Source organism: Marmota flaviventris, chromosome 6 (genome assembly GCF_047511675.1).
Source record: "Marmota flaviventris isolate mMarFla1 chromosome 6, mMarFla1.hap1, whole genome shotgun sequence".
Taxonomy (NCBI): domain Eukaryota; kingdom Metazoa; phylum Chordata; class Mammalia; order Rodentia; family Sciuridae; genus Marmota; species Marmota flaviventris.
In genome coordinates, this window is record NC_092503.1 from 60278914 (window position 1) to 60351002 (window position 72089).

Genomic DNA, 72089 nt, shown 5'->3' on the forward strand with positions numbered 1-72089 from the left:
AATACCCTGATCATACATGGCAGGCAATGTGGCTGGTGACCAGAGCACCAAAACATTGTCTCTTATCAAGTATCTTACCTGGCAGGTCTGGTGTCAAACAGGCAAACAGGTGGAAGCTGTACTGTCTTTCATGGCTTAGGCTCATAAGTGACACAGCAACTGTCACATATTAGAGGTTACAAGTATGTCCAAACCGATTCAGATTCAAAGGAAAAGAATATAAGTCCAGCTTCTTTTTTTTTTTTTTTTTTCCTTTTGGTATCAGGGATTGAACCCAGGGGTGCTTAAACACTGAGCCACATCCCCAATCCTTTTATTTATTTATTTTTAGATGGGGTCTCACTAAGTTGCTTAGGGCTCACAAAATTGTTGAAAGCTAGCTTTGAACTTGTGATCCTCATGCCTCAGCCTTCATAAACTCTGGGATTACAGGCATATGCCCTCTCATAAGTCCTATCTCTTGATGGGAAAGTGGCATGGTCAAATTGTAAAAGAATATTTGGGATTATCATGACCATTTTTTGAAAAACATAGAGATGTAGAATAATATTTTAATCTTCAAAAAGTTTAGTGTGCTTAAATTTTATTATTTTTCAAAAAACAAGACATTTTTAATTTTCCCTAGTCACTAAAGTGTTTCTATGAGCAAGACATGGGGAATTCTTAATGGCTATGTAAATATTATAATTTTAATTATTATTCTTTAATAATATTATTAGTTAATAAATTTAATTATTATTAAATTTAAACATTATAAATATTATAATTATAAAGAGCAATTGTGTATGGTAAGCAATTGATTTGAAGATGAAATAAGCTTATGAATAATGAGTGTCATTATTAATGTGTAAGATGACTCTTAAAAGTTTGATAATAAAATATAGAATCATTTTTGCATAACTTCCTTGGCAAACTTTGGTTTAAACTTTATGTTTTTTCTTAACTAAAGAGTGGGACAATAACAGACTGTTTCTCATTTTCACAATTCATGATGTTAATTACCTCAAACTCAAGATTATTCATGCATTAGATAAATGATATTATAATAATGATATTATAAAGCAACATAATCATAGCAAGAGATACTTAATCTATGAAAGAATTTTAAGTCAACTCTTCCCAATGAACTAATGGAGAGTTGACTGATTTGTTTGATAAACACATACATACTTAGGAACTTTACAAGAAAGTAAAGGAAGCTGTGGTGACCTATAAATCACATTTATAGGTCAAAATTTTACTATATCATATCTAACTTTTGAAATTAATAAACAAATGTTTATAGATGCCAAAGGCCATTGTTTTAACCTGATGAAAATGTATCTAGCTAGCAATGTACTCTAAATGGCACTCATGATACAGTAATATGCCATTTCTGTTTTAAACTATGTTTTAGTTCATTATCTAAGTAGTTTCACAATTTATAAAAACAACAGCTCCAGGTGATCTGATTGATGCTTTGTGAAAATTAGAATTTTATATACTATGGAAAACTGCAACAGCAGCAAAAAAAATTAAAAAAATAAAAGTATAGACTTGCCTTTTATGATGGCTGAAACCCACAAATGACAAGAAGTTAATAGACATCGAAACTTGGAGGTATGTAATACAAAGAACTGAAAGGTTTGAAAAAGGGATTAGGTGCTAGACATAGAATTTTTCTGAGAAAACTTAATATCTCTTTGAGACAACATAAATCTCAGAATCAGAAGCAGGTGTATACTAATAAGTTATTTAATGCCTTAATTCCAATTGCATGTAAGAACAACACACGGTCAGAAAATAAGAAGTGGACTGAGATAGTTGGTAAGAGTAAGGATAAACAGATATAAAAACGAGCCTTAAGAAAGTGGATAATGATATCTGTGGCTAATGATGCAGCCCTTTAAGTTCAAATTAGACTTGTATTGCTTTCAATACTTTAACATCATCCAACAATTGTTTTTTAAAAAAAGAGTTAAACTTGGGAGACATTATCTAAATGTCTAAGAGTGTTTTTTATATATTAAAAAGCACACACAAGCTGACAATTATTTAATTAGGTTAGATATTGCTGGTTTCCACTTCTACCCATGTTGGATGTTCCTATTCTACTCATGCCAATTAGTTTTTTGTGATATAAATGTCCAAAAGGTGGTAGCTGCCAAAACCAAAAAGAGAAGGGCAAAGAACCTATTTATAACTTCTGCCAAAATCATGTCAGGTATTTGGAATATCTTTTTACATGTGTGTCACTAGTTATGTTATTTATGTGGAATTTACAAAACACTTTCATATGACAGTTGGTTTATATATATATATTTCTTAGAGCCAGAAAAGAGAAAAGGATAAAACAATAGCTTCATGGAACAGTTTCAATAAATTTATATTTTTTTCAGTACCAAATATTGAATCCAGAGGCTCTCTACCATTGAGTTATATCCCTAGTCCTTTTTTATTTTTAATTTTTTTTTTTTATTTTGAGATGGTGTTTTGCTAAGTTGCGCTGGATTGCATTGAATTTACAGTTATCCTGACTCTTGAATTGCTGGGATTATGGCTGTGTGTCACCATGCCTTGCTCACATCTTCTTAGAATTATCATGTAAGAAATAATATACATAATTATGTGTTCAATAAATGCTGAATGCAATAGCAGGCTTTCTTGGTGTGTACAGAATATGTGCTGCATTATATCCCTTTTTGGTTACTTTAAGTATTGCTTTAATAATGTGTCCTTAAATCCAATGGACTTCCCAGCTATTAAAAGACTATTCCATTCCTTTCTTTCAAAGGAGGATCATTAGAAATGATGGTTAGGGAAAACAAAGAATGGAAGCAATTGCATTTGTCTCTAGCCTCTAGCTATAATTCCACTGTGTATCCTCTGGCCTGGTAAAGAAGTTGGCCCTCTCATGATCTTTCAGTTCTCTTAATTATGTTGTCAGAATCCAGTATCCCAGACGTTGTGGACAATTTAAAAAGCAAGAAATAAAAAAAGGAAAGAAAGAAAAGAAAATGAAAACAAACAAACAAACAAACAAAAGACAACAAGGCATCTCAACTTAACCTTTTAGTATCCAGGAATTTTAGATAGCTGAATATGCAAGGTAGCTTGAGAAATTATCAGTTCCATGTTCCCTTACTTTATGATGCCCTCTTCTCTTTCTTAGAACACATAAGGTAGCAGAGTTCAATCTTTCTACAACTTATTCTTTCATACTACAATATACAGAAAATATTGTGACTTATTTCTATTTTTATTATTGAATCACCAAGGAATGAATGGCAGAGGAGGATTTGAGTAGGAAAAGTAGTTGAATACAAGGAAAATAATTTTTAGTACATGGCAGACCTATTTCCAGGGGTATTATTAGTTTTTAGTTGTTTTTTTTTTTTTTTAAGAGAGAGATAAAAAAAAATTATATATATATATATATTTTCGATGGACACAACATCTTTGTTTGTATGTGGTGCTGAGGATGGAACCCGGGCTGCACGCATGCCAGGGGAGCACGCTACCGCTTGAGCCACATCCCCAGCCCATGTATTAGTTTAATTTCGCCCAGTTCCTTCCCCATCACTATGATTTTGATAAAGCTCCTTTGGTTTTGTCATTGATAACAAGCAATGGTAGAAGTATGAGGAATGAGTTTTGGATCTCAAGGATGGAGAGTTCATGCTCAACTTCATCATGTGTCCATGGCTGCCTTTCTCTCTTGTACTATCAGGAGTCCTAAGCCAGCTTGCAGAGTGACATACTGTCATCTTCTGCCATGCTTCCCATGGCCCATCACTGAATTTGCCTTCTATTGCCCTTCTCTTGTCTGTTTATATGTAAAGCCAACTGTCAAATGAGAGTATTTGACTAGATGCCCATTTTAGTGTTTCAAGTATACTGACAGTTAAGAAGGCTTTGTTGAGAACAGATGGAAGTTCTGGGCAGGGTGAGATGGGTGTTACCTGATCCACATTTGGCACATTGAAGAATAAACTTGAGCCAAGAAAGCTAAGAACATCATCACAGATATACCAGATTCTTTAAATCTCTTTTTTTCTCTCTCTCTTGAAAAAGAAAGCATTTGATTAGACCAGGGATTAAAATGTTTAAAACGTTATTTTGTGGATTAAATCTATTCATAATTGTTGTATTACTATTATAAACTAGTAAGTTGAGAAGCATCTGTTGTTCATAGAAAATGACCAGCTTCATAGGAACAAGGAACAATGTTCAATCCATTTTTATAAATTCAAATGCTATTTTTAACAATGTAGTTCACATATTTGAGGAGTGTCTATGGGGTACCCTGAAAGAAGCTGGATATTTCCATCTGGGTTTTAGACTCTATTTGTTTAGAGGAAGACAATTAAATAAATTTATATCTTTCCACATCTACCATGATGGAGGTATATATAGTGCTCTATAGACACAATGAGAGACAGCAAATCTATGCATATATAGAGAACTCAAGATTTTCTGCAAGAGGTGATGCTTGAAACAAGTTTCAAGAGATAATGATAGAAAAGTAAATAAAGTATGCAGAAGATGAAGGAAGAGAGGTGAGGTACAACTCAAGAAAATACAACCTTATTAGAAACTGGTATGTATAAGGAAGCAAAGGTGGAGATGCCAGGTTGAAGGAAGGGCTTTGTTCTTTGTCCTGATGCATAGGGGATCAAATAAAGATTTTTTTTCATAGAGAGTAGTATGACCACATTTGGATTTTATAAATTTCTCTTTTGAGGCAGTATGGAAATTCATAGGAGTAGAACAAGAGTGGAGGCATAGGAACAAATTATACTTTATTAAACATAGCATACTTATACAGTGAGGGCACTGTGTCCCACATAGTTGTGAATTGGTCTAGATTATTGATTTTATTCAGAGCATTATTATTAACACTTGTATTAAAATAAGCAAAGATGGGCTTAGTAGTTAGTATTCCCAATTATGATGTGTCTAATAATATATGAGAACCATGATGTAGTGAAAATTCCTCACATTTGTACATGGTAAAATCTGAAGGATAACAGTGCCACATGCCTGTAATCCCAGCAGAGGCAGGAGAATCATGAGTTTGAAGCAACTGAGCAAGACTCTAGGCAACTCAGCAAGATCCTTTCTCTAAATAAAATATTAAAAAAGGGCTAAGGATTTGGCTCATTGGTTAAGTGCCCCTGGTATCAATCCCTGGTTCCAAAGAAAAGGAAAAAGAAAGAAATCTGAAAGACAGCCAAACTATTTCCCATACAATTTCATGAGTCAATGTAGTAAGCATTTTTTGTTAAGCACAAAAAGAAGGTCATTCACTGACAAAAGAAAAGAAAAACTGACTAAGTATGAATAAGTAGGTAACGCCCATTCTCTTTGGAGAGGGCAAAGCATTAATTACCACCTGGTATGGAAACAAGTTGTACCAGAGTAACCAGTGACTTTACCTTCAGGAAACATGAGGGTGTCCCACAGCCCATCAGTTCTTTGATGGAATCACCTGGGAATGTGGAAAGGTATTTTAGTATTATATTAAATATATCTACAGATTGAAGTATCCAATTTGTACCACAGAATGTCTCCAGTCATAGGAGGAATATTTTTATGGAGGTTCTTTTTTTAATTCTGTATATGTAACATAGATCTAGGGTAACATAGATTTGGCAAGGCCAATAATTTTGCAACATATGAATTTTGAAGACTACAAAAAGAAGCATACTGGTAACTTATTTTAAAAAGGACTCTGCCAGGTGTGGTGGTGCATACCTATAATCACAACAACTCAGAAAGCTGAGGGAGGAGGATCTCAAGTTCAAAGTCAACCTCAACAACTTATAGAGGCCTTAAGCAACTTAATGAAACACACAAAATAAAAATAAAAGATCTGGGGATGTAGTTTAGTCATTAAATGACCCTGGGTTCAATCCCCAGTACAAAAAAATAATTAATTAATTAATTAAAAAAGAATTCTGGTTGTTGTCAAAAACACAGTACCTCTATAAATATTTATGTACTTTAATGGGGAAAAATCTTCAATTGAGACTGTCTTCCATTTTGGCAGCATTTGTTCTAGGTGACTTCTATTAAAACAACTTCCATTAAAAACAAAGAATTTGAGTTTACCAGGAGGAAACGGGTTCGTGTTTAGATCAGGTTCGTTGAAAATAGAAGTGGTCCTTGTGAAAGAGACTGATTGAGGGAGTGCTTTTAAAAGAGGATTGTAGTAAGCAGGGAAGGTCAAGGAAGAATTTTGACCTGGTAGGCTATCAACTTTAGCCTGATCCCCAGGGCAAGCTCTGGAGCACAAACCAAAGAGTTTGTTCAATCAAATGCAAGGAAGTCATATTTTTCACTACTTTGTTAGAGAGGGTAATGTTTTCTAGCAAAACAGGCAGCACTGTGAGAGCTATTTTCCAGGAAGATGGCAGAGCTACGAGTGTAAACAGCTCGCCTCAAGCCTGGGTGAGTGCATCACGCTGATGCAGAGAGGTAGGGTGAAGAAGCATCTACACTACAAGGGAAAGCTGAATTCAGGAATTCATACAATAATTATGTATTCACTATATATTAATCTTCCATAAGGTATCGGTTATTTATGGTTATTTATACATGTGTTGATGTGCTAAAAAGTTAATCAAATCTCCAAACATCATTTTAAAAGTCATGAAAATACCTTCTTCCACTTAAGTAATCCATGAGTCTATGAAATTATTTCTTAAATTTTAATTGGAAAAAATACAGTTATAATTTAAACAGTGAATGCCTGTTTCCAAATTTTAATACTGTAGTTTAAAATCCTTGAAAAATAGGGGTTACAGTAGAAGTGTTGAGACAACCTTAATTATACCACTGGGAATAGTAATGATCTAGTAGTTAAATACCAAGTTGTATTTCAAGTGAAGAAACAATAAAATTGCAAACCATGAAGTGCAAGTGGTGAGATGAGACATATGTCTCATGCATTCAGCCTTGACTGTAATGACAATTTTCAAACACAGTTGGCTTCTTAATCAAATAACTTTATCAGGTACAAGGAGCTATCATTCTCAGAGGCCATTAATAAACACGTTTTCAACGGTGTATGGGGGGCTCGGATTCTTCTTTTATTCCATTGGCACATTATCTGCAAGCAATATATCCATGCCCACTTCTAAGAGTACAATTCACTTTCATCTTAATTGACTTTTTTCAGAAGTGATAAAAATTAAAAACAGCAAAGAATTTAACCATACAGAATTCATAGCAAAATAAAGAACTAAAAAGGTTTTCATGTTTACAATTGTTTTTAGAACTAAATCAGAAGATTTTTTTTTCTTAAAGGGAAACATTAGTGATTCTAAAAAGTATTTCAAGGCTTTGGAAAACATGTGAGGAAAAATTCCAGTATAGGTCACTATGGGTACAAACAGTAAGAACCTAAAACAACTATATAAAACTAATGTCATCTATTTTATTCAGTGAAAAGTTTCCTCTTAAAAATAAAGCATAAATGCAAAGATAAGTGCAAGATATATTCCTTGGTCATAAAATTATTTATAATATCCTTTAAAATAATCACTTTTAAGATATATATCACATTTGGGATAGTGATCAGATTCCAACCACCTTTTGTTACATCCTACAATCTGGTGGAACAAATTTGAAAAGAAGTGATCATATTTAGATCAGAGACAAAAATGAGATTTTTGTTTCTTATTCTCCTGTCCTTGTTCAGTTTGAGATTTTTACTTCAAATCTCATAGCAGCCTATTTCCAACACATCAGAATGAAAATAAGAAGAATGTAAGAGAATAGCCTGTCTATGCATACATATGAATACTGAATGTATTATCTACACATTATGCAAGTATATATTTAGATAGACTACATATGCATTGCATATGCATATTTTATACATATATACATGTGGTATACACATAGAATTCACGAAATGCATGTGTACAAACAGACACATCTTAAGCGAATCTTATTTCCAACCATACCAATATAGACTAAATATATTTATGTATCACAATCAAGGAAATACAAATTCAAATTTATAATGTTTAATTTCTCCCAATATTTACTAATTTCTTTTCTTACTGGGGATTAAACTCAGGAGAGCTCTACCACTGAGTTACATTCCCAGACCAGTTTTTAATTTTTATTTTGAGACAGGGTCTCACTAAATTGGCAAAGTTAACCTTAAACTTGCTATCTTCTTGCCTCAGACTCCTGAGTAGCTTGAATACAGGAATTTAGTACCATAGCCTGTCACTAAATTTGTTTGAAAATAACAAAGGGAAATAGGCATTAGCCAAAGCCCTAATAAAAAGTTATTTAGTAAGTTTTACTTTTCTGAAATTTCTTTTAGTTTATGTCCATTATTTAATAATCCAGTTTCTCTTTTAGTGGATACAGTAGAGAGAGAATGGTATTTTTTCAGAAAGGCAGAATAGGATATAAATTAGTGTTGTCGTTAGAAAAAAGGACAAAAGAGAATGTCTCTTTTGCATCATGATGGAGAAAGCAGACTCTTGCCACCACATAACAGTGGAAAAAAAGGTGAGGATTTTTAAGAATGCAGAGAGAAGAGAGTCTATGACCTTTTCTCTTTTTTGGGGGGGTGGGGAGGCAACAATCCAAGGAGTCTCTGAGCCATGTTCAAGAGACTGAAGGCAAAGCTGAAGACAAATGAGTTGTTATTACATTTCTGTTGAGATGCTGTGGGATGATAGACATGCACAATTTCACTACCCATGAGAGGGAACTGAGTTTTGAGACATGGTGAGCCAGAAGAAAGGCCTAAGGATCTCTGTTTACCCCTATGTCACACAAATGATACATGGAATTTCTCATGTACTGTGCAAAGTGATGTGTGAGATCTGAGGGTGCTTTTAGGAAAGCTTCCCGGTGATTTCACTGAAGTAGGAGAGAAACTGAACTGTATCTATAGGGCAGATTACCTGGATCAGACTTCAGAATATACAATGCTGGCAAGTGCCAATGTAGAATAAAGTGACTTCTCTGATAAACCAGCACACTGATTATAGCAAACACTACTGCACCTACAGGATGCCTAAGAATAGGTACTGATTTCTTCTCTGAACATCAGTATACAAAACATGATTATGCATACTTTTGTGTACAAATACCATGTTGGAAACAGAATAGGGGTGGGATTGAGATCTGAAATACTGAAATATAATGAACAGTTTGCATTGCATAAACTGATAGCAAAAATTACTTGGAATTCTAAGTAGATCAAATTCAACTATAACTGTACTTGCAAAAGATGTGTTTGCCTCTGCGTGCCCATGTATATGTGGGTATAAGTGTTTGATACTATAATTCTCTATATTCTGAGGGAGGGGTTCAGTAAAAAATGAGATCAACTATACAAGGGTTAAGTTAGATTCTATTTACTCCTTTAAGTGTAATGTGGATAAGTTTGAAATTTCTTCAGTTGACATTCAAGACATTTCATTTGTAATGGCAAATTATTTATTAAAATTGATTCATAATATAATATCCATTAAAGTACTAATGTTGAAATTAAAGTATAAGGCCAATTGATCTCTCTTATGTTTTTTCCATTCACTACATTGTTATATACTACTGGTATTTGTGTCATTGGTCCCAGCCATTTCACATGAATCTTTTAACCATATTTCTAAAAGCATGTAAATCATAAATTGCTATTGTCATTTTATGAAATTTATACTTCCTTAAGAAGAAAAACACAAAAATATGAAACTATAAAAGTTGCTGGTAAAAGTAAATATATAGTCAAATGCAGATGATACATATGTATGGTGATATATAAGTCACTTTTGTTTTATTGCAAAGGTTAAAAGAAAAATTAAGAATAATGATAACTACAAAAATTTGTGTAAGAATATACAGTATCAAGATGTGTAAATTGTAACATTAATACATGAACTGTAGGTGGGCAGAAAAAGTATGGAGTTTTTGTATGTGATTGAATTTTTTATCAGCTTAAAATAAAGTGTTATAAATGTGTTTCATTTAAGCATCATGGTAACTGTAAAAAAAAAAAAATCCATAGAAGTGTTTTAGTCAGCCTTTTTGTTGCTGTGACTAAAAGACCCTGACCAGAACAATTGTAGGGGAGGAAAAGTTTATTTGGGGGCTCACAATTACAGAGGTCTCAGATCATAGACAGTTGGCTTCATTCCTCAGGGCTCAAGGTGAGGCTGAACATTATTGGAGAAGATTCTGGTGGATAAGAACAGCTCACATAATGATCTAAAAGCAGAGAGAAAGAGATACACACTATTAACCAAATACAAAATATATACCCCCAAGGCAAGCCCTCAATGACCCACCTATTCCAGCCACACCCTACCTGCTTTCAGTTACCATTCAGTTAATTCTGTCAGGGAATCAATTCACTGATTGGGTTAAGGCTCTCATAACCCAATCATTTCTCCTCTAAACCTTCTTGCATTATCTCATACATGAGCTTCTTGGGGACCCTTCCCATCTAAACCATAGCAAGAAGAAATACAAAAAAATAAATAAAGGAAATTAAAGCATAATACTACCAAAAAAAAATCTATAATACAAAGGAAGGCAGCAAGAGAAGAGGAACAAACTGCTATTAGGCAGAAATAAAATGATTTTTTAAATGGCAAAAGATGTTTCTCACTATGAGTAACTAATTGTAAATTGATTTATTTTCCAATCAGAAGACACAGAATATTTGAATGGATAGAAAAAGCAAGAATCACATATATGCTGTCTCTAAAACTTCAGATTTAAAGATACATTTAAAATAAAAGTGAAGGAATGAAAAAAAATGAAATGTTATATTAATGATAACCAAAGATAAGAAAGAGTGGCTTTCCTTGTATTATAAAAAGTTTTTAGTTAAAAAAAAGATACAAGAACAAAGAAGGACACTATATAATAATGAAAGAATCAAGAGCATATAACAATTATAATTATATGCATCAAACATCAAACACTTAAATATATAAAGTCAATATTGACAACTAGAACTAGAAATGACAGCGATACAGTGTTACTATTATAACATCTCAGTTTTAACAGTGGCTCAATTACCTACACCATAAATCCATAAGAAAACAGTGAACTAGAACAACATTGTAGATCAAACAAACCTAATAGATATAGAGAGCATCTACCCAACAGTACCAGAACTCTCTTTTTTCTCAAGTCAACACATGAAATGTAAGAAAATTGAAATCATACTGCATAGGTAGACACACATATACATACGTTGATACACATACGTGCACATGTGTATGCATGTGTGTCGTGTGTATATGTGTGTATGCATATACACATGTGTGTGTGGTGTGTATGTGCATGTGTGTGTGTGTGTGTGTGTGTGTGTGTGTGTTTTATACACTGCCAGAGGTTGAACCTAGGGGTAATTTACGACTGAGATATACCCTTAGCCCTTTATTATAATTTTTGATTTTGAGACAGGTTCTCACTAAGTCACCAAGCCTGGCTTTAAACTAGCAGTCCAAATATAATTTTAAGCAAAGGAATGAAATTAGAAATCAATCACAAAAGAAAAACTAGAAAATTTTAAACAAACATGGAAATTAAACAATGTATTTCTGAACATAGAATTAGTCAAAGAAGAAATCAAAGGGAAGAGGAAAGAAAACAAAGCCATTTTACCTAAGTAATCACACAGCAGGATCAAATGTGAATTCTTTTACACATATCTCTAGAAAAGCTTCATGAATTCTAAAACTTTCCCAATCTACAAAGCAGCCAACTTGGTATTTCTTAACATCAGTGTACATCTGATGTTGAATAACATCAAACTGTACTTCACAGGCTTGTTCCATCATTCCTCTTAGAAATATTTCTAATTAAATAGAAGTGATCCACTCCTTTCAAAGTACTTTCAGCCTGGTTATGTTAATTCCAGGTGAGTGCTTTTGAAATATTCTATTTGTGCTCAAATTTTCTAAAGATTTAAACATTTAAAGGGAGAAAGTATAATGTCAATTCTTAAAATAACTTTTTCAATTTATTTCAATTTATATAGTATAAACTAAGATTAAAACAACAATATCATCTTTTTTCCGTATTTTTTATTTTCTTTCCAGATAAAAAGCATTCTGTATCACATTTCTATCACAAAATAAATGGAGTAGATAGATAAAATAATATTCTCAAAATGACAGGAAAGTGTTAAAGTGAGACTTTAAACCTTTGCTGTAATAATCATCTAGTATTACTTAAAGATAACTGAAAATTTTAGAAGCCAAAGGTTTCAGAAATTAGGCAGAATACTCAAGCAAAGCTAAGAATAGATTTCATAAAGTCTCAGGGTTTGTAGGCTCTTTTATAGTCTTTTAGTAATGTGCCCTTATGATAATTGGATATCTTCTATTAGATCCCCACCAAGTGGTAATAGTCTATCTGAAATCTGACAGCGACAGTGAACTATCTCCTGAGGCAGCCTCTATCATCGGAACTATTACAATTTTCATCTGTATCAGTCAAAATTTGTCATCTTGTTATTTGAAGTAACTATGTCTAATTGGACCATATTAAACAACTTTTTCTTTATGATTGTACTATACAATTGAAAACAATATATTGGCACGTGTTTCATGACTTCTCCAAGTCTCCACTATTTTCTGAACAACTTGAAGGCCATGATCAACTTTCCCCACCCTTTCCTGACAGTTGAAGCAAAACAAGGTCTGGAACTCTGGATCTCTGTGGATTGTTTTACTTGGACATTAAAGCATTGATAAATTTTAAATAGGGAATAATGCTCTTAACTTTGCTATGTCTAAAAAAGAATTAGCAATCAGGAATAGATATCATTTTGATAATATTTGTTTTCCAAATTACTGGTAAATTAGGAGATTTTAAAACTTTATCAATATTTGATACATCTCTCATTGTGAATGCAAAGTTCAAAATGTAAAATTTTTAAAAATGTTCTGTACACTTAATTATATGAATGTTAATGCCTTATCTGATATTATATAGCAGTTTTTCAGTATAGCACTTTGGGGGAAACTTAGTGTCTCATGTATTATTCTTTACAAATGCTTGTGAATTTAAAGTTTAAAACAAAATGTTTAATAATAAATAAAAAAATTAAATAACTTAAATTGAAAATTTCTTTTGAATTATTTTTAAAAACACACTCAGAATGATTTTAAAAGAGCATAGAATAGAATCGCTGCATAAAATATGCCTCAATTTTTGCAATGCATCATCACTCAATTTCCTCCAGCTACTGCTACCATTTTTTATTACCTCTTGTTATTCTTTTTTTTAAAAAAAACTTTTTGTAGTTATAGATAGACAGCATGTCTTTATTTTGTTTATTTTTTATGTGGTGCTAAGGATCGAGCCCAGTGCCTCACAAATGCAAGACTAGTGCTCTGCCACTGAGCTACAGCCCCAGCCCAACCTTCTAATATTCTTATTGGCAGAAGTGAACATGCCTCTCTGGTACCTACTGCACTGAACCTATGGTTGTCAGCAGCTGACACACAGTGAAGGACTGAGAGCAGAGCTGAGTAAGAGTCCCATGCAGTCACCATTACCCAATGTGTTATTTCAGCAGTGCATATTATACCAATGAGACAGAGGTGCTTATTAAACCTTGTTGTTCTTGTACCAGCCTCAACCCTGTCATGACTGATTCAGACATTTCTTTCCTTCACTATCATTGAAAAGGGATGAAATTTAACAGTTTGAACAAAGGTGCTAATGACCTTATTACTTCCATTTACATGCTCTCAGTTACATCTATAATTAAGTAATAGTCTGTTATTATTTTAGACAGTATTTATTTCAAAAGGAATTGGAGGATTTTTAATAAAATAAACAGGGATCTTCTTCAAGACAGAGTGATTAAACTTGTTCATTTTTTTTCACTGAAATAAATTTAAAAATAATATCCTTTTGTAACACCAACAACAGCAATAGTATAAATGGTGGAAAAACCTACAACACAGCTACTTGCAAAAAGGTCCAATGAGTACATTTTTGGAGATATAGGACACTACAGCAGCATAATATATTAATATACTACAGAGGAGTTCTGAGAAAATGCTAAAAACTATGGTTCTAACATACACGTACTTATATAAACATACAGAATTACATATAAATTCATGTTTGTACATAATATTTAAAAAAATCTGTAGAGGCATATGCATGATAGAACCACAAAGCAATCATCTCAAATAACATTAGAAACTCAAAAAAGAGAAAAGAAGATGGTGAAGCAGATCTAGTCAGCAACCCTCAAGCCTTCTAGGGTCCAGGAAGGAAGAAGTAAAAAAACAGTGGCCCGGGGAGGGGGGATGGTGACAGACTAATACTCTATAACTAAATATTGGACAGTTTGAAGCTTGGAGGGATTTGGAGTTTGTGTATAGAATAGAAAATGAAGACAGAATTCCTTGATTCTGAACCTGACCAAGGTCGGGTTAGGCAGAGAGATAACAAAGAGAAAAAGAGAGAGGGGAGGAAAAATCCATGAACTTAATTCTCTAACACAGTTCAAAAGAAAAGCAGAGCAAGTTAAAATGGAGAGGAGCAGCAAAGACAGTGAAGGAGATCAAGCAGTTCAACTTACATTATGGACTGAAAACTATAGGACATGGCAGCAATTTTGTAGAGTTCAGAGCTAGCCAGCCTGCCTAGAAGAAATTAAATCAATATGGCTTCTCCCCACCTTCCAATAATAACAAATAAAACTAGAAGGAATGCCTCTGAAATTGGTTGTCCCAATAACACATCTAGAAATTGTACAGAGATCACTGCTGGCTGAAAATAGTTGAAACTCCTTTTTCCTCACAACAGACTAGGGGAGAGAGGAGGAGCTAACCCAAGAGCTAATCACTTCCAGGGACTGGTGGCCCCAACCCAATACTCTACATAGTATCCACAGGAGCTCAAGTAAAGGTGAGCCAACTGATATCCTATCCCCATCACAGTGATGAGTAAAACTATAGTGCAGCACCAGCTATAGTAGAGATTTTTGTGCCCTAGATGACTCACAAAGATCTGTTCCTATAGGCCCACAGTTGCAGACCACCACTAAGTACTTAGATAACAGTGCTCAATGGTCCCAGCAAAAATGGTTCCATGAGAAGTGGGTCCCTAAAATTTACACTTGTGGGCAGTTGGAGTTCATGTAGGTGGGCCAACTAACTCTCTATCTTGATCATGGGACAGTACCCCACTGATCTACAGCAGCCATGGTGGAGGCTTCTGCACCATAGATGACCCACAGATAGCCAAAATCACAGGCCCCACCCTTGTATACAACCACCAAGCCCTGTGGTACTTTTAAAAATTCCCTGTAGAAAGGAGCAGGCACACAGTGTCCTGCAACAGTCAGTGTAACAGCTCTGAGTACTGCGTCCTGTGCTCCGACACCCAACAGAAACAACCAGAAGATACAGCATAGCAACCTCCAAGCATGCGGGCTCAGTTTCCTAGGCTGATGAGCAAGAACCTATTGGCACTTCAGATCCATAGCAATCAGAGAATAGGTCCTGTGCCCAAGCTACTTCTAGGAGAAGTAACATGTGTGAGTTCCAGTCAAATTTGCATTCAGATGCATGAACCTACAGAAAGCAATTCCAGAGGATAATCCCCAGCAGCCAGTGGAGATCCTCATGCATACATAGCTACATAATTCCACAATGGGGCTTACAAAAGATCACCCCAAAGACAAAAGCCACCCTCCAGTTTGCTCAACAAGTCCACTGACTATGAACTGTGCACTCTAAAGAGGGTAGCAGCCCTGCCATGCCATCCCCAAGGGCTGCCTAGTGCCACATCAAAACAGACCACCATATCTCTTAAACCACTATATCATATACACAGGATAGCTCACACCGAGTTTAATAGTACTGGATACAGAGCTTTCCTTTAAAAGGCTACAGAAGACTACACACCCTCATATGAAATAACTGGGCTGCTCTGTCACAAAAAATTAGGGACCATCTCCTCTGACCCAACAGAAAGCTACATAATACACACCAAAGATTGGAGGAGGCCTCCTAGAATTATATTAGAGTTTAGCTTGTATATTCACTACTTCCATACCCAAAATAATAGGAGTAATGCTGAAGAGTGGTGAGCATCTTCTGAAAATCCTAAATCCTGATGAAATAACAACCAGGAAGACTTACTAAGAAATTTTTCCACCTTGGCATAAACCATTATCAGTAGCTCTAATATCAATTTTTATCTTACATATACTATTTTTTTTTTATTTTGAAACTATAGTTGTTCCTCTAGTATTCAATATTGTGCCCGCAACACTTTTGGTTGTATTTCTTTTTTTCCTCTTTTTATTTGTTTTAATTAGTTACACATGACAGTATAGAATCATTTCTTTATATTTTTTCTCTCCTTACCTTTTAGGCCTCTATACAATGTAATACTAATTTGAATACCTGTAATAATTAATTTCTCAACCTATTCCAGAACATTTCTACATTTTTTACCCAGATAAGAGGAACTGTGAAGAATATTTTCAACAAGTTTTATATTTTCTAAGGTTGATTATTACATGACCTTGTTCTTAAGTCAGTGTAGTTAATAGAGTTTAGTGTGTTCTCTGAAAGTGGTACTGATAATGCAAACAGTAGAAGACCTGTTGAGTAAGAATGTCAATAGCTGTATATTGGCCAGGTCAGGGAACTTAAGAGAAAAATCCTTACTACATAGTCCCTTCATAAATGTAGAAGTGATAATCATCCCAGAAGTGGTAAAGAAAAACAAGCAGAATGAAAATACTAGGAAACAACCACCTCAAACAGCAAACAGCACTTCAAAAATTGATCCCATTGACACCACAGTAGAAGAAATGTCAGAAAAAGAATTTAGAGCATCCACAATAAAAATTTTAAAGATTATGTAAGGAATAAACTTAGAAAATATAATAAGTGAAAAATCATTTCAATAAAAACGTGATGATTCTGAAAAAAAGCCAAACAGAATCTTAATAATTAAAGACAATAAGTGAAATTAAAAAATCAGATAATAGGACTGAAGTTGTAGCTCAATGGTAGAACTCTTGCCTAGCATATGTGAGGCACTGGGTTTGATTCTCAGCACCACATATAAATAAGGTCCATTGACAACTAAAAAATATATTGATAGCATTATCAATAGATTGGGCCAGTTTGAAGATGGATTCTCAGGCATTGAAGACAAAGTAGATAATTCTGAAAATAAAAGTGACTTTAAAGGTGTGAGACCATTATCAGAAAAATCAGTAAATCTGAAATAATTTTAAGAGACAACATTAAGAATCATTAGCATACATGAAGGCACAGCAATACAGACTAAAGGAATGCACAAACTTTTCAATAAAACAATATCAGAATTTTACAAATTTTAGGAATATGATGGAAATATAAATACAGGATGCATTTATAATGTCAAATAGGCAAGACTTTTAAAAAATCCTTTCCAAAACATATTATAATGAAAATATCTAATATGCAGAATAAGGATAGAAAATTATGAAGTGCAAGATAAAACTGACAAGTCCTATTTAGAGGTAAGCCAATTTTGGATTTCAACAGATTTCTCACCCTAGACTCTAAAAGCCAGGAAAGCTTTGAATAACATGTGATACACAATGAAATAAAATGGATGCCAACCAAGCTTATGATGTCCAGGAAAACAATCCTTCAGAATCCAGATGAAATAAAAATTCTTCCATGATAAGCAGAAACTAAGAGTTTATAATCACTAAGCCTGTTCTACAAAACATAGTCAGTTAAATATTTTATATAAATAAAGAAAGAATGAAAATGAAAACCAACAAAGAGATGAATGTCACTAGAAGAATAATCAAAGGAGAATCAAGTCTAAATTAAGTACTAGAAATAAATCAAAATGACAGGAAATAAACATCTCTCTCTCTATTAATAAACGCTTTACATTCAACGATCAGAAGATGTAATTTGTCAGAAAGAATTAAAAAACAAGACTTAGATTTATGTTTTTTTTTCTTTTTCTTTTTTTTTTTTTTTTTTACAAATGATGCATCTTACAGACAAAGACATCCACAGGTTACAGGTGACAAGATGGAAAAAGATGTACCATGCAAATAGAGATGAAAATCAAGCAGGGGTAGCCACTCTCATATCAGTCACAGTAGACTTCATGCCAAAGATAATCAGAAGAAACAAAGAAAGTCGCTTCATCATGAGTAAGAGAATCATCCAACAATAAGATACAATGATTGTAAATATTTATGCCTCAAACAATGGTCCATCTATGTACATAAACAACCACTTTTCAATAGAATCAAATATAGCACAATACAATAACAGTGAATCAATAGAATCAAATACAGTGAAATATAATAACAATACAACTCTCTCACCCTTAGGTAAGTCATACAGAAATAAACTAAATAAAGGCTCTTCAGACCGAAAAAAACACTATTAATCAAATCAACATGCAATGTTTTCTCTTATATGCAGAGGCTAGATCCAAATATGAAAATAATTAAAAGGTGAAGAAAGGACAAATCCCATGAAAATAGAAAGGAAATCAGTGGATCAGCAGTAGGGGATTCTGGGAGAATAAGGAAGGACAGGAAAGAAGAGGAACAATAGAATAAAATTGACCAAATTGTTCTATGTACACATATGATTATACCAGTGAATTTCATCTTCATGTGTATCTATAAAGCACTAATTTAAAAGAAAATATAGATAGAAGAAAGACCAGTGGAGTAGAGGGAAGGAAACAGATGGAGATAGATAAGAGGGGAGATAAATGGGAAGTACTGGGTAGTGAAGTGGAAAAAATGATGTTCCATGCTTGTATGATTATATCAAATGAACCTCAATATTACATATAACTATAATGCACTAATAAAAATCATTTTAAAAGAAACTTGGAAGACTACATAAAAAATAACTTCAGAAAGAAAATGGATTAATTATTTAACACAACATTTCTGATAAAATCAAGAAGCCATTTTAAAGTGTTTATGTGAGAAAATAAACAGAACTGGAAAAAAATAAAAGGCCATGATCAATATAAAAAAATAACTACAATATTCTATAATTTTTAAATAGTCATACCACTTAAGGAAATAGAATACATATTTGTGACCTTGGAATATTCTCCATGGTTTGATTCAAAATTGATGGCTTATAACATAGATGATATAATATACTCATATCACTTTTTAACATATTTTCCTGTGTATTTATTAGTTGGATTATCACAATAATACTTGTATAAAAATCAATGATTATAAAATATTTGATTATGTTATGATGACTATTCCACTTACTGTTGCTACAAAACTAATTAGTATATTAGGAGCATGAAGTAAGTATCTCATATGATATCAAGTATATTAATCATGATTTTTAAAGTTCCACAATTTTTAAGTTATTAGTTTTTAAATCTTTATTTTTCTTTGTCATACTAGAGATTTGACCACATATCAAATGATTCCCACTAAGCCACATTTCTTAAAAGTGCACCCTGGGGGCTATGCCTTTACATATGAACCTTTGAGGGGCACACAAATTATACCCAAACAATAGCAGCACACATTTTAAAAGATAAGCTCTTTTCATTTTAAAGTATCAAATTGTGCTCTTTAATTACTTGCAGATACTTAATTGCTAGAGTCCAATATATCCTTTGAGGAAAAAAATAATTTAAATTGAAATCTAAAATCTAAATCCATAGCAAGAAATCTAAAATCTCTGAGAGCTTTGCTGATGGAAGCTAGCATACCCAACAAACGTGGTGCAGGTTATTTATTTTTGTATGATGTTAGTTTGCAGCTACACATTCTGTCATGCATTTGGAAAATAATCAAAGGTTATATGTTTACCAGACTAACTACATACAACGAAAAAGTGTGAGAATGTATATAGAAAAAAAGTCATTGGATATAATTAGCAAGACTGTTAAACATAAAAATCATAATATTCTTTAATTTAACTGCATATTAAACAAAGCACCTTTTTTGTTTTACATTTTCATCACTTGAAAATACTATTTACTTTTTAGATTCTTAGTTATCTACAAATCAGTCAAAAAATTATGAAAAGTCATCAAAATACAAGAGATTCTCCTATAAATTTGATAATTAAATGATTCATTTTTTGCATGGAAAATACATTTAAAAGTAATGCAAGTAACTGTGCAAAATAAGAATTTTAAGGTTATATAGCAGAACTTTCATGTTCCAGATGATTAACCCGCCAATGATAAATGAAGCAAAGCATTTTGCATTGTTAATTTCATTCATATAGAGGAAAAAACAATTCAAAAATATAAATGGAAGCAGTAATTTGTAAGGAAAATATTAGTTTGTTTGGAAATTTTAAAACATACCCAATTTTTGTAATTCCAATAATCACAAATATGTATTCCTTTTCCTTAAGTGTTATAACTATTTAAAAATTACAGAATATTTTAGCTATTTTTGTATTGATCATGAGCTTTTATTTCTCTCCAATTCTGTTTATTTTCTTACATAAACACTTTAAAATGTCTTCATGTTTTTATCAGATATGTTGTGTTCGATACGTAATCCATTTTATTTCTGAAACTATTTTTTATGTAGCCTTCTAAGTTTCCTTTATTTTCAAGTGGAGTAGAAAGTATATATTAGAACCTTGATAAGAATACCCCTAGAAATCATCCTCAGATTACAAACCATTATTAGTTTTTTTTTCCTTTTTGCTCACTTTAAGTTAGGAACATTCGAGGGAATTTAGATATTATTTTTATATCTTAGTAGCCTTGTTAATAGAACTTTTTTTCCTTTCTGTCAGATCTTGAGAGTCAAATTTTTTAAATTGAAGAATTTTGTGAGTATATGGATGAACTGAAATCATCAATAATGTATTTGGACTATATATATAGGCAAATGTAATAATTCAATTTATTTTGTTTCTTTGTTTTTTTCTTTCATTTCTAAGGAAACAGCTATTAATGGCTTACTAATACAATACTGATTTATTATTCCCAGAGTGCACATGTGTGAAAAAATTTTGAGCTACCTCTGATTATATAAATGTTGACCTCATAGAAGTGGGAAGGAACTTAATAATTACTAGGAGCTAGGGGTAAAGTAGAGTAGCTTTTGGAGAGATGTTAATCCAAGGATATAAGCTTCAGTTGAGAGAAAGTAGTTAGAATAATCTGTTACGCAATATGGCAATTGAGTAAAAATGATACTGTATACTTGAAAAATGTGGAAGAAAAGATGTAAATTGTTATGAGCAAAAAAATTATTACCTACATGAGGTTAAAACTTTAGGTCATTATACCATATATAAATATATATACATAAAGATATATATTTGAAAACATTATATTGTACAGAATAAATATGAACAATTTTATCTGTTAAACTGACAAAACTATTAGTAAGAAGATCTGATATCTAAATGTGATATTATGCACTAGCTGGTATCCTAGAATAGAAAAAGGTCATTAGGTAAAAAAAAAAAAAATATATATATATATATATATATATATATATATATAAAATCTGAATAAAATATGGATTAAACTAAGTCAATAAAAATTTAATGATTAGTAAATTTCTTTGTGAATTAATCTGTTGATGTTTCTCAATTCTATCTTTTCTTCTTTAGCTCCCTTACCTTACAGAGGCAATCTACCACCTTGTAAAATATTATTCTTTGCAGAACCATCAGGCATGTTTCCCCAGAATGACACTTGCATTTTATCATCTTTTTTTATGTTATTTGTTACTTTGGCTCACATGAAATCTGGCTCTAAAACTCTCTTCACTTTTCTGGTTGTTGGCCTCTCACCCTCAGCATTAGCTCACAGGGTCAGCTTGCTAATACCATCATTTTTTCCCCTTTCTCCTTATGTGGAATGTTCTTTTTGTTCTCTGAATTTATTTAAAATCTCATTCATTTTCCAAAATCAAGTCTAGATTTTTCTATTTTCAGGAAATATTAATGGAATAAAGTGGATGTTCAAGACTGCAAGTCTACCTCCCTGATCAGGTATTGACAAAGATGTTATGGGATGAAGTCGGTATGGTTTGGGAAGCACTTGATAAGATAAAGAGCACAAAAATTTAACTTAAACATAAATTATTTTATTATGAACATGTGAATGCATTGCTTAGACATTCTGCTTCAGAAAATACAGAAGACCATATAGAGAAAGAGTCTACATTAAAAGAGCTATACAGAATTGACTGTATTTTGTGACAGATACCAGAAGAATATCTTGGGGTTAAATTTTTGTGGCTATTAGTTTGAGAGAAGATTGAGTTAGAATATAAGCGTGTATAGACAAAGACATCTATGTGGGGTACTTCTCATTACATGGAATTAAACATTCTGGCAAGAAGCCCTAGAAATGAGATGAACTCACTAGAATGGCTCTATCTTAGAAGCCCAGAGAAAGTGATGGTCAATGCTGAGCAAAATAGAAATGCCAGGGTTGCTCTGGCAGATGGCATAATATAAAGTAAAGCGAATTAAAAACACTAGACACTTTGCTTGATGCTAAAAGATGTAGCTGGGGATTATGTTACATAGGGAAATGGAGATGACCTGCTACTCGAAAAGGCCATTAGATATGTTCTGATAAAAAAATATAATCAAGACCTAAACACTAAAATGTTCAGTAGTATATTCTATAACTATGGAAGAGGTATTTTGCAATGAAGCAAAGGAATGATGGATATATTCTATATTTGGGGGGAATTGACAAAAATATTTTGTATGTTGATTGCATTTGTAGTTACCAAATAGTATTCATTTGTCAAAATGAATCAAAACATACATTTAAGTCAAAGTACATTTCACTGTAGGTATATTATAGTTAATAAGTGAAATGTATTTTAAATAGTAACAAAACATTAAATTATCTGTTACTTGTCACCATTAGGTATTATAAAATATTATTGTCTTAAGATACTTCAGCACTAGTTTTAATCATGCGCATTTGAATCCTTCTAGTTACACATATATGCATATATCTGTATATGATAGTGCCATGAAGTGTGTGTGTTGAGTTTTACTATTTCTACTATCAGAATATAGCCAAGGATTTTGAGGAGAAATAGAAATTAGTTTAACCATAGATTTCTCATATTTTAAATTATGCCAAATAAGACCATTAAAATCCAATATGAACTTCAAGGATTTTCATCCCTTCAGAAGCTTTTTAGTCTACTTGAGGAGGTGAATACAAATGCAGCAGTAATGTGATAATAATTGTGATAGAGGAAATACGCTCACTCCTACAGCTGGTGGGAGACTAAAATGCTTTACACGGATGCAGCTACAGTAATTGGTTTGTTCTGCTCTGAGTTCAATTTAAAATGGCAATTATTTTTTGAATGTGTGATTTAAATCTTTCAAGATATATTACAGTAGAAAGGAAAAGACTTTAGAATTGAAATGTAGACCCACACAACTAGTTATGGAGAAGGAAATTAGTGTCCATGAGATAACATTTAAACTTTATGTTGTGACTTCAATCAAGAATGAATTTGAATTTTTGGAATGTATTATAAGAGCATATGAATATATAACACTAACCATTTAAAAATGACTTTCAAGCTTACAGTTAAACTGTAATTAAAGGTATTAAATGAGGTCTCATTCAAAATGGCTGCTGTGTCACTCTCCGAATATGAAATTACTCACCTAAGTCTGTTTCATGTATTTGCACAATTATATAATATTACATTTCAGGTAAAACTAACTAGATTAAATGATTTCAACTTTATTCCTTTTAATCACAAACATTTATTTACAAATGAATGTGTAGAGATGAATCTTTAGTAATGCCACATATGTAATTTTACTAAATGATAGAATCTGCTAACATTAATTCACAGTGTAGTTTAAAGCAGTAACATTATTCTTGAGATTCAAAACTCAGTACGATAAATATCTTGGAAACTAATAAATATAGTGAGACTCTTGATAAAGAAGTTATACTAGAGATATAACATTTTCATGCAATGAAGGAAAATGTCATTTAATAATTCAAAATTTTACTGGAGAATATTAACTTTTATATATAAATGTAAAGAATTGGTACAATGAGATTCTTTAAATTTATTTTACCAGAGAGATATTTACATTATTATAATTTTCTTTCTCTTACAATACACTACAATTATTAATATTTCTTCTTTTATTTTACTTTCTCATATACTCATACAAATAGACTGGTTTATGACTATCTTATTTCTTTTTTAATATTTATTTTTTAGAAATAGTTGGACACAATACCTTTATTTTGTTTTATTTATTTTTATGTTGTGCTGAGGATCGAACCCAGGGCCTCGCACGTGCTAGATGAGTGCTCTACCACTGAGTCACAACTCCAGCCCCAATGACTATCTTATTTCTACCAATATTATTTACAAGTTGTTATATTGACAGGAACTGAAAAGAATGTACCTACTACTCTTTATATTTATTTTTAATTTTCATATCCAGTCTTCCCTATTCAAAATGATTTAAATTACCATAATGTATAATCCTGTTTGTAAAAATATGAAGAAATGGGAGGATAGAATATCTATAAAGGCAAATAAACCAACTTAGTGTGATAAAGAGTTCTTCTAGCAAGGAATATCCTAAAGACAAATAGGGCTTTTTAGCAGTTAACATTTAATTATGACCAAAAGCAGTACAGTTCAGGGGGAATAGTTGTTATAATAATAGATTCTATTTAATTACTTCATTATTTTAGGCACTGTGAAACATGTTTTATATTCATATAAAATTATATTTCTCTTGATCAAAAGAAAATATATATCTGGGTATTATTACCTTTAGGAAATAGATGATAACAGTGCAAACCTGAAGATAAAATTGTGAAGTGTGTTTTTATATACAAATACACACACCTACACATTAACTCCACCTTTCAAAAATTTTGATTTTTAATTTTATATGTAAGATTCAACTCTATATTATATTCAACATAACAAGAAACACACAATATCTATTTAGGTATAATCTCATGGATGCTTTGACACAATCAAATCTTGAAATATTTACATATAAATTTCAAAAGAAGCCTATCTGTTTTAGCTTTCTGTGGCTGCCATAACAGAATACCACAGACTTAAACATATTGACTGGCATGGTTTCTTCTGATTCTTTGGCTTGAGGATGGTCACCTCATTTGATCTTTCTTCCTTGTGTGTACCTTATCTGGGTCCAAATTTCCTCTTCTCATAAGAACATTAGTCATATTGGCTTAATGACCCCATTCTACCTTAAATTACTTTTTTAAAAAGACTATTTACAAATGTAGCTGTATTTTGAGATGCTGAAATTTAGGACTTTTACATATAAATTTAGGAGTGACACAGCATAATCTTATATAATTATCTCAAGTTATTCTCATATTATTAACCCTTTTTGTATATATCTAAATATTAATTAGAACATCACAAAAGTAATAAAATTAGTACTAAAGCAGAAAAATATTTTCATTTAGAATGTCTCCTTTTAAAGTATATTTATAGCTTATTAAAAATATAAGAATATATCTTGAATAAGATTTAGAAGGAAAAACTACTAGTACTAATACATATTCATATTTTTTATTTGGATTATTTTAGCTTATGTTTTTTCAATAGTGTAGTTATGTACAATTAGAGTTTAGTTGGAAGAGATTTCAATTTCTCTGAAAATATTTTCAGATTACAGTTCAGCATTTGTGTCTGCAGATTTAATGGACTACTGGTCTAAAATCTTTTAGAGCAAACTGTATTTGTGCCAAATAGCCTTTTGTTGTTGTTGTTACTATCCCCTAAAGAATGTACTGTAAATACTGCTTATGTAGTACTTTCATTTTATTAGGTATTATATAAAATCTAGAGATGATTTAAAATACATGAGGGCATGTGCATAAGTTACCTGAAAATATTATTACATTTTATATAAGGGACTTGAGTATCTGAGGACTCTGACATCCATAGGGATTCTGGAACCAAAGTGTGCCAAGACAGGATGATGCCTTAGACTTTAACTACTAAGCATAGTTCAAACACCAACAGAATCATCAGCACCTACAAAGTTTTAGAAATGCAAAATCTAATGCTGTACCCCAGTGTTACAAAATTGTAATATGTATTTTAACAATTTCTTGAGGTGATTCTTATGCAAAGTTTTTTTTAAAAAAACTGTATAGCAGCACAATTCACAGTAGCTAAATTGTGGAACCAACCTAAATGTCCTTCAGTAGATGGATGGATTAAAAAATGTGGCATATATACACAATGGAATATTACTCAGCAATAAAAGAGAATAAAATCCTGGCATTTGCAAGTAATGGATGCAGTTGGAGAAGATAATGTTAAGTGAAGTTAGCCAATCCCCCCCCCAAAAAAAAAACTAAATGGCAAATGTTTTCTCTTATATAAGGTGGCTGACTCATAGTTGGGTAGGGAGAGGGAGCATGGGAGGAATTGACGAACTCTAGATAGGGCAGAGGGGTGGGAGGAGAAGTTAGCAGGGGGTTAGCAATGATGGAGGAATGTGATGGACATCATTATCCAAAGTACATGTATGAAGACATGAATTGGTGTCAACAAACTTTATATACAAACAGAGATATGAAAACTTGTTCTATAAGTGTAATAAGAATTGTGATGCATTCTGCTGTTGTGTATTTTAAAAACAAATAAAACCAATGAAACACACACACACACACACACAAAGGATGTATAAAGCCAGGCATGGTAGTGCGCACCTGTTATCCCAGCAACTCAGCAGGCTGAAGCAGTAGGACATTATGTTCAAAGCCAGCCTCAGCAATTTAGAAAAGACCCTAAGCAACTTTGAGAAACCCTGTCTCTGAATAAAATGTAATAAGGCTGGGAATGTGGCTCAGTGATTAAGCACCCTTGGGTTCAGTCCCCAGTACCAGACAAAGAAAAAAGAAAAAGCAATGTAAAGAAGGAATGAATAGGTATGTAAGTGGAAACAAGTTCAGAACCAAGACAGCATAGTAAAAAAGATTAATTTACTTTTGTGATTTATTTTCTTAATGCCACCTACCTTGCATATACACATAGTATATCAAATGATTTTTAAAAACAATTTAGAAAATTTTCTATGTATGCTGTGAATAAATATACTACAATAATAAGAAGTTTATATGTGTTATTTTAGGAGCAATTTGAAGAAGAATTCCTTGAAATATAAATAGCAAATATTAGCTTTATAGGAAGTAAAAAGTCATCTTGCTTATGCATGTCTCAATATTACATTCTTTTCACATATTAACAATGTACATAATGTATTAAGTCACACACTTTGAAAATTTCAGCAATAAAATATTATGGGTAACTCATATGACTTATCTGTTTTCCAAAATCCATTTCATCTCAGATACTTTATTATCTAAAGTGTCCATCATCAATAAGTGAGAGGAACATCGTACACACTTTCAAGTTCAAATTCCAGCTGTTACTTTGGTGATAATTTTCGGTAAATATTTAGCACAGTCAAGTCCTAATTATTTAACAATTAAAACATTAATTGACCTATGTCCAGGTTAGAAGATATCCAAGGATGGCCTGACTTCAGAATGAAAGATGTACTATGTGTTTATAAATATCTCAGTGTGTGTGTGTGTGTGTGTGTGTGTGTATTTATGTAATTTTATTTTGTGTACACAGTTGTTAAACACACACACATTTAAAATTATATGTAACACAGTAATTTATACACAGGATTCTTTAAGATTTGATGATTTCAAAGCCCTTTTAACATTTTATTTTACATGTTTCACTAAAATACCAACTTAACATACATTTACTGACTTCATCAATTTACTCTTATTTTAAGAAAATATGCTTATGTTAAGTTTTATTGGTATTATTTTGTTAATTTTTTTGCTCTCATTCTATAACTCTCCTGTCAGAATCATCTTAAAAGATAAGTTTTCATAACTTGTATTTGATCTTATTAAAAAAAGGAAAATGACTGGAAACCCAAGATATTTTGAAAAATGGATTTCTAATTTTACACAAACAGGCAATGTTATAATTTTTTCATGTTGGCAGAAAAGATAACTATGCTTCAGTGGTAAATGTGTAGAGCCCAGTTATTCTTTAACGTGATTCTTAAAGAGCCTAGAAAGTTAGTACCCAAAAAGATCACTGTATACTAAATTAAGTATGAATTATAATATCTACATAAAGTCAGATCAAGAGATCCTCAAACCATCCTTTTTCGAATCATCCCTAACATTTATCAAACAACAAAATAAAACTTTAAGAACTGACAAAAAGTAACTAAAGATATTTTTTAAGGAATAAGAGTCAAAAATAGAGATTTTTTTGTGAATTTCATATATTCCAAGTCAAATAGTTAATTTGGCAAAATACAGAACACCTTCCTATATGTTGCATATTGTATATATCTTTTTTCTTTTGGGGAAGATTGGGATAATTCTACATATCATTTTAAATTTCTTTTACTTATTACTTAAAATTTCTATGTAAATTTAGAATTGCTGCTAAATTTAAATGTATTTCAGTATCTGTTAATTATAAAATAAACATGAATTTATTATTTTAATTTATTGATATGGTAGATTACTTACATAGGTATCTGACAGTGAACTTATTTCTTTGCTCCCAATGCATAATTTGTTCAATGTGTTAAGAATCTCAACATGCTACTGAAATTAATTTCTAGTATTTGGTTTATTTTAACATTGTTATATTCAATTAGAAGTCTGTATTTTTTTATTGCCCATTATGTTTTGATTATTACACAAAGAAAAAACAATGGTGATATATTATATTATATTATATTTATTATATTTATATTCATAATGTATTCTAAATATATTTTAACAAATTTTCTCATTTTTATTTTCTATCTTCACAACTAATTTAAATCAACTAAATGTATTCTGTCCTTAACTTTATACAATTTGGCAGAAAACTTTCACTTTTAAGTTTTATATTTCTTGAATTAGAACAATATTTTGTTAGAAATTAAATATGTTCTAGATTTTTCTTTTTTGGCACGGATTAGCACAGTTGATTAAGTCTTCATATTTCTTATGCATGCTTATTTGATGGCACTTATTTTTAATTAATCTTGTCATGAAAATCTAATTTTTATTACTCACCTTTAATTTTACCCTGCTTTTAGTTATTATTTAATTTACAATTTAATCTTCTATAGTCTTTGGATTTTATAAGACTCTTTTACTGCTATTATTTTATTCTGAGATGATAATAAATTTATGATAATAATTTGTTTATCTTGCTTTTTTGGATGTTTCTAATTTTTTTTCTTTCTGTTATTTTGGTGTTTTTAAAATAAATTTATATCTTCTTTCATTGACAATTATAATTAAATGTGTTTCTCTACAATTACATATATCTTATACAATTGTAAGTATGCAAGTATATATACCATTGTCAATTATATAATGTGATACACATAAACAAAAATTACATATTTTTAAATCATATATAAAATTAAAATAGACATAAGTAGATGTGTATATGCATGTGTGTGTGCACATATGGGAAAGTCATTCTACCTCCACTACTTACACAACTTTTTCTGCAAATAGACATTTAGGACTATTAATTTTTTTCTTTTCTAGTTCAATATTTCTTACTTAAATTTATATTAAAAGTACCCAGTCATATTATATTAAGTATATAATTAAATACTTTTCTAATCTAACTGCATTGGTCTTTGTCTACTATCTCCAATAATTTGTTCAAGAGTAGGTCATGCTTCCAATACAAATAATTCCAAAATCTTAGTGCATTACATTTAAAAGGCATCTTTTATTCCATTTTTAAGTATTTTATTCCATATTTTACTCTATATATCTATTCTGAGTTGATAGTAGAACTTTTTGCATTGTAGTCACTCATTAAGCAAGGCTTATGAAAGAGCCACTCTCTTGAATAACTGTGCTAAAACACAAAAAGAGAGATGATGCTGACAATTAAATAACCAACTTTGCAAATAATGTACCACTATTAAATGCAAAGACAATTAGTACAGTACTGCCGTGATCCTGGAAGAGGATGATAATTGGATATGAATGACAATTACGTTCCATATTAAAACTATGAGATGATATCTACAACCATGTCTTATACCTCGTGAAAGAAGAAATGTTTATTGTACTTCATTATAAAATATGAAATGGTTTTAAATTGATATATCCACTTTTAAGCACACATAGACTATATGCATATACAAATCTAAAAATCTATATTTCTATACATATGCACCTTTACTTATGCTAAAAATGGAGGATCACCCTAAGCCTATTTTAATTGTTTTTTTTTTTTTTTATTTGAGACTTTTTACTTTATTAAAAGCAATAATGATATCTTCTGAAAAAGTTTCAGGTGAATTTTCATCTTTCATCCAAAAATGGTTTTCTTTTAAAAAATGTGTTAATGTTTGCATTGTGAAATAATATTGTTCATTAGGAACTTTTCCCATCTTTCACACTAAGAGGAATGACAGTCCTGCTGACTTTTTGCCACCTCCTAATGGGTGTCCCCTGTCTTTCAGCTTTTCACATCATTTTTCTTACTTTACTTCGATCCCTAACCAACAGTCTTTTCCAGGACCATAAGGTTTTCATTAATAGTGTCTTCATGGTCCTTCCAGTTCTTACCTCACTGCCTGAGCCTGAAGTCACTTCCATGATTTGAATTTTTCTTAGAGCATCTCCCACAACCAGGTACCAAATTATTCAATATGACAAATTTCCCCAAAACTTAATAGAGTAAAAAATCCTTTATTTTATTCATGGAATCTGTGTGTCAGAAACTTGAAGGGGCAGAGTAGGGACAACTTATTACTACTTCACAATATGGGCAAATTTTGCTCACACATTTGAAGACTGGAAGCTGGAATTAAGGCTGTTCACTTACATGGCTAGTGCCTGGGCTGTTCCTCAGTAATTGGAACAGAGACATCACTCCCAGATATTTTAACTACTTTCACACTTTTGGATTTTAACACTTAAATATTGTATTCATTTAAATGTACCCTGGGGCTGGGGTTGTGGATCAGTGGTAGAGCGCTTGCCTAGCATGTGTGACATCCTGGGTTCAATCCTCAACACCACAAAAATAAAATAAAACAAAATAAAGATATTAAAAAAAATGTACCCTGGAACACAGTGAAAAAAAGGAATCTAATTTTGTTGTTGTGTCTTGCCATCTCAACACTACTTTCTAGAATAGCAACTTTTCACTATTCATTTGAAAATTAATTATTATCATTTATTGTCTGTCAGCACTGCACTGGTCACTTTCTGTATCTGTTAGTGTTTTATTGGTTTTGATGTCTAGTGATGAGTCAATATTACGTTGTTTTGATCACAGACACTTTAATATCAATCTTCCCCCATTTCTTTGAGTCTATTTTTATGAATTCCTTCATAATCCATCAAATTTTTCCACTTAAGCATTGTAATCTACTGATATAGCTCTGGCAAAAAGTCTAATTACATTTTTGTTGGGACAGCATTTAATTTATAAAAAAAATAGAATGTCATCTTTACAACATTAAGTTTCTTTATTCAGAAATATAAGATGGTTTTGCAAGGTTCAAGTTTCTTTTTGAGTCTTCTAAGATCATTTTATTGTGGGAGTTGTATAAATTTTCCCCATTTTTCACTAACTTTGCACTTAAGGGTTTTCTTTCTTTTCTCTTTTGTTATTTCTAAACAAATTGTCATTATTCTTAAAGAAGTTACTGTGTTTAACATAACAATTTTATAACTTATTTTTATTAATTTGGATAGTCGTTTTCTCCCTTACCCTTTGTTTTTCCCACACATAGTTATATCATCTAACCTTTACATTTCAAATTATTATATGCCTAATATTAGTGTCTCTGTGTGTGTAACAGTGAGTGTGATAAATGGCCACTATGTCCAAATAACATTCAGTAATTATGAAGCTAAAGAGCATCCTTGTCTTAGTTCTAACTTTATCATTTACTGATTAATTAAAATGGTGATTTTATACCAAAATGTACATATTTCATTATATGTAGTGCATAATAAATATATATATATATTATTTATAATATTTATATATGTATATTCAAATATTTATTGCCTATATATATATGTGTACATTAAAGATGTAAATATCTATTATTATTTCATTAAGACTTTTGAGTAGAAAAAAATATTGAAAAATGCCTTTTCCATATCTATGAATATATGACTATTAAGCTTCATTAATATTATGTATTATATTAGTTGATTTCAAAATATTGAACTACCTTTGCATTCTTATAATAAACCCACTTGGTCAGAATGTATAGAGATTCTACCAATATGAAATTTAGATAAAATTAAATTGTAAAATATGCACCATACAAATGTAAAGTTAATAGCAAGTGTAGATATGAAATTGGACTAATTTTGCTAAAAAGCAAATGGAAAGTTGTATACAGATATTTCCATTTCATGTGGCAAAAATTCAGTAGGCTCTGAATCAGAGAAGGCTCAGATCAACTGGCTAATTTTAAAAAGCACTATCTTGAAATTATCATTTGGAAAATTAAAAAATAAAACCTAACTTAACAAATTGATGAACCAGCCCTATATGATGTTGACCAAATATCAAGAAACCAAAATTTTAGATGACCATCAACATGGACCTATAGCTTATTCCTACAAACATACTATGTTTGCTCACTTAAACTGACTTTTGTGTCTGGTAAGATATTATGCTGATGATTTTCCTTTCAGGAAGTATGTGTAAGATAGACACCAGGGGTAGGAATTAGCATCCTTGGGGTGACTGTTGGCCCCCAATTTGGGGAGATTTGATTAGAATTGGCTAGTCCGATTTATCATCTGTCAATAAATCTCATGATATTCCTTACTAATTTTTGAGAATTATAAAATGATTTCATCATTGTCACTTTGTTATTGAGGATTGCATATATATTGTTCAAGGTATTTATTAACAAATTCTCATTGTCACTGATCATATCATGTGAAGTTTAGTTAGAACAATTGCTTAATAATTCATAACTATGAGCTTCACTTCAAATCTCCATGTTGATATTCAATTGTTTGTTGCACATATTTAAACATTGATCAGTATAGGCAAAGCAAACTTTTATTTGCCTCTTTTCCTAGATAACAGGAGTGGGGTGGGGGGGAATCAATGAGAACAAAATCTCAGTATAATAATACTTGGGAGAACAGTGTTTAAACTTTGTATTATTTACTTTATACAAGAAGCAAATTAACTGAATTCAAATACATGTCCTTAAAAATAGTGACAAATTAGTATTTTAAACAAATTGTAAATATTAATATATTCCAAAGCTGGACACAGTGGCACAACCTGTAATCTCAGCAATTGGGACTCTGAGGAAGGTGATCACAAATTTGAGGGCAATTTAGAGAAAATCTGCCTCAAAATAATAATAATAATAATAATAATAATAATAATAATAATAAAGTCTGGGATTGGAGGCTGGATTTGTAACTCAGTGGTAGACTACACTGGGTTCAATTCTCAGGACTGCATGTAAATAAGTAAATAAAATAAGTGTCCATCAATAACTAAAAAAAAAAAAAGAAAGATAAATGTTAGGGTCTGTAAACAAGTCAAGATGGCACCTGGCATTTTGCCAGAGGGAGTGGTTTGTGAAGTAACACCAGCGAGCCATTAAGTGTGGAGATTCCTTATTGGTTGACTGCTGTATCTAGTTTATGTTAATTAAGATAAGCTGTGTGGAATGTATATATACCCCTCCTGTCCTACAATAAACGGCTCCCACTCCTGCTGTATCAATCTACACAAGTTCCTCGACACCCCCCCACACCCGTTAGTTTGCTGCAGCCAGACTGCAGCAGATAAAAAAAGACTGGGGTTGTATTCCAGTGGTAGAACACCTCTGGATTTCTTCATCTTTATGTGTGTGTGTGTGTGTGTGTGTGTGTGTGTGTGTGTGTGTGTAAGCCAGGAATATGCATTATTAAAAAAAATACTTAAAAAGAAAAAAAAAAGGAGCTGTAGGGTGGCCAAGTTTCTTTCTCTGTTCTAAACAAAATTCAGAGTACCTTGAGTGCTTCACCACTCAGGAAGGTGCAGCTTCTTCCAGGAAGGCCTGAACCAAGCTGGAGCCTAGAACATTCCCAGGCCTAATAGAGGTATCTAGGTTCTCAAAAATCTGAGAGAAACTGGCCCCAGCATTGAGTCAAATTCCTTTTAAACCCTCACAGAAATCATATTCTGCTCCACTGGCTGAGGACATGCTGGCTGAAATGTCTTTTTATTGCTGGCTCTCACATCCATATTGCAGCTAACTCTGCAATTATGTATTCCTCTCATAACTACTTTAGGCTGATCACCCTGGCCTTTGGTGCTGCTTCTTTGGAATCCCAAACAGCCATTTATTGGGACAGTTTGGGGCAATCCTACCGGAAAATTTGGCTGAGATGAAACAAGAGACTTATCCTCAGCTTAATTTTACTGAAAATTGAGTTAACAACTTTTCCCAAGATTCTAAAACAGAAGTAGCTGAGAACAGATTCAAAACCATGGTAACTATAAAGAATAAATATCGTTGTGAATCTGCAGCAAGAATAAGATAAGACAGAGGACATATAAACAAAATCATGCATATTGTTTGACAAAGATATCCATTAAAAACAAAATGAGGGCTGGGATTGTGGCTCAGTGGTAGAGTGCTTGCCTAGCATATGTGAGGCACTGGGTTCCAACCTCAGCATCACATTAAAAAATAAATAAAATAAAGATTTGTGTCGATCTATAACAAAAAAAATATTTTTTAAAAAATGAACTACTTAGTGAAACTCTCTCCATTGTGTACATCCAAAAGGAATTAATTTAAAAAATAACTCTAGGTAAATGGCAGAAAGATCAGTAGAGTAGAGTAAAGGGAGCAGGGGGAAGGGAGATGGGCCGGGAAGAGGAAGTACTGGGGATTGAATTAAAAGAACATATATTCCATGCTTTTACAATTATGTCAAAATGGATCCTACTGTCATGTGTAACTATAAAGAACCAACATAAATGAAATAAACAAAAGTATGATCTCCCTAGACATACAGTCAAATGGGGGAAAAAAAGAAACAAATTTAAAAATGAAACATATCATGAGCTACCAGTAAACTTAAAAGGCTACAGTGCAGATCCTCAACATCCGGGTTACTCTGAAATCTAAAAAAGGAAGACTGAAAGACACATAAATGCCAATAAAAATAACATAGTTTCTTGATCTATATTAAACAAGGCAATTCTCTGTTTTACCTGTGGCATTGTAAGAAAATGCAGAAAGTGTCAAAATTGTATGAGCACTGTTATATAAACTGATTTTAAAAGACTGGAAAAGTAAATGATAGAAGGAAATGACATAAACAAAATTGTTATTTTCTATTCAGTGTATAATAATTAATCACTAACTATTCCAGGCAGTGATCTAGGGTATAGGGAGGGTAAAGCACAGATAGGACCTTCGTCATTTAAACCCAGTTTTGAGGTGTGACTCCTATGTTGATCATAGAACACTGTGAAGAAATTGGTTTCTTTCAGATCAACATCTACATCTACTAACAACAAATCCTTTCTGTTCTCACTATTAGCATCAAGCATGGCCCCAGTAATTCCAGAGGAAGAGACTGTGGACATCACCTCAGAAATAGTTAGAAAATTTTCTATGTAAAAGTTTTGGAAGAAAATGAAAAAGGTCACGTTAAAGTAGTATCAAAAAATTATTTTGGCCTATTTGAGAACATATTGAAGCATTAACATTTATGCATTCCAAAGGAGAGACTAGGATCAATCACTAAAATAATGTAGAGAACTGCTGATCCCAACTCACTACATATCAAGAATAGAAAAATCAGATTGACATGTTAAGTGGGGTATGCAAATTTAGGAGACACATAAAAATGAAAAAAAATAAAGAAGAGGGAGTAGAAACTGGGTTTGCAGAAGAATACAGAATCTAAGTTCTTGAAGGCACTGCCTCCTGGCACAGTGGAGTGGGGACAAGTAGGTGTTAGCATATTTTAAAAGGAAAAGATTTTACCTTAAGTTTTGGCTTTTCAACACAACTATAGTGACCTTAGAATAATTATTCACACAGTTTTGTGCTGTTTGTAGTGTTTGAGTTTGGTTATGATAAACCCAATTAAGGATACAATTTTAGGTTCTTATTTGTTTTCTGGATATGCTAAATGTTTCTATGGTTTTGCCAGTTATCAACTTATCATGTCTCAGTTCCAAAGTCACTTTTTTTTCTACTATGTTACACTCAAGATAAACTATGGCACCCACCCCAAACCCTTTTAGTCAGTCTTTATAATATTCCAGTGCATACAGCCAACATGTCTAGCTAGCACTCCACTAGACAGTTTTTTGTTCACCATCTAAAGCAAGTTTCTCTTCAGTTAACTTTTGGCCATTCAACATGCTAAAGCAATAACTTCTCCAAGGAGGGCTGAGTCCCAGATTCAGGAGAGTTTAGTCACTCCCCCATCTTTTTCTCCCTTGTGTATCCTAGCTCAGCCAGAGAAGTAGTAACAGTATTCTTGTCTGCTATTCTTGCTTCTTATTGATTTATTTTTATCCTTCTTAGTAGTTATTTCCTTTTTTACTGTTTAACACATTTATATTGCATAGTCCCTGTTCAAATTATTGGTGTAATTTTGCATCATGACAGAACCTTGACTGATGTATTAAGGATGCAAATATGTATCAGTAAGGAAGTGTGTTTGTCAGTTGTTTGAGATCAACAGTTGTTTAGTTGTTGCTCTTTTCTTCAATTATTTTCCCACACACAATCCTGTAAATCAATCCGTGTTCTTCACCTTAGGGGATAGATGTACCAGGGCATGAAGTAGAAGATAAAAACTGGATTTGCTGTCCAAAACTGCTTAATCCATAGGAGACTGAAGAGGATTTATAATATAGATTAAACACAGAGATAGAAAATAACAAAGGACAAAAAGAAAGAAATAACACAAGGACAGAAATATTTCTTCCTTCCCTACCAATGACTAGAATCTTTTATTTAAATTAAAAGTACCCAGGGAAAAATATAAGAGGGAAAATGGAGAAATGTGAGTATCTGTGCACAAGACCTTGTCTGTTTAAAAATATTGGTGTTTCCACTATAGACAAAGGAAACCTCGGCTGATTGGAAAACTCTTGAGTTCAATGCTACTTCCCTCAGATCTTACTTTTCTGAATGTGTACATATAGAATATGAGGCCAGCTGACAGGTATCCTTTTACAGACTTGAATTGTCTGCCTGGACACTTCCTTTATGAACTTCAGTGACCAAATCTAGGTTGTAGTGATTAAATTGAATGAAAATTTTTTCCTTAACAGGGTATGTTAATTAATCATAAGATTCTATTATTATTTCTTCACATTCTTTTCAAGTTTTTGGTTTATTGTCAATCAGTTCTCTACACATAAAACGTGAATAAGCTCTGTGATCCATCTCTATTTTTTATTTTGAAAAAACTGATATCTTCCAATCATTTCTTTCTCTGCTCTTCATTTCCTGTCATTTTGTGGAGTCTTTCTCTAGCTGATTCAGTTTGTACTATCAATTTTTAGAAACCTTGCACCTATAATCAGATGTTTCCTGGTTCCTGGTGCTGGTTTCAGCCTGAATCAGAGTGAGTAGTGGGTACTTTGTCTAATATCCAATGACAAAGATAAATGTAATGATTAAGTTTATATTTCTAGAGGAAAGTGTTCAATTTTATCTCTATTAGGATATATATATATATATATATATATATATATATATATATATATATATATTCTATTACTTCAAATGATAATAATCTGAATTATAAATATTGTTTGACATTACAACTTGTATCACCTGCAAAGACCTAAAATAGACTAGTCATTAAAGAGAGAATCAGAGGTATACATCTGATGTCCTGATGAATACTAAGTTGTACACTTTAATCAATGTTTCTATATTATCATATGATCCCAAGTGTCTATCATATAATGTCCAGTAAATGACACCCTATAGTCTCTTTCGTCTGTTTCTCAATCTTTAGTACATATTTCCTGACACATTTTGGCAATTTAAATTAGTTTCAATAATGGATTACAAGAAACAAAATTTCAGGAATAAAATCTTAAAATTAATTACAATAAATGACTTAGATTTTTAAGATTAAAAATTTCCAAAGGGATTCTATCAATATATTTTCTACCATTATTGCTTTAAACAGTTTTTAACAAAATCTGGTATAATTAAATATTACATTTTTACAATGTCTTCAAATTACAATTACCGTTAATTAGGTAGGTAAATAAATGCTTTTAGTTGTTGTTATTTTTTTTACCAATTAAACGTTGAAAAATAGTTGTGTTTCCTTTTAAGATTTTATGTAAATGTTGTTTCTGCTGTTTGTGTTTTTTTCCAGTGTAACTCATATTAATGTTGTTATTGATTGATGTTATACATATACTTATTAAGATTATTGGTTAATTTTTAACCAAATATTTTCAACCAAATCAGTATTTGTCTTTTTATTTTAATTATAATCTTGCTGTGGGTCTGTGACTGTGTTTTGACAGAGTTATGCTTTCATAGAGATGAATCTATCATGTTATTTCAAGATTGATCATGCTTTGAACAAATATACACATTACATATTATATTAGATATATACTATTTTAGCACTTTTCACTGACCATTTAGTATATGCTTGTATCTTTATGCTTTGTGCTCACTTGGATATCTATTTTCTCCTCTAATTTATTCAATGTTCATTTTCCTGTTATGTAAAATTTTTTGCATAAATTAATATTTATTTAAGGGAAATTAAGTCAAACTCTGCTATTATTATGTAATGACCACATTGTGCTAGCAGCACTCTTCTAAAGAGAAGCTTTTTCAGTATTTTCTACTTCTGATTATTCATTGTTCAGTATAGCTAGAAAATAAAAGAGAAATATAAATTCATTATTTACATATTTAGAAGTGTATACATTTATTTGTTTAGATGTTTATGTATTTTCTATAGTGGCTAATTTGAATTGTCAGCTTGATTAGATTAAGAGAAGCTTATGATTAAGAGGTTTATGGGTATGTCAAGGAGGGTGTGTCTAGGAATGACTGGCATGTGTGATAGTCAACTGAAATGGAAAACCTCACTAATCCTGGGTAGCACTGACTAATAGGATGATGGCTTGGACGGAATAAAATAAGAACGAAGAAGCAGCAGTAGATGAAAGCTCCACTCTTTTATTTTTTTAATTTATTTTGCAGGGGAGAGTACCAGGGATTCAGGGGCACTTGACCACTGAACCACATCCCCAGCCCTATTTTGTATTTTATTTATACACAGGGTCTCACTGAGTTGCTTAGCACCTTGCTTTTGCAGAGGCTGGCTTTGAACACAGGGTCCTCCTTTCTTAGCCTCCTAAACCGTTGGAATTACAGGTGTGTGCCATCATGCTCAGCTCAACTCTTCTTGAATGATTCTCCTTTGTTGCTGCGATTGTCTGAGGATTTCGGATTCTAACTTCTTCACTCTTCCAAAGTGGATCCTGCTAGCGATTCTTAAGAAACCTTCCATCTCAGACTAGGGTAACTAGTGTTGATCCCTCTTGTTCTGGGGCTTCAGCATTTTGGATTGCATATCTACTGGAGAACCCTGATGTATTTTCTATATATAAATAATTATTCATTAACATATAATTGCAAAAGTTTTATTTATATATAAATATAAATCTGTATATATTCATTCCTATGCATAAATAATCCATCTTCACCATTCTTTTTCTCTATTTCATTATTTGTAATCATTAATATCAATGACTATATCATATAACTGCACTTAACTGATAATTCATGATGAAAATAAAACAAATTTCATATCAAAAAGACAACATAGGAAAATTTTAGCATAAATTGTTTATTTTCTTACTTTTTCTATGAGGTATAATGAATGTCATAAGCTTCAAATCCAGGAAGAGAAAAATACAGTAAATGACAACTGTTTTCTTCTCCATACAAAAGAAATATGTGGAAACTATGGATCAATTTAAAATACCACTTTAAAATGTGTGTTTTCTCAGAACTGTGAGATTTTAATATAGCCACTTACATTTTAAATCAATCTGTTGTCATCCTGCCCTGATGTTGCTTTTTGGTTGTAATGATCCATTCTACTCTTTTGACAATTTCCTGGTTGTAAGGATTTGGCATTTTCAGGTAGTAAGGCATTATATGTAGTATTTTAACTATGTTCTCAGTCGTGCCATAGAGAGAAGGGTCATCACCCACTAGCTTCATAACATAATGACTCTGTGGACCCCAGGGTGTATTTCTTTACTAGAATATTGTTTCTTTGATTGTTCTAACAGAGCCGATGTGTTTTCCTAGGGTTCATCTATCACAAAACAATTTACAGAGCCTTGAAAAACCCCACTACCTTGGAAAGAATGCATTTATGTTTTCCTTGGCTCAGAGTGAATAGCTCTGGTAGTACCATATCCCTAAGGCCTTCTTCTTTAGGTACTTTCAGTTTAAAGAAAATACATTCAGCTCAGATACTGAAAAAAAAGAGCTGTCTTTAGATAGCTGTGAGAACCAATGAAAAATTTCTTGAAAAGCAAGCTTTCTTTTCTTAGCAAAAGTTTGCTGAACTTGAGCATTATATCTCAAACAACCTGTCTTATATTATTTAAAGTTGCTAAAAAAATTGATCAATACATTTAATTAAAAAATAATACAGTTTTAAAATGATTTTCCACCTGTTTCAATGACACTTCTATAACTGCAGAGAGAAATTAAACACATTGTTTTCATTCCCAAGACATCTTTAAAATGGGATCAAAATACAATTACATACTTGACACACACTATAGATTCTGCAGTATATAAAGGCACTAATATGAAGATCCTCAGGGAACACTTCTTTTATTTTTACCAATGCAGTTGTGCAAAAACAGAATCATAAAGTATAGTTTAATACTGTAGTGAGATTTCAAAGGCACTGTAAATTATTTTATAATAAGTTGAAGCTAAATTGGAACTACATTGCCTGATTTTGTATTCCTCCATGTTTTGGAGATAATCTCTGCTTAGGAGAAATTGTGCAAATTTGGAAAGTGAAGAAAAGGATGCTTCCTCCACAATCAGCACAAAGCCATAGGTGCTACTGTAGCTCACACATATTACTGATCCCCAGTCTCAAGGAATCAACAAGTAGATTATAGGTCTTCCCACACTTTCTGGATCTCCTCCTTTAGTTTGAATCTTGGAGTAGGAGCATGTGTAGGTCTCTGAAAAGGGGCACGAGCCTTTTTCACACGTCTTTAATGTTATTAGGGTTTAATATCAGGTCAGACAGGATTGAGTCCAGTTCACCTTGGGGTTTTCCCACCCAAGGTCTGCACTGGGAGGGAATAAGTAACCAGCAGAGATGTGGGCCAACTGGAAATAAAAGAAGTATTGAAAAATAAAAACAAAAGACAAGAAATATATTGAAAGTGGAGGATTTAGAGGTGGAAAAGACCTGATGGGTGTGATCCTAACAAAGGGAAAAAGCCCAGGACTATTTTATTTATAGAGAAACACATCAAAAGAATTTATTGTGAGTTAGGGTTCTCCAAGGTAAACAAAAAGGGAAAGGCTGTGGAGAAGTTGTCCAGGCAGCAGGTGCCTCAAGGCTAATTGGGCTCACTGGTATCCCTTCCCACCTCCAGGGAGTTGCGTTTGAACTTAGGTTTGTCTGAACCAATAAATTCCAAGGTATACAGAATTCTCTTTGAGTAGGACATTTGCCAAGGCAATGAAGCGGTCTCAGATTTGTGAGACTACACCTCTGTTTAGAGACAGTTTAGACATGCTCACAATTCATTTCCTGCTCCCAACAGAGGTCCACTTTGTCTTTGAGGATTCCAACTGGTTCTTATGAGTTCCATCTATTCTGCCATTATTGTATTTCAAATAGAGTTTAATTAATTCTTGCCCACCTATTCTGTTGACCTGCCACAATTGGAAGCCAATCACCAAGCAGGTCTTACAGTCTTCTGCGGGCTTCTTCATGAGCTGTTTTTTTTGTAGTCCCCGAAAATTGTCTTTTCCCACATCTGTTATGTGTCTATTGTCAACTTGCTACCATACCATGTACTCTCCCAAATTGTATAAGATTGACTAGAAACAGTATATCATTCATTCTATTTCACTTGCAGTGGTTCTACATTCTGATTTAACCATACAAACATGTTGGGCGACAAACACTTGGCGAGAGTGGTGGGGGGCAAGATAGATGCAACTCTGTGTGTTCACAAAACTTGTTTTCCCAGGTTTCCTGGCTAAGAGCTAAATTATAATCCCCACGTTTCTCTGCAGTTTAGTGAGAACATGTTTGTCTAACCCCTAAAAAATATTTGGTATGGTTCCCCAATGCTCCTTTGTCATTCTACCTACTGAATGCAGAGGATCAAGTGGAAGATTTTCAAGAACCTAAGGATGCCTAAACCGGGAGAGGAAGGGAATTTAGGACTTTGAAGGATGACATGGAGTGGAGTATTCCCATCGTTTAATACACAATGTTGTGACAAGATGGCAGAATGAATCTTCTTTACAGTAAGCTGTATGATTTTGTAGTAATTTGTAATAGCAATTGACATACTCTAACTACAAGGTTTGAATAAGAGTAAGAGCAAAGCTTAAAGATACATATTGTGGAATTTTTTTAAGATGTATAGATAAACTTTATGAAAGTGGAAAGAAAAAAAATACAATTAAAATAGAGTTTTCCAATTCAAATGGAATAATTAGAGTCTTGAATCCCTCAAAATAAATATTTGGATAAACAACTGTGTGTTCATATCTAAAAAAAAAAAAATAACCAAATGCATAAGTGTATGCACATTTATAAAAACAGTAGAAATTTGAAAATTTCATAAACAGATCTAAAATTCTGAATAATTGCTAAAGAAGAAGACTGATAAGGAATAAGCTCATAAAATATTCCAAAAAATAAAATAATCTTTTAAGTATAAGGCAAATAATATTTAAAAGATTAGACATCAAACAGAAGAGTTTAAAGAAATTATTTTTAAGCAATACTAGGGTGTTGGATAATTTCCAGTTACAATTACTATGCTTTCTGTTAAAATTAATAGAAAGTATATAATTACTAGTATAAAAATACCATAGCAAAAATTAATTTTAAAAAATGAAATTCTGGGATCTAATATTCAAAGAACAAGAGCTAAACATAAATAAATGCTAATTTAAAGTGCAAAAAATCATTAAGAGATAAAATTATGTAACATTATAATAAGCATCTGAATGAGGGAAAAACATGCTAAATATTTTATTAAACGTGTTGATAGTAAAGTTAAAGAGATTAAATCTTTTATTAATTTTTATTTTTTATTAGTTGCTTGAGACAATACAATGATCTTGACATATCATACATTTGATTCAATGGGGTATGAATTCTCATTTTTCCATATGTACAGACTGCAGGATCACATTGGTTATACAGCCCTGTATATACATACAGCAATACTAGTGTCTGTTGTATTCTTCTGCCCTCCCTATCCCCCTCTCCTTTCCCCTCCCCTCCCATCACCTCTTTCTACCCAATCTACTGTGACACATTTCTCTCTCTCTTTTTTCCCTTCCCCCTCACACCATCATATATGTATTTTGTATAATGATGAGGGTCTCCTTCCATCTCCCATGCAATTTCCCTTCTCCCTCCCATTCCCTCCCACCTCTCTGCCCTGTTTAGTGATAATCTTCTTCTCATGCTCTTCCTTCCTATCCCATTTTGAGTCGCCCCCCCCCCCCCTTATATCAGAGAAGACATTCAGCATTTGTTTTTTAGGGATTGGCTAACGTCGCTTAGCATAATCTGCTCTAATGCCATCCATTTCCTTGCAAATGTCATGATCTTGTTATATTTTAGTGCTGAGTAATATTCCATTGTGTATAAATGCCACATTTTTTTTATCCATTCATCTATTGAAGTGCATCTAGGTTGGTTCCACAGTCTAGCTATTGTGAATTGTGCTGCTATAAACACTGATGTAGCTGTGTCCCTATAGTATGCTCTTTTTAGGTCTTTTGGGTATAGCCCAAAAAGGGGAATAGCTGGGTCAAATGGCAGTTCCATTCCCAGCTTTCCAAGGAATCTCCATACTGCCCTCAAAATTGGCTGCACCAATTTGCAACCCCACCAATAATGTATGAGTGTACCTTTTTCCCGCATCCTCGCCAGCACTTGTTGTTTGACATCAATAATGGCTGGCATTCTTACTGGAGTGAGATGGTATCTTAGAGTAGTTTTAATTTGCATTTCTCTGATTGCTAGCGATGGTGAGCATTTTTTCATGTATTTGTTAATTGATTGTATATCCTCTTCTGAGAAGTGTCTGTTCAGGTCCTTAGCCCATTTGTTGATTGGGTTATTTGTTTTTTTGTTGTTTAACTTTTTGAGTTTTTTGTATATCCTAGAGATTAGTGCTCTATGTGAAGTGTAAGGAGTAAAAATTTGTTCCCAGGATATTGGCTCCCTATTTACCTCATTTATTATTTCTCTTGCTGAGAAAAAAATTTTAGTTTGAATATGTCCCATTTGTTGATTCTTGATTTTAACTCTTGTGCCATAGGTGTCCTATTAAGGAATTTGGAGCCCAACCCCACAAGATGGAGATTAAGGCCAACTTTTTCTTCTAATTGACGCAGATTCTCTGGTTTGATTCCTAGATCCTTGATCCATTTTGAGTTAACTTTTGTGCATGGTGAGAGAAAGGGATTCAGTTTCATTTTGTTGCATATGGATTTCCAATTCTCCCAGCACCATTTGTTGAAGATGCTATCCTTTATCCATTGCATGCTTTTAGCACCTTTGTCTAATATAAGGTAGTTGTAATTTTGTGGATTGGTCTCTGTGTCCTCTATTCTGTACCATTGGTCTACCAGCCTGTTTTGGTGCCAGTACCATGCTGTTTTTGTTACTGTTGCTCTGTAGTATAATTTAAGGTCTGGTATAGCTATACCACCTGTTCCACTCTTCCTGCTTAGAAGTGATTTAGCTATTCTGGGTCTCTTATTTTTCCAGATGAATTTCATAATTGCTTTTTTCTATTTCTGTGAGGAATGCCAATGGGATTTTGATCAGAATTGCATTGAATTTGTGGAGTGCTTTTGGTAATATGGCCATTTCAATAATATTAATTGTGCCTATCCATGAGCAAGGTATATCTAAGGTCTTCTTCTATTTCTCTCTTTAGGGTTCTATAGTTTTCATTGTATAGATTCTTTCACCTCTTTTGTTAAGTTGATTACCAAGTATTTTATTTTTTTGAGGATATTGTGAATGGGGTAGTTTTCCTCATTTTCATTTCAGAGAATTTGTCACTGATATACAGGAATGCCTTTGATTTATGGGTGTTGATTTTATATCCTGCCACTTTGCTGAATTAATTTACTAGTTCAAGAAGTTTCTTGGTGTAACTTTTTGGATCTGCTAGGTATAGGATCATATCATCAGCAAATAGTGCTAATTTAAGTTCTTCTTTTCCTATATTTATGCCTTTAATTTCTTTCGTCTGTCTAATTGCTCTGGCTAGTGTTTCAAGAACTATGTTGAATAGAAGTGGTGAGAGAGAGCATCCCTTTTTTGTTCCAGATTTTAGAGGGATTGCCTTCAATTTTTCTCCATTTAGAATGATGCTGGCCTGACACTTAGCATAGATAGCTTTTACAATGTTGAGGTAAGTTCCTGTTATCCCTAGTTTTTCTAGTGTTTTGAACATAAAGAGATGCTGTATTTTGTCAAATGCTTTTTCTGCATCTATCGAGATGATCATATGGTTCTTATCTTTAAGTCTATTGATGTGGTGGATTACATTTATTGATTTCCATATGTTGAACCATCCTTGCATCCCGGGGATGAAACCCACTTGATCATGGTGCACAATCTTTTTGATATGTTTTTATATCTGATTTGCCAGAATTTTATTGAGAATCTTTGCATCTATGTTCATTAGAGATATTGGTCTGTAGTTTTCTTTCTTTGAAGTGTCTTTTTCTGGTTTAGGAATCAGGGTGAGGTTGGCCTCATAGAATGAATTTGGAAGTACTCCCTCTTTTTCTATTTCCTGAAATAGCTTGAAAAGTACTGGTATTAGTTCTTCTTTAAAGGTTTTATAAAACTCTGCTGTATACCCACCCAGTCCTGGGCTTTTCTTGGTTGATAGTCTTTTGATGGCTTCTTCTATTTCCTCAATTGATATTGGTCTATTTAAGTTGTGTATATCCTCCTGGCTCAATTTGGGCAGATGATATGACTTAAGAAATATATTGATGCCTTCACTATCTTCTATTTTATTTAGTATAAGGTTTCAAAATAATTTCTGATTATCTTCTGTATTTCTGTAGTGTCTGTTGTGATATTACCTTTTTCATCCCATATGCTAGTCATTTGAGTTCTCTCTCTTCTTCTCTTTGTTAGCATGCCTAAGAGTCTGTCAGTCTTATTTATTTTTTTCAAAGACCAATTTTTAGTTTTGTCAATTTTTTCAATTGTTTCTTTTATTTCAATTTCATTGATTTTCAGCTCTGATTTAATTATTTCTTGCCTTCTACTGCATTTGCTGCTGTTTTTCTCTTCTTTTTCTAGGGCTTTGAGATGAAGTGTGAGATCATTTATTTGTTGTTTTTTTCTTTTTTTGAGGAATGAACTCCAAGCAATGAATTTTCCTCTTAGAACTACTTTCATTGTGTCCCATAGATTTTGGTATGTTGTGTCTGTGTTTTCATTTAACTCTAAGAATTTTTTAAATTTCTTCCTTGATATCTTTTGTAACCCATTGATCATTCAGTAACATATTGTTCATTCTCCAAGTGATGTAGGATTTTTTCTTCCTTCTTTTATCGTTGATTTCCAGTTTCATTCCATTATGATCAGATAAGATGCATGGTATTATCTCAACTCCTTTATAATTGCTAAGAGTTGCCTTATGGCATAATATATGGTCTATTTTTGAGAAGGATCCATATGCTACTGAGAAAAAAGTATATCCGCTTGATGATGGATGATATATTCTATATATGTCAGTTAAGTCTAGGTTATTAATTGTGTTATTGAGTTCTATGGTTTCTTTATTCAACTTTTGTTTGGAAGATATATCCAGTAGTGAGAGAGCTGTGTTAAAGTCACCCATGATTATTGTGTTGTGGTCTATTTGTCTCTTCAACTTGAGAAGAGTTTGCTTGATGAACATAGTTGCAACATTGATTGAGGCATATATATTAATGATTGTTATGTCTTGTTGGTGAATGTTTCCCTTTCACAGTATGTAGTGTCCTTCTTTATCCCTTTTGATTAACTTTGGCTTGAAGTCTATTTTATTCAATGTGAGAATGGATACCCCTGCTTGCTTCTGAGGTCCATGTGAGTGGTATGATTTTTCCCAACCTTTCACCCTCAGTCTGTGTATGTCTTTTCCTATCAGATGAGTCTCCTGTAGGCAGCATATTGTAGGATCTTTTTTTTAAAATCCAGTCTACTAGCCTAAATCTTTTGATTAGAGAGTTTAAGCCATTAACATTTAAGGTTACTATTGAGATATGGTTTATAATTCCAGCCATGTTTGTTTATTTTTGTTATTTAACTTGATTTCTTTTTCCTCTTTTATTAGTTTTTCTCCTTACTGTACTACTTCTACTGTTGATTTTCATTGTTGTTTTTCACTTCCTCTTCGTATAATGTTTTGTCCAAGATGCTTTGCAGAGCCAGTTTTCTAGCTGCGAATTCTTTTAACTTTTGTTTATCATGGAAGGTTTTTATTTCTTTGTCAAACCTAAAGTTTAATTTTGCTGGATACGATTCTTGGTTGGAACCTCTTATCTTTCAGCATTTGAAATATGTTGTTCCAGGATCTTCTAGATTTCAGCGTTGGTGTTGAAAAATCAGCCGTTAACCTAATTGGTTTACCCCTAAATGTAATCTGCCTCCTTTCTCTTTTAGCTTTTAAAATTCTCTCCTTGTTCTGTATGTTGGACATTTTCATTATAATGTGTCTTGGCATGGATCTCTTGTGGTTTTGTATATTCAGCGTCCTGTAGGCTTCTAGGATTTGGATTTCTGATTCATTCTTCATGTCTGGAAAGTTTTCTAAAATTATTTCATTGAACAGGATGCTCATTCCTTTAGGTTGGACCTCTATACCTTCCTCTATCCCAGTAACTCTTAAATTTGGTCTTTTTATGGTATCCCAGATTTCTTGGATGTTCTGCTCGAGGTTTCTTATCAGCTTTTCTGAGTTGTTTAGGCACTTTTCGAGATGATATATTTTGTCTTCATTGTCTGATGTTCTGACTTCTAATTGGTCTACTTTACTGATGATACTCTCATTTAAGTTTTTAATTTGCTTTATAATTTCCTTCATTTCCAGAATTTCTGTTTGTTTGGGTTTTTTGTTTGTTTGTTTGTTTGGTATAACCTCTATCTCCCTGTAGAGTTGATCTTTTGCTTCTTTGATTTGTTTATGTAATTCATTGTCAAAGTGAACTTTCATTGTCTGCATTTGCTGTCTAATGTCTTCCTTAAGACTCCAGATCATCTGAACCATGTATATCCTGAAATCGTTATCTGACATTCCTTCTACTGCAGATGTTACCTCTTCTAATGTTGACATGTCCTGCATTGTTTGTGGTCCTTTCTTTCCTTGTCTTTTCATATTGCTCATGTTTCTTTCCAGCTCTGTTTGACTGTTGTGTTAATATTTTTCCCTCTATATATTTATATTGTTCTTATATAGTTCCAAAATCTTTCCTTTGTGGTGGAAAACAATGTTAACAGTTCTTAATATCAATAATACATCATTACTAATACATTTATAGTTAGACTCTATGTCTACAAATGTTGGCTTCAATTGTTATTTTTAATATAGTCATTAGTTCATAAGAGTCATACTATTTCTGGTGGTGTATAGAGAACCGAGGGTCAGGTGTAGGACATAATGTTAAGGGGGAAAGGAGTGAGGGTGTGGGATTACTCTAACTTAGCAACTTTAGAGAAGAATTCTAATGAATAGTCAGGGGTAATTATGGAAGAATATGTAACTTCAAACTCCTTATCTCTATTTAGAATATTATCCTACATATAAATAGTAAAAGATAGGAGGTTGAAAGTCAGATAGAGGGAGGAAGAAAAAAGAAGAAAAAAAGAAGAAAAGAGAAAAAATAACAAAGAAAGAAAGAGAGGGAGAAAGAAAATAAAAAGAAAAAATAAAATAAAAGGTTGGGGTGAGGTGGGGCTTATCAATTCCTCTATATTATATTATTCTGGTGATTCAGTTCTTAAAGTCTAATTTCATGCAAAGTTCTTGGACTCACATATGTTGAGGTTGTGAGGACCAGAGGGGGAAGGGTAGAGGAGACTGGATGAGACGAGCGAGCAAAGAAAAGAAAGAAAGAAAGAGAGAGAGAGAATGAAAGGAAGGAAGAAAGAAAGAAAGAAAGAAAGAAAGAAAGAAAGAAAGAAAGAAAGAGCCTCTTAGAGCTCTGTTTTCTTTTCTTCCAGTAGGTGGAGTTGTCTATTCTTGGCTTGAGTCTCTGTGCTCAGGGTGGTGGAGGTAGCCAGTGTGAGAGGGCTTGAGGCATTCTACCTGAAGTCTCCCTTCTCTTAGTCTCTGAATTGGAAACCAGGTGCCTGTACAGTTGCTGTTCTGCGTTGATAGCTACACCCCAAAAAAACTTGTGGGAAAACTTTGAGTTATCAAACTGGGGGTGGGGGAGTTGAAAACCAGGTACCTGATCAGCAGCAGAACCTCAATGGTAGCCACGCCCACGGATAGATGGCGAGAAAAGTTTTCTCAGATGGATTCTGTCTGTTACCCCCATAGGGTTTTTGGTGAGGTGGGGGTGCTGGGGTAACCTTGTGCTGTGTCCAGAGCTTGGTCTGGCGACCCGCAAGCAAAGCCTCTGTTCTGCACCATCTTCTGTTTGCACCAAGCAAGTGTCACATGGCCGGGGCTTCCATCTGCGCAGCTTTGATCAAGGGATTGAGATTAAATCTTTATATGATTGAAAGAAAATAAAATATTTGTAGAAAACATATACTAACAAAGAATAGAATCAACTAAATAAAATATTGGAAACTATTAGAAATACTGAAATAATATTGATAAGGTCATCAGAAATAACAAAAAATATAAAAATCAATTAGAATTCTTATATGTAAAAAATAACCAACTAAAAATATCATTGAAAATAAAATTAAATTTATTATAAAATAAAAAATATAAAGCAATTAGAATTGGCTTTTTCTCTAAGCAAACACAACACATATCATATTCAGAAATATAATCACACATTATTTCAAATACATAAATTCAACTATTATAATATACAATTCTGGTCATAATTCCAGAAGAAATAAATGTAAAATTCATGTGCAAGGATTTAAATTCACAAGTAGGGTATCAGAATTTTAAAACAGAAAAAAGAATAATGGTCATCCTACTTATTTTAAGATATGTTGTAAAATAATAATGAATAATTATTATATTGGAACAGAAAAATAAAACATTAAAGATAAAATAACCCAGAAATAAATTCAAATAGAAACATGAAAAATGATAGAAGTTGCTTAAAGAGTCAGTGGAGCAATGAGCTGGGAGAATAATTCAGGGTAGACTGCTTGTTTAGTCTTTGTAAGGCTCTCAGATCATTTTCTAGTACTACAAATAAAGTTAATAAAGAAAAACATTAGGGGAGAAGGCAACACTAATGGTGCTACATAAAGAAATCACTATTTAGAAACTAATTAAAATATTAAAAATAAATTTTCCATAAATTCAAACCTAAATGAGAATGCAACTATAAATGATAAAAATAAATCACATATATAAAAATATATATAAATCATATATAAACATATATATATATATATATATATATATATATATATATATATATATTATCTGCATCCTCTGTACTAAAGGACAATAAACACAGATATTTATATATATATATACACACACACACACACACACACACACGTGTGTGTGTGTGTGAAACAGAGAAAGACAAAAAGAGAAAAATGTCTTCTTTTCCACCCTCCCATATTAATAAAGGTATAGTGGTCATTGTGCATTTGGTACCTCCTAAGTATTTATATTTTCTAACAGATCCCTGAGTGTTGATTGAACTTGTGTCTGGTCACAGGTCTCCAAATACTGAAATGTAGTATAAGAAGGTCATCAGGCAATCAGCAAAGCAACTACCTAAGTAAAGGCTAGTAGAATTTCTTCTTGCAGGAAAAAGTGGTGCTTTTATGGGAAAAGGAGACTCAGAACTTAGGGGTTCAAGGTTTATGTTTCAAACTGCAATTTATCTGCCATAAGTTTCTATTCTAATTTTAAGCAAGCTACTCCTTTCCAATTGACACCCTAAACTAAATTTATGGGAATTGGCAAAGTTTTCAATTCAAAATGCATTATTATGCAGCCTGGAATATAAGGTAATGAAATTATAGAAAAGTCAGAATGGTAATTAATTTCAGAAGATGGGAAATAATTTGTGCATTCATGTTACCCAAAATTTAAGAATATTTCTATAAAATTGAAAATGCTCTATGTATCTATCAGTAAATAAATTAAATAAAATATCTGTAAAATCAAGATAGAAATATCTGTAAAACATTGTTGATCAATAAATATTATACACATGAATTGCATGTATATAATCTTTATGTGAAAGAAAAAAATGGACAATATAATATAATGTGTTTGTACATGCAAAGAAAAAATTCTACGTTGGCACATTATGAACTGCCTCCAATTAAAATAATATAACTATATTTTAAATGATTATATATCATGGAAGCAAAAAGTATTTGTGTATTTTTTGTGAAATAATTAAATTTGGAAACATAATATAATCTCAATAAAAATTCCAACAGATTTTTTGGGCCCTAAAATGCAATTCAGGAAGAAAATTCATGAACATATTTTAAAATTGAAAAAAATGTTGCAGATACAGGAGTGAACAAAGATAATATTAAGACAGTGCTCAAAGCACTATTGTGTATTAATTTAATGTTTATGACAATCTTATGTGGAAATATTATTATTATTATTATTATTATTATTATTATTATTATTATTATATTATGAGTTGAGAATCCAAACAGAGAAATGATGTAATTTGTGCAAGGTTAGCTAGTAAATAGTGAAGTTGGATTTAAACAGTCTAGTTTCAGCTTCTGTTATGTGATTATACATTTGACTCCTGAGAGGGATGAAGATGAATATATATATATATATATATATATACACACAAATTTTATAGATATACCCATATATATATATATATATATATATATATACACAAATTTTATATATATGTATATAAAATTTTCAATTTTTACAAATTTTTATATATATATATATATATATATATATATATATATATATATATATGATTTTTTAGTTACCAAGGATTGAACCCCAGGGTGCTTAACCACTGAGCCATATCCCCAACCCATTCAATTTTTTATATTGATAAAGGGTGTTGGTAAGTTACTTATGGTCTCACTAAGTTGCTGAGTCTGACTTGGAGGTTGTGATCCTTCTGTTTCAGCTTCCAGAGTCTCTGAGATTATAGGGATGGGCTACCAGGCCATGCTCAAATTTATATACATATATATGATTTTATATATGTTATTCATATATATTATGTATACATGATATTATATATCATAACTGATATATGCATATCATATATCATAGCTGAGTGATACTTAGGCAAAATAGATGCAAGCATCAGTATTATGTGAGTATGTGTGTGCAAGACCTCAGTTTGCAAAATATATATATCATTTAACATTTAGTGGGATAGGATTATAGACTTTAGTATTATAATAATCAACTGCTTATTTAGAAATAAAGGGCATGACAGTCATTCATGATTCCAAAAATATATTCTATAGAAATTATATAACAAAATACATGTATTTTGATATATCTGTAACTGTACATTAATTCAGATTTAAATATATTTCACCAAATCAGACATAAATTTAAGGAAGTACAAAGAAATGAAAATTATTGATTGACTTATTAGTTTTTCCAAAATGAAAAGCATCCTTGGAAAGACAGAAAGAGAAATTAACTTCGAGGAAAACAATATTAACATTTCAGTGTTATACATTGAAATATTTTTGTCTGACATTATTTTGAATAATTAAAAACAGTAAAGGAGTTTCCTCATAATTTTAGCTTAAACTCTTCAGAGAATGAGTTTCTGAAATACTTCTTATAGAAAGAGTTTTAATATTGATGTAGACTTCGTTTTTGTTAATTACACCATATAAAATGAACTTTCTTACTTTCAAATCAAAAATATTTAAGCACACAATTTTTGATAATCATCATATATAACTGTATGGTGAAAACAGGATTCTGTCAAGCCCAAATTTTCCAATTCAACTATTTGAATTACATTTATTTTTCTTGAAGTAAAGGAGTAAACCAATAGCCATGCAAAGTTAAAATCCAATCTTCAAAAAAAATCTATGAAAATTATAAATGAGTTAGATTTCTTTAGCCTTTTTTAAAGGGTACAGTTTCTCTTTTTTTTTCCTGAATAGACCTCCTGATGCTTTATAAAGTTTAACTCTTCATTATAAAATATTCAAAGACATAAATATTGTTTCTGACAGTTTAGTGTTCTAAACTGTCTTAGAAATTCTCTTCATATTTAGCATTATCTTGTTAAATGAAGTTCTACAAACCCTGGCAGTACTTTCTAAGCAATGAACTTTTAACTAATCATTTACATCAAAACTCACGAGTGAAATTCATGCAAATTCAAGTTTTCAAGTATTAACTGTAATAGGTAACAACAATGATGTAATACATAACAATAACATTTTACTACTTGATTTCTGCTGAGGATTGCAAATATTGAGTTAAAAATACTATCTACATATTCCTGTCTCTGATACTTTTTGGCTTTAACCATCTCTAGAATCTTTTCTTTACAAAGAAGCCTTTGTTTTAATGAAAGAAGGTGAAATTTTGCCAAAAGGAAAAGAGGATAGATATTAAGTGAAAAGACAAAGAGAATAAAATATGTTTATCATAAAACTAAGATGGGAAAAATTATGAGGAAAGAAATTAGTGTTGGCCTTACTTATGTTTTTAAAATACCCTAATTATTAATAAAAAAGAATATGAATTTTAAATGCAATTTCACAAGTATTTCCCATTTGAGGATTTAGTAATTTATTAATCTGCTCAAAAATAAAGTAATATCCTTAAAAGTATTTTTGACTATTATGTATTCTTTAAAGAAAATCTATATATAATGTGAACAAAAAATAATTATATAAATATGATTTAGATTTGAATTCTTAGTCTTCTAATAAAATATTTTCTCAAAATTTTCCATTACAATTTAAAAATTATCTTTTCTTATTCATACCTACCCACAAGCTGGTGAAGCAGCTTAACAATGTTTATCATTCACATTACCTCAAATGGAATAAATGAAGTTTCAAATTTTCATTAAAATTGAGTAGAATTATAATATATGTTTATACACACATATAATTCAACTTAATGAAGAAATGATTACATAATTGTTCTAAGAACAAAATTGTAAAAGCCTATAAATTAAACATTGATAAAAAATTAAGTCAAAATTGTGAATAGAACCACCATTTGACCCAGCTATCCCTTTCCTCAGTCTATATACCCAAAGGACTTAAAAACAGAATATAACAGGGACATAGCCACATCAATGTTCATAGCAGCACAATTCACAAAAAATAAACTGTGGAACCAACCTACATGCCCTTCAATAAATGAATGGATAAAAAAAAAATGTAGCATATATACACAATGGAATATTACTCAGTAATAAAAGAGAAGAAAATCGTGGCATTTGCAGGTAAATGGATGGAGTTAGAGAAGATAATGCTAAGTGAAGTTAGCCAATCCCCAAAAAACAAATGCTGAATGTTTTCTCTGATATAAGGAGGCTGATTCATAGTGGGATAGGGAGAGGGAGCATGGGAGAAATAGAGGAACTCTAGATAGGGCAGAGGGGTTGGAGAGGAAGGGAGAAGTCATGGGGTTATTAATGATGGTGGAATGTGATGGTCATTATTATCCAAAATACATGTATGAAGATATGAATTGGTGTTAATATACTTTGTATACAACAAGATATATGAAAAATTGTGCTCTCTATGTATAATAAGAATTTTAATGCATTCTGCTCTCATATATAAATAAAAAATGTTCTCATGTATATAGAGAGATAAATTTTTCATATTAGTTAACTTATAAAATCAATCTAGATGTTCATGATTTAATAAGTGGGTAAAAATATATGGTATATAGACATAATGGAATATTTATTATTCAGATATAAAAGTAGTGAGATCCTGTCATTTGTAGCAATGTAGATACCCCAGGATGACATTGTTAAGTAAAATAAGCAAGGCATGCACAGATAAATACTGCATATTGTCACTTATATGTGGAAACTACATAAGTTGATTCCATAGAAGCAGAATAGTATAGTGGCTATCAGAATTGGGAAGGTAGGTGGAAGTAGGGAGGAGAACTTGGTGGTCAAGCACAAAACAGTTATACAACAGGAATAAATTCTGCCATCCTCTCCCACAGTAAGGTGTCTGATAATAATAACAACATATTTTGAAGTAGCAGAGGAAGTAATTTTGAACATTGTCAACACAAAGATTAATATTTGAGATAAAGTATGCTAATTACTCTAATTTGATAAATACACATTTTAAACCTGTATTAAAATATTACACTGTAAAGCCTGATCCTGTATAACCAATATGCACAATTAAAATAATTTTAAAAACAGTGAGATAAAACTTAGGGAAACCAATTTGGCATTAAAGTTTTATGACATTTTAGGAACTTTTCAGGTTTCATATCTAAGTTATCTTCTGCAATTTTACAAGCAATTTCCTTCTCTTCATTTTCTTGACATTTCAGTTATTTTCACCAAAAAAAACCCCTGCTTTTTGCTAAATAAAAGCTGTTGTTTTTTTTCTGCCAGGAAAAGTATACCTTCACTGGAGACAATTTCAAGATCAGAGGCAGTACAGAATATATATTTTCTAGTCTGTACAATATAAATCCAATACAATTCTCTATCAAATAATTTCCTTCTCTTAATACTGATCCTGGAGTTCTATCTTATTTGTATTCTTCTCAATCAAAAAATAGAAACATTTGCACAACCTCTGAGAATGGAGTACATAAAATATAATAGCCATAATATTCATATATGTTTTACCAATTTGTTTCTGATTTAACATTTTAATTTGTTTTATTTTTGTAATTTGGCTATTTTAATGTGCACACTCTATGAAGCCTTCTTATGTATTATATTCCTTGAATTACTCAAATGGAACTTAATTTTAAACTCTGAAATTTATTATTATATAGAAATTTAAGGAATTATACCTTTCTAAATCAGCCACATATTTTAAAAACACTCATATATGAATCTTTCTTGATGCAATATTAATGAATATCAATTTTATTAAAATATTAAATATAGTTTTATTAGCCAGATATTCAAACTTTACAATGTCAGGAAAAACATTCAATATATTTGGGGGCTGGGGATGTGGCTCAAGCAGTTGCGCGCTCGCCTGGCATGCGTGTGGCCTGGGTTCGATCCTCAGCACCACATACAAAGATGTTGTGTCCACCGAAAACTAACAAAAAATAAATATTAAAAAATTCTCTCTCTCTCTCTCTCAAAAAAAAATTCAATATATTTTAACAAAAAATTTGCATCAACTGCATACCTGGCAGCATGTTAATCACCAGTGTTTAGAAATTCTTGTAACCTAACCTAAACAATTTTCTCTACCAAAATAGGGGTCCAGCCCAATTGATTTGTTTAATATCTGAGAGCTAAATGTGCAAATGATTATCTCATTTTGATAGATACTAGTGATATACCAAATGATTCCACATTCCTTGAAAGTATAATAGAATTGTCCATTCCTTAAGCAATGCATGTTCTAGAAGACCCTTGGATCAGCAAATGGAAGACTGTGATCATAAGCCAGATTATTTAATACTTTTGTGCTTTGATTCCATTATCCAGGCAAGGATGATATCACTGTGGGATAACATTTGATAATAAATATTTTACATTGCATCTTAACTCAATATTCGTAGAATGAATACACTCCTTAATACCAAACTTATTCCTACAGTAATTCTAAAGGAACCAAATGCATAGGACCAATTATAATAAGTGGCGTGAAAAAAAAATGAGAAACTTTCAGTTTTAAGAAATGGTTGTCAATGAAAATAAATTTTACTGTTTTCTGTAGATAAATATATAGGTAATCCTATAAAAAGAATGGCATTTTTACTTTTACTTTATATTTTTCCTTCAAACATTGATTTTATTCTAAATTCTGTGTAAATTATTCCTTTGATTTCATATAGACTACTGTTGTTAATCAAGCATTATATAGAATAATGTTAGCAACTAGAACAGTCATACAAATTTATCAAGCATTAAAGAACAAATTGAAAGTATAAAATTTTTAAATGTTTTAAAAATTCAATCCTACAATTCCTTCTAGAATATTTTAATCTCTTCTGTCACTTTTTGTTTAGTTCTATCACTGAGTTACCAAAATATTACAGACTGTAAATATCCGTGGAATAATAAGAAATGTGTGTGTGTGTGTGTGTGTGTGTGTGTGTGTGTGTGTATAAATCTCATCTGAAACTTCTGATGCAGCGCTCCTAAAGCCTCGTAATTTCCTGAATGACAGAGGTGCTAGAATCATCTTTAATTCTAATATTTAATCTTTGATCCCAGTTCCCAACACAGAATTCCTGGCTGCCTTAAGTTTTCCTGGGTTATAGAAGCACCTTTTGTGCTAATGAGGTCCCTTCTGTGGCTCCAAGATGGGGCTGGTCACCAAAATGACCCCACCATGATTATAAAAGCTAGAAAATTTCAGCCCAACCATAGTCCTTCCTGTGGAGAGGGAAGAAGAGATGAAAACTGATTTAGTTGTGTGATGAGCCTCCATAAAAATCCCTAAAACACAAGGTTTGGAGAGAGTCCATTTTCATGAACACAAATATGTACTGGGAAGGTGGCATAGCCCAATTCTATGGCAATGGAAACTCCTATGTGCAAGATATTCCTGGACAACTCCCGGTGTACTTTTTCATTTGGCTATTCATCTATATCCTTTGTTATACCCATAATAAAGCTAAATATACAGATGAATTACCCTGATGTTTGTGAGTCACTCTAACAAATTAATAAATCTTAGGAAGTCTTGTTAATCCTAATTTATAGCCCATTTCTCAGAAGCATAGGAGAAGTCCTCTACTTGTGAATGATGCCTAGGGTAGGAAACAGTCAGGTGGGACTGAACCCTTAACATGAGGTTTCTATACTATCCCCAGGCACTTAGTATCAGAATTCAATTAAATTGTAGGACCACCAGTCAGTGTCCATTAAGAATTGTTTGTTTTGGAAGGTGGGGGGAGAAAACAAATTTGATGTTAGAATTATAGAGTGTGGAAAAGAATGTCAGTTTCATAAGCTTTAAAAATGTTCCCACATTCTTAAACAAAACAAAAATTGAAAGCCCTGTTTTCCTAATAGCATTGCAGTATTTTAAGAAATTTATCACATTTCTTTTGCATGTTGGCACCTTCAAAGAATTCTGGCTCAACAGATCTGTGTTGTGCATTTTTAACATTTTTCTTAGATACATATTTACACGAAATTTCACTCTATAGATCTCATCTTATAATCTTCACTCTCATAAGTAAAATTATGTTTTTGATCCTATATCAATTCTTCAAAGGTATCTGACACATTCAGTAGAAAATAACCATTTGAAGAGTCTATATTAGTCATTTCTTATAATTTAAAAAATGGTGCTTAATTACATAGGAAGAAAGTTACCTCAGCCATTTTAAATGTTGTCATGGATATGTAATACAATTAAAGAATAACAAATTTTATTTTTTGAATTTACAAGTTTTTAAGGTTCTTAAATTAAGACAAAATAAATATATTTGTCTTTCTTTTTCTCATTTTTAATATTCTAAGTAATATCACTTTAAACCATCAATGTTTTCTCTTTTAATTTATTTCAAATAATATAAAAAATATTATGAAAATGCATACACTATTACAGTTTACCAACAAATTACTTGTGTTTTATGTTATATTTATTAAAATTTTGTTTTATTTCTTGTGTTTTAAAAATATTTAGCTACAGTAAAATTTTGTTGGTAGAATTTTATAACAAAATAACAGTAATGTTTCAACTCTTCCCTTCTGAGGTATAAAATATGAAAAAGCCCTCTAATGGGCACAGAGTTGTATTTCAATTAGGAAATCTTCAGTAGATTATCTTAGAAATTTTTCTGAACCTCTTTAAAACTCAGTTTCTTCATATAACTTGGTTTGCCGAGTAGGTACTAGGCAGACTTATAAAATTAAAGACTAGATTATGGGCATTCTTCCTTATTCATTATTAGAATTCACCAAGGGTAATCATTATCAATAATTTTTTAAAAGATGAGGAATAATTGTATTTTGTACCATTGGCGGATTCAGGTTTAGTATTATCAAAATCTTATACAATTGTAGGCCTACATTAAGGAAATATTTTAAATAAAGGCATAAAGTCTTAAAAGCAATCCATTAGGTTCTTACAAAATTAATGGGGGAAATATGGAAGTGAATTAGAAAAAAATTAAGTAGATAAAAATGATTACAATGGAAAGAGGGAAATGTGTGCCAGGACTCTGTGGCTGGAGACAGTATTATGTGTCCAGGGAAATGAAATAATTTGTATGACTGGAATGGAGGAAGCTTGAGAGGATTTCAACATTAAACTAGAAAAGTGTAAAAACATGATATGAAGTTGATAAAGGGTACACAAATATGCAAAATAAGCATCTATTTAACACTATACACATGTTGAGCAAATAAACTGCAGTTTTGTGAGCACATCAGTGGGGTAGAAAGGGCCTAGGAAATGTAGGGCTATTTCAGCTATTTGAAGGAGTACTGTTTTTAATATAAACAAATGCAACTTTCACTAATTTTTTAATGGATAGATAGGAATGGGATAGGGTGAAGGAACACAAGTAGACTTTTGTTTCACCAACATTACTGAGGCTGTGTCTAGAGGTAGATTAGAGATATGAACTTGTCACAGCCAATGAGGCTTAGATGCAGTGGCTTCAAATGGGTGTTCCTGGTAGATGTGGAAAGTAAACAGCTCTGGATCTGTCTGTCTATTATATATCTGACTATCTGTCTATCATCTATCCATTTAGCTATCCTATTTTTAAGAAGAATAAAATGGATTTAAATTGAGGAGAATTTTCTCATGGACAGGAAAGGAAGATAAATATACAGCAGTGAAAAGTAATAACCAGTGGATTTAAATCCTCAGAAGAGATAGAATATAGAACAAAACAAAACAAAACAAAAAATAAAATGAAAAGATCATCCCGAGATGACTCACCCAATTTATCAGAATTCCTGTGACTTAACATTGAGTCACCCTTGAATTCATTCTTTCTGTTTTTGTTTTTTCCTATGATAAAACAATTTGAACATCTAGGTCTTACACACAAAAAAAATATAATTTACTTGCAACTATTTTTTCCATGCTTGTATATTGTTTATGTTTGCTCTCCCATAAAAATTTAAACTAAATGAAGCAATAGAGTTCAATAAATCTATACAAGACTCCTCTGCATTTCTCCCACATGGCAGTTACTTACCAGATGTTCACTCCTTCCCCTCTGAGTGAACAGGACACCATCAGTAATTTAGATTTAATAACTACATGTCCAGATTTTTATTTTAGACAATTTATTATTTAGCTAAGTAGAAAATAATTTTATATTAATATCATGACCATCTAAACTTTTTTCTCTTTATCTAGATTTTATTTTATTTTTTCAGATAAATACAGGGATTGATACATGGTCCAGACAGATAGTTTTCAACTGAGGGCAAAATATTTCAGAAAAATAGGAATGTGAGCCCAACTAAGCAGTTTATGAAGCTTTTATGTTTAGATTTGTTATATTTAAGAACAGTAAGATACAATTTATAGACAGGAATGGAAAGTAAAGAATACTTTAAAAATAACAATTCAATAATATAAAATATATACTTAGGTTTCAGCATGTTGTGCTTTCTTTAAATGGAAAATATATCTTCCTTGGATTCTATGTTCCTCCAAATGATGAAAAGGACTTCAGCTATTTCATTGTCATCTATTTGTTTGGCTAATTGCACAGCTTAGTTTCAATGCTTTGTCTAGTTTTGGATTTAAATGTTCAACTAAATGTCTCTATATGATTATATTTATATTTTTTATCTCCATCACCTCAAAATGTTACAATGGAACAAATACCTTTCATGACACACCATATTATTTCTGTCCACTTCTTTTCTTTCCTGGAATTCTTAAAAGATACCCAATCATTAAATCTAGAAAAATGGGGAATACAATGGTTCCAACTTTGTCTTCCACTTGTTTAAAAAGAGATTCTAATTTACTTTAAAAATTGTAAAATATTCTTGTTGTAATCCAGTTTCCTTGGCAAAATTACCTTTAATCAAAATAAAGGAGAATGGTAACCTTTGATGAAAGTATTCCAAATCTATTTCCAATATTTTAACTCCCACTATTTTAAATCATGTAGCATCTGGGGCCCCCACATCCTTCAACATGTTTTGAAAACTGTAAGCCTGGGAATGGAGTCTGCTCTGTGCTCCTGCTCAGAGGCTGTTGTGTATGTTTTCTTCTCATCATGTGGCATGATAAGATAGTTCTAACCTTTGGAATTTTGATAAAGAAATGAATCCCAGCTTGAACTGAAAATCTCCTGTACATTGCATGAATTCTATTACACATCTCCTAGATGCAAATTTTGAGATTTACAAAACAACCACTTCTGCCTTAATGACGTTATATTTAACTTTTATTCTCTTTCTTCAAAATTTAAATCATAACTTCCAAAAACACATTTGTGCAAAAATATGTTCAGTATGATTTATAGCCTTTGAATTTGTATATTAGCTTTATGCATCATTTATATTTAGCAAATATCTGTATTTGCTTCTTCCATTTATGTAGTGCAAGCAGAAGAAAAAATAATCTCTTTCTTTTGTTCCTTGGTATATTCAGTTTTATTGCCTCAATGAAACAGTAGAAAAACAGAAAAGAACACTTTACTCTTACATACTCTTCTCAAAGCAACTGGAAATAAAGGAAAACATGGATGAATCCACATGGAATGATGCTAAGGTTATTATGGCCTAATGTTTCTAGATGTGCATTAAAATGATTTTAAATGCCAGCTTTACCACAAACTAAAGGAATATACACAGGAAATAAATATGGAAATATTCAAAGATCTTTTTATGCAAGGTTGTAGTCTAAACTCTTTTGATATATATAATAAGAGTTAACTTGTCCAAGATAGGTTCCCTGAAGTTTGATTCCCTGTAGTCTTCAAGTGGACAGTAACTCATTGTTAAGCTCCTAGACAAACACCCCTGGATGAGGCTCCATGGCCTAGCATGCTATCTATATATATGCACGCTCAAGGTTTAAAACACAGCCTCCTGACTATATCACATTGCTTCCCTACATTGGTATTTCTCCAATCATGGATTCTGAGCTAGGAGACTTGGCTGAAGCCAAAGTTATTTGACCTTTTTGGCTTGATATCACATCCTCATTTTCCATAATATAGGTAAAGTCACAATTCAGTGTTGTAGTTTCACTCTGTTGTTTACATAAATTTCGATTCTGTCCAAAATATCCTTCTCTTTTGATTTTTAAACACCCACTTCGTAGAACTCAAGTGTCACTTTCCCTTCTATGCTTACTCTAAATTCTGTGCTAGAAAGAGGTGGATATAACATCATATTTGGTACTATGTTTGTGATTTGTACACATTTTTGAAAAAGCACATAAAATTATGATTTTATTTATTTGAACATTTTGCCTCCCCCAGCAAAATAGGTTTTATAGAAGCAAATGATATTCATCATTTTATGCCTAACACTTAACACCATGCCTAGAGCAGAGTAGACATTTGTTGAATTTCTGGAAACTGAAATCTGCCATAAAAACACCACTCAGAATATACTGTGACATAAATAACCAAAATATTTAGATAATAAAGTTCAAAGCTACAATTTAAATGAAAATGATGCCACCATCTGGCTCATCTCAATGAAAAAGAAGTACAAATTTATCTTCTAGAATCCTGATTACAAAGTCAAAACATATCTGGTAACCCTTTGAGAGAAATAAAAGCTTTACCAATACCATTTATTTAAATTGCCACTCATAATTTCAAAATAGGTTTGAAAATTTTGAATTTAAACAATTATCTGATTAATTTTCACAGCAATTGATGGAGTATTTGAGGTCTATAGAATGACCTCACATCTGAATTATTGGCCCAAAAAACCTGCTATTCTTGTCATTTGGTTTTTAACTTTGATTACATAGTTGTGTCCTCTTTAATAGTATGTAGTTTAATAAAATGAATATTTAAAATATGATTCATAATCTGTCATTTATAGAGTAAAACATCTTGCTGAAATTTCTGGTTACAATTATTTCTTAAATTATTAGTATATCTCATAATATATGCCACATATTCAACTTTAAGATTAACCTCCTACTACAATGCATTGCATATTCTTTGGTAACTGATGGCCATTTTTAAAGATATTAAATGTTAGTTAGTTTTTTTTTTTTTTTTTTTCATTTAGGACTATTGTAATGTAACCCAAGTCAACTGGGTATACAAGAATTGATTAACACAGGAATTAGTATATAAATAGATGTTCAAACAAAGTACTTCATGTGGGAGAAAAAAAAAAAAAAAACAAAGTGATTGCTTGAGTAGTACAGGAAAACAGCAGCCCAGAGAGTCCATATACAGAAGCATTTAGACCTAAAGAGCATACTCACAGAGCCTGATGAGGATTAGATGGATCGATCACCTTCTTTGTAACTCAGTCTCCCAACCTCAGGAAAGAGAACAAAATAAACTGCAAGTGGCTCCTGAACACTTTATGTCCCTAACAAGTACATATTTAACAAATTTGGTTTAAGATGATAACATATTATTTGCAGATTATCCACTTTAATTGCATGTTGGACCAACCCGATGCAGTAAACATATCATTAGAACCTCAGGTACAAATGAGGAATACTAATCTGAAATTGATGCTAAGCTGCTAGTATAAAGAATCAATGCAAATATCTTTATCTTCATAGTGAACTTCACAATAATCTGGTACTTTAGCAAGTACATGGTTGTTATCCAGAGACAACATTAGTTTATTTTTTTTTATCTTTTCAGTTTTCTATTTTAAACCTCTAAATGTTTTTAATCACATCACTTCAGACTATATCAGTTGGACAAACATTATCAAACTTTGTTTTTTAACTCTAATGAAAGATACTTATATTCTCCTTAGGATGTATATAAAAGTAAATAAAACAGGCAGAAAAAGTAATGTGGCTTTCAAGCCTTAAAAAATTTGTTTTGAAAATGAGTAGAGTTTATAAAACATACTTGATAAAATAAAAGAAAAAAAAGAAAAATATACCTAATAGGTGTCAAAGTAAAAATTGCATTTTTAAAAAAGAAGTTTTCTAGCTGGGTGCAGTGACACAATTCTATAATCTCAGTGGCTCAGGAGGCTGAGACAGGAGGATCATGAGTTCAAAGTCAGCCTCAGTAAAAGCAAGGTGCTCAGCAACTCAGTGAGACCCTGTCTCTAAATAAAATACAATATAGGGCTGGGGATGTGGCCTAGTGGTCAAGTGCTCCTGAGTTCAATTCCTGATACTTGCCCCCCACCCATCAGTTTTCTTCTAAATCTAACCAGCCTAAGGAAAAAAACACAAATTTTAAAAAAATGAGTAATATGTCTTACTAGGGTAAAGCATTTTAAAATAACATTCAAAGTAATTTTATAGAAAATGTTCCTATTAGTTTATGAGCCTTTCATAAATACAAATAAAAATAAGTAAAGCTATGTATAGTGAAGAGTAATATCAATTTCTGCTTTACTTTTTGTCTTTTTTCTAAAGTTATTTAAATATTTCTTGTTGCAACAGAACTCATAGTTATGCAATTATGTAAGAATAAGTAAATCTTTCTGTAAAAATTTACCATGCAAATTTTGGGGATAAAAATAAAAGAATTTTTTAACCATTATTTCGTATTTGTTCAGCTTTTACTTTGGGCATAATGTGCAGTCAAACACAGATGACACTGTAAAATAGTAAAGGGAAGTCTCCTGTGATCACTAATTTTGTTGTAATTGGATAATTTGCATTTTTATTATTTGAGCTAACATATTGTTGTGGAAACTTACAACAAATAGAGCTGTTTTTATTTCACTGATTTAAGAATAACTTTTAGAATGTCCACATTACTGGAGTACATCTACAACAAGAAAGTGTAACCTTCTTTTATTCAATATTAACTCTTTGCTATTTTCATTTGAATTTAAGTATCTTTTAGGTATGCAAATCTTAAATAAAGGCTATGTTTTTGCCATTTTAAAATAGCTATTTTCTTTTGCCATACCTAATACAAACTAGGTAGGAGTTAAATATATTAATATGTAATACTATTTAATGTAATAAAATATATGATATGTCAGACATTTTAACTTATTTAATATTTTTTTCATTTAGTAGTTTATTTCTATAGCCATACTTAAGTACTAGTAGCAATTTACATAAAATATGCTTAAATACAGTAACCTTTAACATTTAAATATTACATATGATGGTCAAAAAGGATCTCATTAATTATATATTTACACATAATAAAACTGTGTACTTAACTTTCAAACAGTACTATGTATAAATAAACTGAAATATAGTCAGAACTTAATGTTATTTAGCAATGAAAAGAAATGAGCTATCAAACCATGAAAACAACACGGAGACCCTTTAAGTGCATAGTATCAAGTGAAAGAAACCAAGCTAAAAAGAATCTGTATTCCCTGACTCTGACACTCTGCTACATGATTTTTCTGGAAAATATTAAAAAAAATAGCTATGAAGATTATAAGACCATAAAACTATCAGCAATTGCCAGGGGTTGGGTGGGAGAGAGGAAGTTTATAGTTTAGAACAATGAACATCCTTCATGGTACTACGTGGTGAACACGTGGCATTCTACATTTGTCCTACCTTTAGAGTGTACCCCAGATGAGCAAGTCCAATGCAAGTCATGGATTTCAGGTGATTACAATATGTTTCTGTAAGCACATCCTATTGGCCCTAATATTGTAGGACCCAAGAAACCCCACTATCTGCTTTTTGCAATCTGGAAAACTGTTGGTATAATTCAGGCTGAGTCTGAAGGCCTGAGAACCAGTGGAACAGATGGCAAAATATCCAGTCCAATGGCTAGAGAACATGAAATGAAATGTCTCAGCTTAAACTTTAAGAGATGCAAAAACAGATAAATCCCTTCCAATTTTTTTTTTATTTTATTCTTCAATGCTATTGATGGAACCCAAGGCCTCACACATGCTACTCATGTGCTCCACCACTTTACTAAATCTCAAGCCATCTCTATCACCTTTTGTTCATTTCAGGTTGGACCATAAAATGTTTGTATAATACCGACACACATTGAGCAGGGCAATCTGCTTTACATTTTCTAACAATTTAAGTCAATATCTTTTGGAAACAGCCTCACAGACATACCCAGAAGTAATGTTTCATCTGAGTACCCTGTGATCAATCAAGTTAACACATACAATTCTCTGTCATGACATGTTAACTTATGTTGTATATACAATTTCTACATTTTTACTATTTAGCTTTATTAGACTACCACAGAGACATTAACATTTAAGTGGACTGTTGGAGATTTTTCCCTTTACTCTTTGACTTCAGAGAATTTTTTTTTATGCAAAAGCCTGATGATACAGGTGTCAAATTGTTTTAATTTATATTTTGGAATGGTCTTGTAATTTTTATTAATTTTATTTATTTATTGGCCTTCAAGTCTATTATTAAAAATTTAAAAGAGGATTAATTTGCTATGATTTGTATCTCAAATGTTACTGAAAGGCTCATATGTTAAAGGTAGGGTATGCATCATATGGTACCTTGGAAGGTGGTAGAACCCTTAGGTGGTAAACCTTGTGGAAAAAAGTTAGGTTACTGAGAACATGCCTTTGAAGGAGTTATTTGGATCCTGGCTCCTTCCTCTTTCTTTTTTTGCTTCCCAGCTGCCATGTGGTGAACACTCCTCCCCACTCAACTCGTTTATCTCAGGTATTTTCAAACAGTGACAGAAAGCTGACTAACATAAATCACATACATACTAACATTTTTAACACTAATTTCAAATAAAGTGCTCTTTGATCTTGTATTTTACTTCAATAAAGTGAATAATTTTAAAAATTATAATACTTCCATATGTGGTAAACTGAAGAAACATAATATCCTGTGCAGGAAGACATAAAGTTTATATAAGATTCTACCAAAGTGAGCTCCAAGAGGGAACATATATTTGTGGAAAGTTTTCATATTCGAAACATCAATAAGACAAAAAATATTGCTGTTTAAAAATTTATTTAGAATAAAACTTCCAACATTTCAGAATTAAATTTAAACTATTTTTGTTTTTAGTTCTCAAAAACTGATGTATATTGTTTTTATATTTTAACTGATACATCATAATTATATATATTTATGTGCTGCAGTTGTATTTATACATATGTATTTAACATATGTATACAATGTGATATGATCAAATCAAAGCAGTTAGCATATCTATTATCTCTATTATTGCTTCCTTGTGTTGGAAACAATAAAATCTTTTAACTACTTTTAAATATACAATAATTTATTGTTGACTACACTCACCTTAATTTTGTATAGGGTGCCAAAATTTATTCCTCTTATATAACTGCATTTTTGCATTTCATATTAAACTTTTTTCTATCACCTATTCTCTATCCTTCATAACATTTTATAACTTCCATTGTACTCTCTGTTTCTATGAAATTAGTTTTTTTTCAGCTTTCACATATCAGTGAGATCATGCAATATTTTTTATGATTGGCTTGTTTAACTTAACATAATGTCCTCCAGTGTCATCTATGTTGTTCCAAAGGAATTAATTTTCTACTTCTGAATGACATTATAAGATGTATACAGGTCATATCTCCTTTATCCATTCACTTGCTGATGAATATCTCAGTTAACTTCATATCTTGGCTGTTGGAAAAATAGTGCTTCAATAAACATGGGATTGAAAGTATGTCTTTGATATAGTGATTTCATTCTCCTTCCATATATACCTAACAGTGGGATACCTAGATCTTATAGTAGCTTTATTTTAGTTTATTGAGGGATGTTCATACTGTTTTACATAATTGTTAACATAATTACCAACATGTGAGAGTTTCCCTTTTTTTTCATTTTCTTACCAATAGTTCCCTCTGTGTGTGTGTGTGTGTGTGTGTGTGTGTGTGTGTGTGTGTGAGATAACTATTGTAATTGAGAATGGGGTGATATCTCATTGTAGTTTAATTTGCATTTCTTTGATAATTAGTAAAGTTAAATGTTTTTTCATATGTCTATTGAATTTTTGTGTATCTTCATTTGGAAAATACCTATTCAGATTAATCCATTTTTAATCTTTTTGTTTGTTTGTTTATTCTTTTAACTCCTAACATATTCTGAATATTCGTCCCTTGTCAGCTGAGTAATTTACAAGCATTTTCTTCTAGTCTGGTCCTTGTCTCTTTTTTCTCCTCATTCTCTTGATCGTTTCCTTCACTGTAGAGATGTTTAATTTGATATAATTCTACTTGTCTATTTGTATTTATGTTTCCAGTGTTTTGGGAGTTTTTCCAAATATTCATTGCCTATACTAATGTTTTCTAGTATTTTCCCTGTTTTTTTTTCTCATAGTTTCATAATTTCAGTCCCAGTCCTTTGATCTATTTTAATATGTGGTGTGAGGGAGTACCTTAGTTTAATTCTTCTGCACATGAATATTCAGTCTACACATCACCATTTATTAAAAGATGGTTCTTTTACCATGTAGATTTTTGGCACATTTATGGAAGCTGGGGTATCCATAGATGAGTGCATTTAATTTTGAATCCTGTATTCTGTTGTATTCCCCTCTAAGCCAGTTTTTATGAAAGTAATATTCAATTTTAGTTACTCTAGCTTTGCAGTGTATTTTGAGATTAGGAACTCTCACAGGTTAGAAATGAAAAGCTCATGTGTGAGACAATGCAAGAATGTTCAGAGGTGAAATGTCTAGATTATGAGACTAGTAATCTAATAGTGGATTAGTTCACTGAAATGAATTAACTGGGTGGTAACTGTAGGCAGGTGGAGGTGGCTAAAAAAGTGTCGTTCACCATGGTTGTGAGTTTGGATTTTATATTTTGTCCCTGGTGAGCAGAGCTCTCTATTTTCTGGATACCATGTTTTAAACTGCTATTCTTCTGCCATTGTATTCTGTCTCACTCAGACCCAAAGTTATGGAGTCAGCCAAACATGGACTGAAACTCTGAAATTGTGAGCTGAAATAATTTTTTCCTTTTTTAAAGTTGTTCTTGATAGGTTTTATGGCAATAATGATTAAAAAATAAATAAACTGACTGAAGCATGTATTTTGATGCCTTTAGACTTATTCTTTTTTGCTTAAGATTGCTTTCACTATCTGGAATCTTTTGTGGTTACATTCAGATTTGGAATCGTTTTCCTACTTATGTGAAGAATTATCATTGGTATTATGATGGAGAGAGCATTGAATATGTAGATTACTTTGTGCATGGACATTTTAACAATATTGATTCTTCTAACATTTGAAAGGGCCCTATCTTTCCACTTGTGTATGGATTATGTGTGTGTGTTTTCTTCAATTTCTTTCAACAATGTTTAAAACTTTCTTATAGAGATCTTTTATTTTCCTTGTTAAATTTATTCCTAGGTATTTTATTTATTTATTTGTGCCTATGATAAATGGGTAGCTTTCTTTTCAAATTTATTATTGGTATATAAAATATACTGCTTTGTGTACACAATTTTTGTATTGTGCAAATTTACTATATTTGTTTATTAGTTTTCAGTGAAGTTTTTAGGGTTTTTGTATATAAAATCATATATTCTTCAAACAAGGATAATTTTACATTTTCCTTTGTGACTTGGATGCACTGTATTTCTCTTTCCTAATTTCCCTGCATAAGTATTCTGGCACTTTGTTAAATAAGGTTATTTAAAATAGACATGGCTGTATTGTGTCAGATCATAGAGAAAACGTTTTCAGCTTTTCTTAATTTAGTATAATGCCAAGTATAAGTTGGTCATGTATAACTTTTATTGTGTAAAAGTATATTCCATTTTTACTTAATATTTTTAAGGTTTTATTGTGAATGTATGTTCAATTTTATTTTATGCATTTTCTCTATCTGTTGAGATAATATGATTTTCTCCAATCCATGAATACAATGTATTAATATATTGAATTATAAATTTTGTACAAATCTTAAATCCCGGCATAAATATCTTGTGGTAGTGTTATATACCTTTATGATGTGCTGCTAGATTCAGTTTGCTAGGGTTTTGTTGAGAATTTTTGCATTTACCTTAATAAGTGATAGTTGTCTATAGTTCCTACCTTTGTCATGGTTCTTATCCACTTTTGCTTTTAAGTAATGTTGGCCTTACTGCATAAGTTTTGAAGATTTCCATCTTTTCTTTCTCTCTCTCTCTCTCTCTCTCTCTCTCTCTCTCTCTCTCAATAGTTAGAGAAAAATCAGTATTATTTCTTCCATAAAAGTTTGGCAAACTAGAATATTGAAGCCATTTGGTTCTGGAATTTTATCTGAGAATCTTTTTATTACTGATTCAATCTCATTAATCCTTATCAGTTTCCTGTAACTTCATGGTTCAATTTTGTTAGAGTACAGATGTCTAAGCATTTATCCACTTGTAGGTTTTATATTTGTTGGCAATTAGTTGCTTATATTCCTTTTCTCAACATGACCTGTAGAGCAAGGGAATAAGAAAACCTATGGCTGGAAATAAAAGGCTGAAAAAAAATGGTATTAAGAAATAAGGACAAAGGACACAAGAAATATAGTTTAAGCAGGGACCTAATGGGTGAAAAAGACCTGATAAGTCTGATCACTAACAAAGAGAAGGCCTGCCAACCTTTACATTAGAGGGGAACATGTTAAAAGAATTTATTGTGAGGAAGGTTTCTTCAAGGTAAACAAGAAGGAAGAGGCTGTGGGGCAAATGGCCTGATTGGGGCTTTATCACTTGCACTGTGATTCTTCCTCGTGGAGGCAGCTGGCGCCTCAAGGCTGTTTAGGTGCACTGGTATCTCTTTCACCCAAGGCTAGCAGGCATCTAAATTCAAAGCTACTGAACTCATAAATTCCATGCCAAGCATGGAATGGGCTTCATTAACAGCAGCTGCCTATAAATGGGCGTGTCTTTCTACACTTTCACTTGTAAAAATTTCCAGATGTGGCAAACAGTCAAAGACTATGGAGTTAAAAACAATAATTTATTTGCCACTCCTGACACTTTTGTATCAGAAATAATGGCAACTTTTTAATCTATAATTTTACTTATTTTGGTTTGTTCTTTTTTTTCTTCCCCTAATTACTTGTACCAAAGCATGAAGTTGTTGATTTGAAATCCCCTTACCATCATTTTTTTTTAATGTAGGCACTTGTTTTATGACTCTTTCTTAATGCTGCTTTTGCTATATTCTTTAAATTTTCTTATGATGTGTTTCCATTTTGATTTAGTTTAAAATGTTATTTAAACTTCTCTCTTGAATTTTGCATTGACCCAAAGTCATTTAAAAACATGTTGTTTTTTCACACATTTGTACTGTTTCTGAAGCTTCTATTTTAGCAGTTCCTCCTTTTATTCCATTGAACTAGAAAAGTCACATAGTAAGATTT